At 42.5% G+C, this 62,334-nt stretch overlaps 2 protein-coding genes across 4 annotated transcripts; both read right to left on the reverse strand.

Moving 5' to 3' along the window:
* Nucleotides 1-6,519: 6,519 nt before the first annotated feature.
* On the reverse strand, nt 6,520-30,302 carry LOC134399543 (OX-2 membrane glycoprotein-like). Of its 3 annotated transcripts, none has more exons than XR_010025504.1 (7): nt 30,224-30,302; nt 24,589-24,670; nt 21,177-21,503; nt 18,179-18,445; nt 17,888-17,934; nt 16,930-17,037; nt 6,520-7,416 (listed from the first exon to the last, which is right to left on the reverse strand). XR_010025504.1 is itself a non-coding variant. In XM_063127618.1 (6 exons), exons 1-6 carry the CDS (start codon nt 30,233-30,235, stop codon nt 7,409-7,411), a joined length of 804 nt encoding a protein of 267 aa, XP_062983688.1. In that variant the 5' UTR covers nt 30,236-30,302; the 3' UTR covers nt 6,520-7,408. The 3 variants fall into 3 exon arrangements, 1 of the variants encoding a protein (XP_062983688.1); XR_010025503.1 differs by having other exon boundaries at nt 17,888-17,943; XM_063127618.1 differs by lacking the exon at nt 17,888-17,934.
* Nucleotides 30,303-33,272: 2,970 nt separating this feature from the next.
* LOC134399624 (OX-2 membrane glycoprotein-like) lies at nt 33,273-44,259 on the reverse strand. The gene is made up of 4 exons (XM_063127708.1): nt 43,884-44,259; nt 41,151-41,462; nt 38,639-38,784; nt 33,273-33,359 (listed from the first exon to the last, which is right to left on the reverse strand). The coding sequence occupies exons 1-4, from the start codon at nt 44,257-44,259 to the stop codon at nt 33,273-33,275; spliced, it is 921 nt and encodes a 306-aa protein (XP_062983778.1).
* Between the last annotated feature and the right edge of the window lie 18,075 nt (nt 44,260-62,334).

The raw sequence follows: 62,334 nt of genomic DNA on the forward strand, positions 1-62,334 counted from the left end.
CCTTTTGCTATCTTACATACCTTGAAAATCCTTTAGGCAGATGTTGTATGGTGATGTCCATCAATAACATCCATACATTTGAAGCCTAAATGTATATATCAAAATTGCCAAGAGCAGGGCTGGGCAAAGCTGGTAATAGGCCCGGGCGAGATGGGAAATGTAGGCCCCATTTCATACTGCTCATTAAGCATTTTTAATCAGTTCTAAATACATATGAACTAGAACGATTTATTAAAAAAGGTAATGGCAAGCACTTTTATTCAAGATGTATAAAAGACATCACTTCTTCACATTCAGAAATGCTTTACATGCTTTTCTTTAGGCAAATTCATCATCAACAACAGAAAAATCAAGCAACTTTGCCTGGTTAATGTTCAAAACTGCTAATCCATTCAGTACTGCTCACTCACAGGAGAGCTACTTTGTAAAAAAAATCTTTACCAAAGGGTCCCACTTTGCCTCTACCAGGGGGACTCAGAGTAGGCCCTCTCAAAATCGTAGACCCATGCCAACTGGCCCCACTGCCCCTCCCCCTGCCCAGCCCTGCCCAACAGATGCAAGTTATATAGGTTTCACTACATCTCCTTCTCATACCATTTCCTTGCCCCCACTTCTCTATGCCTGGGACGGGCAGAACGCAGATCTCTAGATGTGTGGGACTTCAACTCCCAGAAGCCCCTGTTCATTGGTCAAGAAGTCTGGAGCTCTACTGTCTCCCCACCCCTACTTTATACCTTGTAACTCCTGTCACATATGCACACATGCTTAGTTATCCATCTATTGACTCTAGCCAGATCTCTGCTCTATCCTCACAATGCTCCAGACTGCAACTACCAGTTCTTCTTCTATTTCCTAGGCTGCTTGCTCCTGCCCCTTCCATCTCCACTGTCCTTGTCACCCCCTCACTTCTGTCCCCCAAAAACCCAACTACTTAACTATGGTTGGTAAGGCAGAAAAGCCAGGTCTACCATCTCCCAAGCAGAGCACTTATTCTTTCCAGGAAGGGTACTGGGACTATTTATTTATTTAAAACATTTGTATCCCTCCCTATATCATTAAGATCTCAGGGCGGCCTACAGATAAAAGCATACAGTATAAAACAATAAATATACACAGCTAAAAACAAATTAAACCACGAACCAAGTTAAAACAATATATAATTTAAGAGCAGTAAAAACAATTGAAACAGTTAAAACAATGTGCCAACTTAGTGAATTTAACCATTACAGGCTTTGTTAAAAAGCCATGTTTTTACTTGGCATCAAAATTAAATCAGTTTTGGCGCCAGTCAAGCCTTCAAGGGGAGGGCATTCCACAGTCGGTGTGCCACAACAGAGAAAGCCCTCTCCCTTGTCCCATCATAGTGTATGTGTTGTGCTGGTGGGATGTAGAGAAAGGCTCCTCCAACAGATCTCAAGTCTCGGGCAGGCATATATAAGGAGAGGCGCTCCCTCAAGTATCGAGGTCCCAAGCCATTTAGGGCTTTAAACGTCATTACCAACACCTTGAATTCCGACCGGAAGCATATAGGCAGCCAATGCAATTCCTTTATGTGGAATTCCGTTATGTGGTCTCTGTAAGATGTGCCCGCCAGCAGTCTAGCTGCTGCATTTTGCAATATGGGAGCCATATTGGTAGAGGCCAGCTCACCGGTGTCATGGATTGGGGAATATTTTCCTCCCACTGCAAGTGCCCTTGGGTGGAAGGCTTTCTTTTCTGTGGAGGAAACTAAACATATAAGGGACACCGTTGGGATAAGAGACCCCAACCCTGGCAGGAAGGATATGGTACTGCTAGAACATGGCAAAATGCTACTATCATAGAATATATCATAGGAACTAACTATGATATATTCTGGATCCAGTATTCGTAGGCAACGGTGTTATTTTTGTATTTTTAAAAGTAATATGGCATTTTTGTATCTACATTTCCCACATTCTGTGCCAAAATAATCAAACACACTCTTAAGATTTCCATGACTGCTAACCAAAAACAGCTTAAGTGGAGATTTTTTATGTTAATGAAAAAAATCAAAATAATAATATCCCCAGAGTTTATGACTTTATAAGGCCCTATACTTTTTATGCCTAGTCTCACAATGAGTCATTACACGTTTCACTGCTAGTGATAAAATCATTTCCACATTTCAAAACAAATGTACACAGAAATCTAAGAAACAAAATCAATTACACATAAAACCTTTGATAATCTGGTTTTATATGAAACACGTCTTCAAAATGTTGATAATTCTAAATTAAAAATTGCTTGTTCATTTTGAATTATTAAGTTTAGGGAATTTTTTTATAAAATAACAGAAATAAGGTAGTGTTAGGAAGAGGAACACAAAAGACATATGCAACTTTGTACAGCAAGCAATTTTTAATTTAGAATCATCAATGTTTTGCTAAGTTTTCATTTGTTTATGGGGTCATTTTTTTTTTTTTGCCTTGAACTTTTTGTAAACCACTTTGGTGGATCCCAGAAAGGTGGTAGAGAACTACAATCAATCAATCAATTAGAAGCAAGAGGTAGATTAAAAAGTTCATACTTCTACATTAATATATGCATTGATTGATCTACCCTGCAAGACAATTCAAGTTATCAACAGGAACTACATATAGCAGCACTGCAAAGGACATATAACCCAAAAGCTGGGATGCTAGAAATTAACACTTTTTTCCCTCCAGAATATCAAGCATGAAGAGTAAATTATTCTTTTATTGCTAAGCATAAGTACAATACATAATCAAATAAAGAATAATTACTTTTTTATATAATTATAGAACCCCCTATGTCCTTTATTTAAATTTGAGAAATACAGTTAAATTTGCTAACGCATTGCAATCCTGCAGCGCCTCGTATTACTACCCTCTAAAATATTTTGTTTAACTACAGTGAGTGTCCAGATTAATTATTTCTAGTGATAAAAAGAGAGCTTTGTCTACTTGGCAGTATAGAAATTAATAAGTAAAATAAAATAAATAAGGTTGTGATCATGGAGACACCATGACTTCAACAACTCTTTTTTCTCCCTCCCGCCCCTTCACCCTGTTTTTTTTTAACATATTGTCTGATAAAGAGATCTGGAGATCTCATAAGCTTGCACAATTTTTGTGTGGTCTTGGCCTAACAAAGGTATTACACTAATATGAATGGATGGATATGAAGTTTTGCACTTTCCAAGTTAATGTGGTTGGCATCAGACTGTATTTTTTTCTATAAAGGAATTCAGTGCTAAACTGCTAACTCTCTTTACATGAAATGTATAGGCAAATAACTGTGTAACTTTTGCTGTCCTGCACACTCCAACTTGGGAGTAAGTCATGTTGAACTCAATGGGTCTTACTTCTGAGTAGACATGTAGAGGATTGCACTGTAAAGTATGTTGAAGGTTGGTTTGTTTTTAACGAAAAACTGCCAAGGAATTATGACTGCCACATCAAACTACTGTGAATGAACTGGAGAACATCCTTCTGAAATCTGATATATTCTTTTGCTGCAAGTGGGAGGATTTTTCCCATAGCTTGCTGGCCTTCTAAAAATGACAGTGGCAGTGTTCCACAGAAACACAAATCGTAAGCTTTTAGAAATTAACCCTCTACTGAATATGTAAAGGGTTTTATTTTTAATCTCTTAAGTCTCAATAATAATTCAGTGGTTATTTCCTCATATTTCATTAGTGACGTAGAAAGAACCATGCCCTATGAAGAGTTACATACTTGGAGTAGGTTCTATTAATGCATAGGAATAAATATGCATAGGATTGGGTTGCATAGCAGCTTCTGAAAAGGAGCCAAAATGAGTGCAAATCTCCCAAGAACTCTCCCAGCTGGGGTCAGTGGAAAACCTCTGCATTCCCAATTTGGAAGAAAAGAGCCTGAAATGTGTCAAAATGAAATGTATGCATGATGCTAGTAGAGTGAAAAGAGGGTTCAATTCAGGATTGTTTGCGCTGGATTTTCTGAAACCTTGCACTTTGCACAACCATAGATAACCTCACAAAAGAGGCACAAAAATAACGGGAAGGATGGTGACTGTTAACCACTACTTGAAATAGCTATATTAAGAAGCAACTCTGTAAAGCAGTGGTTCCCAAAGCCTGTGCCATGAGAAAAAATAATAATCTAAGGTTTGTTCAAGACCAAAGTACTGCTTACAGTCAGAGGCGGCTGCTAAGCTAAAGGGGACCAGGGTGGGGGGTGGCAGATGATGGCAGTGTCCCTGCGAATCAAAATGTCCTTGTGCTTTGACCCTGCAAACCCCAACTTCACTACACCCCTGCAACCAGGGGTAGTTAGTAGCAACTCTAATTCATGGTGCATTATGCAGCTCTTCCATCTTTTTCTCCTGAATGGATTTTATGCAGAAGAGAAAGATGGAAGGAGCAGAGGGAAAACAAGGGAGGGTTACAAATGGATGACGACAATGTCTGGACTACTGTAGGATTAAACAAAGATTTTGTTTCTGTTCGCAAATCATGCAGATGTGTCCCATTTACAACCCTGGAAAATGTTCACAATTTCCTGAACTTGTGTTCATATTTGCAAACACACATTCCTCCCTCCTCCTCTCAAAACCTGAACTTTCATGCTTTAGCTTATGGGGGAAAGTGTGTATTTGGGGTGTGCGCTTCGGGTTGGGAGAGGCGATAGCTCAGTGTGATAGAGCGCCTGCTTTGCATGCAGAAGGTCCCAGGTTCAATCCCCGGCTTCTCCAGGCAGGACAAGGAAAGAATCCTGCCTGAAACCCTGGAGAGCCATTGCTGCCAGTCAGTGTCGACAATATTGGGCTAGATGGACCAACGGTCTGACTCAGGATAAAGCAGCTTCCTGTGTTGGGGTGTATGCTTTTAAAAGTGCACATTTTTCATGTTTGAAAATACACATTTTTCCTGTTTAAAGGGAAGGGGAAAGACACTCGCATTTGGGAGTGAGAGCAAGGCGAGATGGTTCACTCGATAAGCATGATCATCTCTCGTTCTCCCATTCCCAATCTGGACTGCCAATAAAATTCTATGAATGAAGCAAGACAATGCCGTGACCAAAGCTGCGTGTAGAAGTAGCCATGTGCAGAAATGTCTCCTGAAGGCAAATTCAAGGTGTTTCTTCACCTATGGAAGGGCGTTTCAAACTGTTTTAGGGATTCCCGACAGCTCCTAGGAAGCTTTCTGGGATACTCCAACAAGATTTTTTATTTATTTACTTAAAAATATTTTTAGGCTATCCCTCATCCTCACAGATACCAGGGCAGTATACAATAAATACAAATAAAACTAATCATAACAACAGTACAATAACATAAAGCGATAAAGCACTCTTCATTAAAAAAAATGTAGAGGAAAAGCGAACTAATAAATATAGCAACAGTAAAATGTATAAATTGGGCGTATAAATGCGTTTTTCCTTGACACTGAAAAGATTGTAATGCCACCTCCAGGCATACTCCTAAGGGGAGGGCATTCCAAAACTGGGGGTCTACCTCAGAGAAGGCTCTCTGTTTTGTTACTACATAACAAATCTTTGTTAACGTGGAGAAAATTAGTAATAGTAGACAAGCTTCCTTGATAGACAGTAACACTGATATTCCGTTATGATTCAGTGTTGAGTATGTTCTAGAATCATATATAATTCATGCAGAATGGCAAAGGGGCCAAGAGGCCTGACAAGACACGACTTCTCAGAATCCTCGGAAATATGTCAGGATCCTACAGCAAACAGCTCAGGGTGGAAAGTTAAAATTCCCTAAAGACTGAAAGGTTGAAAACCACTACCATATGGTAGGCTCGGTTGCTGGCAACATTTATTGTCAGGCCTCCGAAACTGCAAGTGATCGACCCTATATGCAAAAAATGTGTTCCACTATGATTAATTTCACTCCTTTGCAAATTATATCTTATTTGTATAGGGGAAGGCTGGCTCTGAAAAATGCTTATCTCCAGATCTAGGTGAGGGGAAGTGGAAACTTAATTTCAGCAAAGTTCTCAGCTTCTTGTCTTTATCATATCATATCATTTATCATAGCTGAAGTAATTAAAAGAAAATAGACTACTAACTTACTTACAGCTGGTCAGCCATCTGTCAAGGATGCTTTAAGGTGGATTCCTGCATTGGGAAGGGGGTTGGACTCGATGGCCTTATAGGCCCCTTCCAACTCTTACTATTCTATGATTCTATAATACATTGGCATAATGCAGTAATTAAAAGAATATAAATTACCAACTTACGACAGTCTGCACATAATGCTGTTGGGATAAAGTTGTGCTTGGGTCTTCCCTCTTTATTCTAATGCAATAATGTAGGGTGTACCTTGTTCAAGAAGTTAATTAAAAGAATAAAATTAAACTTAAATCAAGTTAAATCATTGCACTGATCTATTGGCTTAGCATAGGTTTCTGGGCATGCTACCCAAATTTCCACCTGCAGCAATTTCCCATCAGGATGTTAGATTCTTTGATATGGTATTATTTCGATAGAAAAGCCAAAGGGATCCCACAGAAAACATCCAATCAGTTTTCTCTGAAAGTGTTTTTATTTGGTTTTTCTGAAGTAAAATACAGCAAACTTTTCCATATATCCAGTGCAAGTGTTGTTTTTAACAGAGGTAGCCACAGAGCAGCTTATAATGAAGGCAGTGGTGCCCACCCGGACAGACGTTGGGGCAGAAGTCCAGGGCATCACTCAACAGAGAACCAAAACGGACAGTACCCGGCCATTTTTATTCTACAGTAGGTGCCCCTGATCTGGATTGGGATCCTAGCATGAGGGATAGGGGGACTTTTAAGATCCAGACTGGACCCCTGCACCTATTCTAGAATAAAACTGAATAGAAGACATAGCTGTTAGACACACATTTGAAATAATACCTCTTTTGGCCCAGAATGAGTAGGAGAGTAATACACATTACCAACTGGCCAGGCAGGGCATAAGACTATGAAGTCCAGAGTCTAATATTAACTTAACTCATTATTAACTTTGGCTGTGGTGCAGTATCGAAATGAAATAACAATAACAACAACAACTACAACCAAACAAACAACAGCTGCACCACTGATTGAAGGTACAATAACTAGCCTTGCAGCACAGCAGTAAGACAATACTGTGAACAAATGCGTATATAAGAGAAAATATTCATTGAGATTGCTTTCATATGAACCATTTAGTCAGAAACTGGCATCTTTCATTTACTCCATTTTTATGAAAATCAACATGACATCAGTGCCAAATCGTTTCATTCCAGTGTTTTCTGTCCTGTCGTCCCATCACTTTTTTTCCAGACTTGCTTGGTGGATTTTTGTTGTTGTCTTTAAACGCAATTGCAGCACTAACCTGATCAGTGTGGCTTGGCCAGTGCTACTAAGGCTTTTATTTTTGCTTCCATGGAACAAACTGATGGGACTTGGCTGAATCACTTAGAACCCTAAAAGAGAAGAGAGATATTTTTATGGAGCCATATTATAGCTCCCCACTTGTGTAAGGTGAATGAGGACCCTTCTCACTTTTCTTCCTGAACATGTTCCATCTTCCCCTGTAAACACTTCTATCCTTTTCTGAAGAATTTTCAGCCAAATTCTCCCTTGGCAAATTAGCCTTATCCCATGTCTTTATATCATCATTGCTGGTATTAAATCTCACAACCCATTTTATTCTATTATTTTTAATATTTAAAAACATATTTTAAATATCAATCAATCACTTCTCAGGCCGTTTGGCTAAGTTTGAGTGCATATTTTAAATATGTTTTAGACCACAACTCCCGTAATCCCTGACCAATGGGCTAACAGCTAATTCTCATGTTATCATTGTGGTGTGATCACCACATCACCTAGTCAAGTCCAATGATATGCTGGTAATAATTCATGGTGTTGGATGGTTACCATGCTAGCTGGGTGTATAGGAAATGAGGAAGAAAATACCATGTGCGTATCAGATTCATATTGGAACAGCAGCAGCGGCAAGCCCCCCCCCCCCCACAACATCAGCCAAACAAAGCCAGACAATGTCATTGATATCACATCTACCATGACCCTAATTGTATGTAAGTGTGATAGAAGTGCTCTTTGTGCGATTTTGGTGGAGAGGAGAAGAGAGAATGAACTGACTGTGGTCTGGGTTGTTTTTTAAACTCCTTTCCATGAAATTTCATGGGTATATTTGTTTGAAAATGTCGCACCAACTCGGTACCATGAGGTTGGACACTTATGAAAAAATAGAGAACGCATCAACAACAACAAAAGAGGACACTGATTGGCATATTTGCATATGCAAGTTTATATGTACAAAGGCATCTTTAGAAACAATGAGCACATCTCACCATAGTGAAAGGTTGTGACCAGTTGACCTGTCTGTTCACCCTGGCCTCCTTTTCAGTCTGTTGCCCAGGTTCTAGCTCGTGATTGGCAACAATTCTTGTGGTTCTTTATCTTTAAACCAGACTTTGAGACCCATTGTCATGTATGCCCCTACTGCTCCGGTGTTGGGACCAGGTGACGCAGGGAGTCCATCAGAAACAGATTCTGATTCAGAAGATGCCGAGCCAGTGGGGGAGGAAGAGCCTCCAGCTGTAAATGCGCCACTCCTGGAGTCTGTCTCCTCAAGGCCAGATCCTATGCTCTCAGGAGACAGGGAGTCAACTTCCAGGGGTGAACATTCCAAAACATTACTGGATGCTAGGAATCGCTGGAAGTTAAAACATTCAGCAAGATTAGCACGAAAGACAGTTGGAGAGGTTGCGTGAGAAGGCGGTGATGGTCCCTCCTCCACCTTGAAGCTTGGGACATTTGAAAAGCCTTTTCTTTCCTTTGACCGGTCAATTGTTTTGCTTAGTTGCATAGCATTGCCTAGGGGGTTTTCCCATAAAGGTGCCTAGTTTGTGTTACAGAAGTGTTAATTGTTTGCAATAAAGCTTTGTGGATTGGCCCAGGAACTTTCCTTGGTTTTGACTCCTTGGGGACACTTGAGCAGCTACAGCCCACGACAGCTTGACTGTTCAAAGGAAAGAAAAGGCTTTTCAAATGCCCCAAGCTTCAAGGTGGAGGAGGGAGCGTCGCCGCCTTCTCACGCAACCTCTCCGACTGTCTTTGGTGCTAATCTCGCTGAACGTTTTAACTTCCGGCGATTCCTAGCATCCAGTAATGTTTTGGAATGTTCACCCCTGGAAGTTGACTCCCTGTCTCCTGAGAGCATAGGATCTGGCCTTGAGGAGACAGACTCTGGGAGGGGCGCATTCACAGCTGGAGGCTCGTCCGTGTGAACTTCCTTCCCCACTGGCTCGGCATCTTCTGAATCAGAATCTGATGGACTCCCTGAGTCACCTGGTCCCAACACCGGAGCAGTAGGGGCATACATGACACCCATCAGATGAGTGTGTTATTGTACACTCGTTACTGGACACTCATGGATTTTTGCAGGTTCCTCTCATGACGTCATCTGCCTCCTGCCCTTCTAGCCTTCTTCACACCCAAGTAAGTCAGACTTATTTTTGAAGATGGAAGTTGCTGCTATCTCCTGCTGTGTGCAGGAGAAGCAGCAGGATCAAAATGGCCCACTGAATGGGCCAGATGCAAGTTGTTTACTTCCTCTTTCGAAAGAGGAAGTAATGAGGGACAAATGCAGGGGCGGAAAAGCGACAGTAAGCAAACACAATTTTCCTGTGTGATGACGCTCTTAGAACTCCACCACACCTATTTCTACCCACCCACCCTGGTTTGCTTCTGCATTTTTTTACTTCCATTTCATAAGCATGATCATTACTATACCGGTGAACTCTCTTTTCACTTGTTTGCTCTCCGGCTGCTATTGCACCTACCCCACACTGCCCCACCCCACCCTTTCTCCTTCCCTCTCCAGTTCATTGGTTCTTGGCATTGTTGGACATTGTGATCAAGAGGAATTCCCCCCACATCATTCCTTCCCTTTAACACACACACACACCTCTCTGATTCTACTATAATGGTAGTAGAACTACAGTCAGGGCAAAAACATTACTAAACCTACATTTTTAATCTTGTTTTCATAGAATTGCTATCACTAAAGGTGGAGGGGGAATATGGGAATAACGTGGCATTTGATCAAAAGTGGAGCACACAAACTTCCAACAGAGCCCTGTCTTTTTCTCAAAACGGCCTCTGTTCTTGCTCCAAAATCCATTGCGTGGACTGCCCTGTTTTGATAGCCAAAACCCCTCTCAGAACGAAAGATAAACAACAGGGTTACAAAAGTGAAGGGCAGGGTCAGGCTTCTCATGGTAGCAATACATCCTGCTTGGGAGAGACGTGTTGCTACTGTTTGGGACAGTTCCAATTTCTATTGTCTATAGCAAACTGGTTTTGAGAGCTGAAAGGGCAGGTATGAGAGCATTACACACTAGAACTACTTTGTGGTGCCCTCCACTTCTCTCAACGCTACGAAGTTTTAAGGAAGCCTTTGACAGAGTCAATTTATTCACAAGGGGAAAGTACTAGATACTTATGGTGCCTATTCAAGTAAATTATATACAAATATACAAGCAGAGGGCAGGCAGGTAGGCGTGACAATGTCGTATTGGTGCCTCGAACCCCCAAAACCTAACGCTTTCACTCCTTCAGATTGTCCCCCCCTAAGGAGCAAGTGCAGGTTTGCATGTGAGGAGGAGCACCCATCCCATGCACAGCCACCTGTGCACCAGGGTACCTGCACCTCCTCATGTCCCTCCAATTTGTTTTTGTTTTGTTTTGAACCTTTTTTTCCCAGGGCCAAGCATCCTTCTCCCCACACTGGAGGCACAGAGGCGGCCATTTGGCTCGCTGGCCCGTGCACCACTGCCTGTGCACCGGGGCACCTGAGCCTCCTTGCATCCCTATAGTTTTGGTTTTAACCTTTTTTGCAGGGGCCAAGCATCCTTCTCCCTATGCCGGAGAAGCGCAGAGGCGTCCCAGCGGCCATTTGGCTCACTGGCCCATCTCCTCCCCCCATCTGGGCAGATGGCGACCAATCAGGGGGCTCCATCTGCCCGGACATGCCTCTGATGCAACTTTGGAGCAAAGCGACAGACGGCAGTTGCTGTCGTCGCCTCATGGCAAGAGAAAAAAGTTGGGTTAAGTCCCTGGCTTTTTTATTTCGAATCTTCAAGGGAAAGCCCTGGGATGGCTCCGCAATGGCTGCTGCTGCTGCATCATATAAATAACCACGCGCCACTGAGGAGTCACCCCAGGGCTTTCCCCTCATCAAGAAAAGGCCCTTGTGTGTGAAAATGGCTTATCACAATTCTGGGGCTCGTCTACATGGGTCCTTTACCCTGGGGTAGCTTCGGAGTGGCGACAGGTGATCTACATTATGCAGCCGCCACTCCGAACGGATCCAGGGGCAAAGCTCCAAAGCTCCGTGCTTGAAACGTTGGGCACTTCCCCCGACTTCTTTAGCTCAGAGCCAGGCCCCTCACCTCTGCGGAGCCTTTTTAAGGAAAAAAAAATACATGGGGAAGCGGACGGACAGGGCGCTCCGGGCTCCACACTAATACATCTTAAAGAAATGGGGGGAGGAACAGGGCAGCATGGAGTCAGCCGCCAGCGGGACAAGCACTGGGGAGGGGGGAGGGCAGCCAGCTCTCCTCCCTCTGAGTTTGCTCTGGCTGCCCCATTCCTCCCCACCCCGTTGTGTTTTTTTTTTAATTGAATCTTTAGATCTTTTAATTTTTAATCTTTAGAATCTTAAGATTAAAAATTAAAAAATGGGGGGAGAGGAACGGGGCAACCAGAGCTAGCTCAGGGGGAGAGCCGGCTGCCCTGTTCCTCCCCCCTCCCCGGTGCTTGTCCTGGCAGCTGACTCCCTGCTGCCCCGTTCCTCTCCCCCTTCGTTTTTTTTTTTTAATCTTTAGATGCTAACCTTCACATCTAAAGATTAAAAATAAAAAAGGGGGAGAGAAGAACGGGGCAGCCAGAGCGAGCTCAGAGGGAGAGCCGGCTGCCTCGTTCCTCCCCTCTCTTTGGATCTGTCAGTGAAGGCGGCAGCAACTCCAAATTGGCGCTCCTTCCCATGCAGATGCTGGGAAGGAGCGACGATTTGGGAGCCTGGGGCCTCTGGGCACAGACCCCAGGCCATCAAGATGGGGGCCTGGTCAATTTCAAAACAAGAGAATTTTAAACCATGAAACTGATTTGTTTAACTAACTAAAGTTTCCATTATCTCTGGTTTGACCAGCTAACTTTCAGGAAAAAAAAGAATTGAAATTAAATGCTCACTAATGTCCTTTTCTTGCCACTTGGGAGAAGGATCGGGGTGGGGAATGTACAAGCCAGAGGCTTTGCTCAGGCTTATTCTAGCTCATTCACACGTAATGATAAACCATGGTTTTGCATTACATGCAAACAATGCCATTACCAGGGTTGATCCTCACTTGCCTTTTAAAATTCAGGTACATACAATACTTGATAGGCTAGTCCCCAAAACATAACTGATCAGAGGATCACAATTTAAAACTTTCCAATTCTTTTGTTTGAGGCAGGAAGCTGGTATTATCTCTCTTTATGAAATTTGGCTTCAAGATATGACTGCACAGGAAGGCACTCCCCTGCTTTTCCTCTAAATGTACTAATTTGTCTTAATAAGACCTCTTGGAAATTCAAGCAGGATATACTTTCAGTTGAAAGGCCGGGGGGGGGGGGGAGGCAAAACATCATGCTATTAACTGTTAAGAACCATTAAGCTGAAAAAAAGATATGAATACTAGGAAGCCTTGTCCAATTTTACAAATCAGTCAGTTGAAACATTTATTCCTTCCCTATTATTTTAAAGCAGATTTTGGAAACAGAATTATCCAGCTAGCTAAAGAAAAGATTGGTTCAAATGGATACTGATTTTTTAATTGCGTTTTTGTGTAAAAGCTGAAACAAATGTTTTAGAGCAACATCAGATGAGTGTTTTATTGCACACTTGCTACTGCCCCCTTAGATGTTCATGAGTTCTTTAGACAACGATGTTTGCCTCCTGCGCACCTACCGTTCCTTCTGCTTGTTTTTCCATCTCAAAATATACCCATTTTAATCCGTCTTTTTTTTTTTTTTTTAATGGAATGTACTGTACTTATACTGAGTCAGACCGCTGGTGCATTCCTGTATGCAGGAAATGCGGAGTGGCCACGTGGCCGTTGCTGCTTCCTCCATGTGAAGGAGGTTAGTCTATATGGCTTTGTGTGTGTCTGCTTACATCCAACAAAAAGAAAGTTCCAGAGAAAGGAAGGGAATGTTCTAGAAGGCTAATAGCTGGCATCAAAATACTAAGGAATTTAGACTATAGACCAAGGATAACTGCTTTTCAGAGAACAAAAACATTTGATATATGCATCGTTGCCTATGATTCATCCTATCATCATCTCTGGACCAAAGTAGACATGCCATGGGAAACTAGGACCACCCATGGTTAAAAAAGGGAAATAATAATAATCACTTCATCTCTCTGAATTATATTGGGACCACTGCGCTGGTAAGTGGCTTCAGCCATTTCTTTCCATACTATATTCTCAATTGAAACACCCTCCACCCAGCTCCTATTAGCCTCATGAAGGAAAGCATGTAACTACTGAAACAGCACATTTTTGTAGTGTTTCACAGTGCAATCCTATACATGTCTACTCAGATGTATACCCCCATTGGGTTCAATGAGATTTACTCCCAAGTAAGTGTATACAGGATTGCAGTCTCAGAAACCTGCATAACCTGTTTAACAAACAATATTAGGCCAAAAGTCATGGGAGCATACACCAGACTTCCCCAACCTGGTGCCATCCAGATGTGTTGGACTGCAACTCCCATAATCCCCAGCCAGCATGCGAAAACAGAACATCAACACATGCAAAACTGATCTGCCCAACCCTACAACAAAAATGCTCTACTGATTGTGTGTCTAGGAGGAACGGGACTGAAGTGTATTAGAGAATGTGTCCAGTAGATAAAACCCAGCTGACTTCATTATTTGAAGCTGTTTCCATTTTTTCTAGTTTGTAATTTTATCTGGACATCTGTTACTATGGCAGCCAGAATTGGAACTGTCACAATTACATTATCATGTACTTCGGGTCAGAATTAAGGATTTGGGCCCCAGAAGGGTTAGTAAGTTCAGGAAATAGCTCAACTCTGTGTTAGATCATTAGTGTGTGCAGGCCCTTGTTTCATGCTTTGAAGTTTGGACTCAGATTTCCAGATTCTTGTCCTCATAGATTTTAAAAAGATCAGCAAGATCGCTATATCTGGCTTCTTCTAAAACAGCCTCTTCACATCCAACACACACACACACACACACACACACACACACACACTCTGCATGGAATTCAACATGAACTTGGGGCTGTCTCACAGGGTTGTTGTTGTGAGGATAACATGGAGAGGAGGAGGAGTATGTGCGCTGCCTTGGGTTCCTTGGAGGAAAAAAGGCGGGATATAAATAAATAAATAAATGTAACAAAATGATGATGATCATGATAAATACACCCATAGGGCTGGAGGTCTGAGACTAGTGCTTTGTGTAGATGTATGAATGAAGTTGCATGAAGGCCCTTTCAGAAGGGCAGCCGGGGCTCCACACCTTTAATCCATGGGCCTAAGGCAAAGAGACAACCCCTGTCCGTTCTGATGCATATCTAAAATGTACTCATGCATGTACAAGTGTAAGCAACAGGGGGCTCTTGCCAGTGGAGCCCTGCTTGGGCGGGAGCCCTCGGCAGTTGCCCGGCCATGCCTTCTCACTGTGTATGAGTCCATTGTAGTTAAGAAGTCCCAGGACATGTCAAGACGGGGCGATATCCTGGGGATTGTCCCAGGATCGTCTCTGTGCATCCACATGACGCACAGGGGATCCTGGGAGCAGGGAGGAATGATCCCTGCATTTCCCCAGGATATCGTCCTACCCTTCCATCCCAACTTTTCCCACAGTCCCAGGATGATCCTGAGACAGCGGGACGTGTGGCCGGGCATCCCATTTTCATCTTGGCTCCTCGTGAGTAAATGTGAGGAGCCAGGAACTGGGCACGGGCCACAGAGCTCTGCAAGCACTCTGTGCCCATCGGGATGAAGGGGGGCGGGAAGCAGGGGCGCGGCCTTTTTTTTAAGACTAACCTTTGCGCTGGAGCGCTCGTGTACTCCAGCCGCTGTTTCTTTACCAAAAAATGGCGGCTGCGATGTCCTCTTCCTCCCGGGACATTGCACGCCATGTGTGGACTGAGGGGAACGATCTCGCGATCATAAAATCTTGAGATCATTCCCCTCCCCTCGTCTAGCCATGTCCCCAGCCTGTTATGTGAACAGAGTAGAGAGAAAGGGGCTGTGGAGTGTCCGGCTAAAGTTGGCTGGAACTAGGGGGGTGTAGCCCTTCTGTGGGGATGCTGCCTAAGTTCCTAAAGATCTTCCGCTCGCAATAAGAAGGCATGTTTGCTACATCCACGCTCTCTTTATATATTTGTAAAGAAAATGAACAAACAGAACAAAAAACAAATACATATTTAAATCTCTGGGGTGCTCTCATCCAAATGAACCTAACCCTTTAAACGCTTGGGAGCATTGAACAAGACATCTAGTACAGTGCCTCTCCTTGTATGCAATGCACAAATGGGGTGTGGAGGCAGGTACGTCTCTACCCTTTACCCTTTCAGGAAAAGACTGGGGTTTAAAACAATTCCATGCTCCCCTGCCCCCAAACCTTAGCTTTGGCGATGGATAGCACTTGCACATTTCCTTCTGCCACTGAAGATACCCCCAACATGTGCTAGCTCTGAGCAGTTAATTGCATGGTACGGAGGAATAATGTCTGGTTTTTTTGTTTGTATTTTATGCTTTTCAAGCTTTTAAATTTAGTATATTTGTTTTTAATGTTCACTGTTTTTAACCATTGTAACCCCCGCAGAGAGGTTCAGCTATGGGGAGGCATATAAATGTAATAAATCATCATCATTATCATCATCATTGTCATCATCTCTCCCCCACAATAATGGACTTGAGGATGAAAAGAAAGTAAACCTTTCCTAACCTTCTAAGAGATAATAAGTGGGTGTAAGCTCAGATTGTCTCTGAGCCCAAATCCACAACAGCCATTGCAGGAAGAGTGGGGAAAGAAAAAGGAATTCCCTCGTAGTTTCTCTTTTCCCTCCACAAATTTCACAGGATGCTTTTTCACTTCTTTGTACAGATTATGATTGGATACAACTAGGGGTGTGCACGGACCCCCCGTTCCGCCCCGTGGGCCGATCCGAAAATTTCGGATCGGCCCGCTCCGCTCCGCCCATACTCTGCTCCTCTTCGCCGCGGAGCTCCGGCTCCAAATCGTAGCTCCGCAGTGGAGGGGAGTGGTGCCAGAGGAGGGCAGGGAGGTTTTACCGGGCCCTGCCGCCGTCGCCACCCATGCGGCGACGGCGGCAGAGCCCGGTAAGGGACCAAGGGGGAGGGGGGCCTTACCTGCCTCCGTCCGCGGTCCGTCGGCTTCTTCAATTGAGCCCGCGGTTCAACCAGGAAGTCTGGGCCGCAAGTGCGGCCTAGACTTCCTGGTTGAACCGCGGGCTCAATTGAAGAAGCCGAGGGACCACGGACGGAGGCAGGTAAAGGAGAGGAGGGGGGTTTACCAGGACCTGCCGCTGTCGCCGCATGGGCGACAGCGACAGGGCCCAGTAAACCCCACTTACCTTTCCGGCGGAGCTCTGGATCGAGGCGAAGGATCCGCCTTCACCTCGATCCTCTTCGCCACGCTACGCCGGCCCCCCAATCCTCTTCGCCTCCGCCTTAAGGGGAGGCGAAGCACCCCGCTCCGCTTCTAATTCGCCGGTCCGATTAGAAGCGGAGCACATCCCTAGATACAACCCATTCAGCATGTCTACATTATGGGAGTCCTACCATTCAACTGCTCTCCACCATTATTCAAGTACTCTGCCTGGAATGAAAAATGTATGTATCATCCTTTTACTTCAGTTATTTACCACTGCGCTTTTTCCTGTATTGTCTCCAGCAGCATGCCACAATGATAACCAGGGTCACAAGGAAAAGGGCCAATACAGTGAGCAGAACAGCATTTGGATAACTGCGGCCTGTATGGAGAAAAAGAAACGTGGCTGTAGGTGGCAGTGTGGACACAGCTCTGTGTATTAAAATTCTACGTCAGCGTAACTCCAATCCTGTGCCAAGAAATCTGAATTCTGCAACTTGCATAAACTATGCAAAAGTATACATGCTATAAATAAACTATGCAAAAATTATACATGCTATACATAAATTATACATAATTTATTCTGCTTTGACAGACTACTTATGCAGGCCACTGAACTCCACATAGAGATGTTTGTCACCGGGAGATCCAGGCCCTTTTGAGCTCACCGGTCTTTCGCAGTGCACCCAACTCAGCTTGTTTTTGGGAGCCGAGCCACTTGATTTCACTGACTTCCGGGGGCTTTTAATGCATTTTGGGGGTCTCAGCTGTAATTTGCGCAAATACAGATGGTGCAAATTTTGGCTGTAAACTGCAGATTTGCACAATTTGTACAAATTATGGCTGTAATTTAGGCAAATTAGGCAAATTTGCACAGTTTACAGATGAAATTTGTGCAAATTATGCTAATTTGCTGCTGTCATTTGCACAAATATTCTTTTACATACCTAAAAGTAATTTGCAGAAATTCCGCCAGCTGCTTATTGTGAGCCGAGTCAGACTAGCTGGTGGAAGATAGAACAGAGTCCAAGCGACTGAGCCAACAAAAACTTGTTAAGCTCCAACCCTACACACACACACACACACACATGCACACACACTTCTACAGGGCTACTCTTCTGGTATCTGAGTGTCGATCACACCTTGCAAAGACATATTAAAGTCTCTTTTGCAGCTTTAAAAACCAAAAACCTGCTCTTCAGAAAGAAATGCTGATCATTCCAAGTACCTACCATTTGCCATTTTGCTGTAGCAGTAGAATTACAGCATACATCGAATCCTGAGAACACTGATAGATAATGGATTATAAATTAATGTTATCATATAAACAACGGTAACAGTAAACCATCATTTTAATATCCCTAACACACACACACACACACGTTTAAAATTCCATGCTTCGCGATAAATTAAAACAAATCGTGCTGTGTCCTTGCATCTAATGAAGAAAACAAAACACAAACTGCTAAATAAAGGTTTCTGGAAAAGTTGAGCTACCATGTCTTTGTCATTTGCCCACTTACCTTTTTCTGCCACTTTGATGTCAATCTCTTTTCCTCGGTGTGTAACTCTGCAGATCACTTCTTCTCCAACATGACCACTTGAGGCATCTATACTCATAAGGATGTTGCTAATGACAGATATTGTGCCATTGGGATTTGTGATCTCAGTTTCTTCCTGCTTGCCTCCTTGTGCGACCCATGAAACATTGGGACGTGGGAAGCCGGTTGCAACGCAGGTGGCATTTAAGCGTCCATCAAATATATTGCGATGTAGAAATGTTTCCAGTCCTGCGACACGAACGACAACAACAAAACCCTTCACCATGAGGAGCTCAGGTGGGCGATGAAACGAGGACAAAAATATCCCAGAATCAATGAGGAAGCCAGCTAGACAATCTGCAGACTTTTGAATGTGAAGCAGAACAGATGATAGAGATCAACAGAAAGCCTATGTAACTTCAGACTAAGCAACTTTCAACACTGTGCACTGTGTTATATTGATCCCAGCATATATTGTCATATGTCTGCAATATAGTTCTGAGCAGTGAGAGGAGAGTTGACAGCATTAACACTCCCAACAGATTCCTACTCCTCATCGGATAACACGGGGTACCCACAATACCATAGGATTTAGCTTACTTCTATTGTTCTCACCCCAAACTTAATAAGCACATTCCTTAGGGAGGGGGAGAGAAAGGTAAGTCCGCTTTAGCACAGTCTATCTATGGCAAGGATGGGGAAACCTATTTCATCCCAAGGGCCAAATTCAATTTCAGGGACGTTCTCGAGGGTTCCTTAGCCCACTGTCCCACAGGAAGAGCCACCTGTCCTATCAATCGGCTTGACACCAACAGAAGCACTCAGCAGAAAGATTGCAGGTCGCAAAGGACCTGGTTGAGGCCACAGTGTTATTTGGGGAAAGGACCCAGGCCATTCTCACAGAGACGTCTGAGAAAGAGGACAGAAGATGGGCAAATGAGAGGCTGCTGTGCATCTGGACAACTAGAGCAGTAGGCGACTGCATTCAGGAGTGTTGCACCGAGTCCTACTTTGTTGGTCCCTGGTCTACAGCTGGTTGGCCACTGTGTAAACAGAGTGCTGGACTAAATGGACCCTTGGTATGATCCAGCATAGCTCTTCTTATGCTCTTATGATTTCATAGTGACATCACATGCTGCAATGGCTGCATCGTACCAGGTCTAAGAATGTGTCATGGCAGCTCGTCCTCGTCCTTTCTCCTTTCAGTAGGGGTTCCGCAAGGCTCGGTGCTTGGCCCGCTGCTGTTTTCTCTATACATGCTGCCCTTGGGTAAACTTATTCAATCTCATGGCCTCCAATATCACCTGTATGCCGATGACACACAACTATACCTCTCATCTCCGGAACTTTCTCCTGATGTCCACGATCGTATCTCAGCATGTCTTTCAGATATCTCAGCCTGGCTGCTTCATCGCCGTTTGAAACTCAATATGGCAAAAACTGAACTGCTTGTTTTTCCTCCTAAACCTCCTCCTCACCTCTCATTCTCTCTTACTGTCAACGATGTCACGCTTACTCCGGTCAAGGAAACTCGTAGCCTTGGCTTTATATTTGATTCCTCGCTCTCCTTTATTCCTCATATCGAGGCAGTAGCTAAATCTTGTCATTTCTTCCTGTATAATATTGCCAGGATTCGACCATTTTTGTCTGTCTCTTCTGCCAAGACTCTCGTTCACGCACTGGTTATCTCTCGGTTGGACTACTGCAACCTCCTCCTCTCTGGCCTCCCCTCATCTCACATCAGTCCGCTGGTCTCTGTCCACCACTCTGCTGCTAAGATCATCTTCCTGGCCCGCCGCTCTGACCATGTCACTCCGCTTCTGAAATCTCTTCATTGGCTCCCAATTCATTCCAGAATCCAATATAAACTTCTCCTGTTGACCTTCAAAGCTTTTCACGGTCTAGCTCCTGCCTATCTCTCCTCTCTCATCTCACACTATTGCCCCGCTCGTGCTCTTCGCTCCTCTGATGCCATGCTTCTTGCCTGCCCAAGGGTCTCTACTTCCCTTGCTCGGCTTCGTCCATTTTCCTCTGCTGCCCCTCATGCCTGGAATGCTCTTCCAGAACACCTGAGAACTACCAACTCAATCACAGCTTTTAAAACACAGCTAAAAACTTTTCTTTTCCCTATAGCTTTTAAACTTTGAGTTTGTTCTGACTCTATACTGTTAGCTTCACCCTTCCCGGTGCCTGTTTACACTTCCCCGTGCCTGTTTGCATTCTCTTTCCCTTCTTATTGTTTACTACAACTTTATTAGATTGTAAGCCTATGCGGCAGGGTCTTGCTATTTACTGTGTTATCTGTACAGCACCATGTACATCGATGGTGCTATATAAATAAATAAATAATAATAATAATAATAATAATAATTGCTCCTCTCATACCAGGTTCACAGCTACTTCCTCCCTCCTCCCATACCAGGTTTGCTGCTACCTCCTGTGGATCCCTAGGGCAGCCCCCACACATCGGGGGCTGGTTTGTGGACATTGACGCTGAGGAAAAATGTCATCTGAACAGGGCCACAGATAAATAAAAATTAAAATAATAATAAAATAAATACACCAGAAGTCAATTAAAAACACAAGAATAACAGAATAGAAACAGCACCCAATCCAACAGCCTGTTTCCATGCCAAAGGCCTGCTTGAATGAAAACACCTTTGCCTGCTGGTGGAAGGCAAAGAGAGAGGGAGCACACTTCGCAATCTGTATTTCTATTGAGTCAAATCATTTGTATGCTCTCTTCTATCCTGAGGCTACCAGAAGAGCCTTTCAATGAAACAACTCATCAAGCCCAAAGTCCTCCTCACTGACACAATTTAAACTGAGATCTGTTGTGACCTTTTCTTCATTACTGCAGTCTAGATTATAAGAGACCACAAAAGACAATGTATTTGTAATGAATGTGCGGGAAATGCCACATTTAGAGAAATAATCTCCTCAACCTCTCCTGGGGTTATTTTAATGGAAAAAACCTCACCGTAAATGGAAAAACAGGGTTCTCCTCGGAGTTCTCCAACAGTTGTAGAAAATATGCATTGGTAGCATCCCTTATCTTTATTGCTAACATTCCAAAGGGTGATGGCAGTATCATTCTTTTTTAAAATGGTGAAACTGAATTTGCCTTTGAATTGTGGAAGAATATTTGCATCTGTGCCGTTGCGGTATGTTCCCATATTTTCAGAGTTTCCATTAATTACTTTTCTCCATGTAACTTGAAAAAAATTCTTAATAGGCTCTGTTGAGGTACATCTCAAGGTGGTGTTGCTACCCAGTTCCACATCTTCTGTTTGTGTTGTTATAGCACCTGTGGCAGCACAAAATACTTAATAATTAATAATCGGCACTCCCATCTTATGTTTACAAAGCTCTTGACCCATAGCCAAAGTAAAATGAAAAACTGCAAGCCAATAGGAACAGATAGAAAACACCCAGTGAACCGGTGAGGTCAATGAGGTAGATTATTTCACATGGCTCTGGGCTCTTTTGCATGTAATACTGCTAAACCATAGTAATTCTAAACCATAGTTAGAATTCGCTGAGGTGACCCCAGGGGCGGGGGGGGGGGGTGCATTCCTGCTTCTTCCTGCAGTGCTGCCATGAGGAGTTCAGAAGCTTTCAAGTTTCTTTTTTTTAATAAGCTTGCTCTATCATCCATTGCTGACAAACTGCGGTTAATCTTGAATACATTTTGTCGAAATATGCCAACTTCAAACCATCATTTAAGACAATGGCTTGATTCACCAAGCCATAGTTAAAACTAAGCATAGTTTAGTGTTTGGACATAACACTATGCCATGGTTAACCTAAACAGAAGCTTCTGATCTCTACCTTGAGGATGAACCAAAATGGAAGAGGGGAAAGAGGAGTGTATGAGCCTGAGGCTTTCTGCAGCTCATCTTCGTAATGCTAAATCATGGTTTAGCATTATATGTAGACACCCAATAGCTTTGAGCAACAGCCATACTGTGGAGGCAGAGACCCTGCCACTTGTGGTTATAGAACTTCCACCATCTTCCCCAATGACTGAGGCTCCTCTGGTCTTCTGGCATAGGCTGTTCTGGAATTTCTCCAGTGGGGACATGATACCCTATAGCCAAGTCAATGGGTATGGTGGTCTCAACAGTCTCTGTGGCCTCAGTATAGAGAAAATGGAATTTGAAATCAACCACATCCTCCTTCTGTCTGGTCCCATTCTGGATTCATACCAGCCCAGATCCCCTCATCACTTTGGCCTCGCAATTATTTCCTCTGCTACTTGTTCTCACAGGATCGTTTTCTGTCTGACTCAGACAAAAGCGTTGAGAAAACTGTTTATGCTTTGTAAGGCTATCCTGTGTCTAACTTTGGATGTTTATTTGTGCCACTCCCTTTTGTGCAAATTTGCACACTCAGGGCCTTCACTGCAGTTGTCCCACACCTCTGGAACCAACTCTCACCAGAGGTCCACTATACATCAGCTTTGCAGGTTTTTAAGAAGGTTTTGAAAACACGTTATTTTAGCATGGCTTTCTCATGATATGAATACTGTTGTTTCTGCTATTGCCATTGTTGTTCTTGCTAGTTTTTATTGTTGGCTTTTATTGTTTTTAATTGCTATTTTATTGTATTTTATGTTTTTTATTGCTTTTAGTATTTAAACTGTTTTTATGCATTTTATTGTTGTAAGCCACCTTGCAGGCGCGGATTGAGAGACTAGCTCTGGTGCCGATAAAAATGATTAAAATCTTTAATAATTCTTGTCTGTGTCTGGAATGCTCGACCTTTGGGATTAGAAATAATCCTTCTTCAGGAGCTGACACTGAAAACCTTATTCTTATATTTTGAATATTTTCTGGAGCCTTTTTCCTTCCTGAGCGTTCTGCTGAACTGCCTCTAATCAAAGAGTTAGGGTTTCTGCCCTGAAAAATGCCAAGAAATGCTTTAAATAAATAAATAAATTCTTTGTGTGTAATCGTGCAGGGTTCTGATGGTGCTTCAGGTACCTCCTGACTAGGGGAGGCTGTGGATGAAGTTTTGTCCGGATCCTGCATACTTCCAGTGTTTTAGAGCCACCATTCCCTTGTCGGGTTGATGCTGGAAGTGCTGAGTTAACACCCTGTACTTTACCTCACACCTCTGCCCTTTTATTGGATATTGCAGAAGTTTAAAACAGGCTGCTGCGATGTTTCAATGGATGAAACAGCGCCACCGTTGGGGCAGGAGGACTGCAGCAGGATAGGGGGTGGGGTGTGTGTGACTACGATTATGCACAGTAGCTGAGCAAGCTATGCACAGCAGCTTATTTGTCTGATCTATTAACCTATCATGTCTTAAAGCGACATCTGAACATGGGGCATGTCTACATGAAGGGTTTGCCCAGGGTGGATTTGCAGTCACGACAGGTCATCTACATGCAGCCGCCATTGCAAACCCCAGAAACTCTGCTGAAAAAAAGTCGGGCACTGACCCCAACTTATTTGGCAGCAGAGGCTTGTCACAGCCCATGGCGCCCTCTGATTGGTCACCATCGGCTGGACAGGGAAAGGGGCGGACCTCCAGGAGTTCAGGAGAGCCCTGTGCCCCATGGTAAATAATAATAAACGGGGGGGTGGGGGGAGGAGAGGAACAGACCCCAAGCCTCTGTAAAAATCAGCTGCGCAGATACAGATAATATTTTTTTTAAAAAAAATGTGTGTGTGTGTGTGTGTAGGAGTGGGCAGCCAGAGGGAGGTCAGAGGGAGGAGAGGTGGTTCGGGTGCCTGGCGTCCCTCTACTCGTCTTCCTCTGGCTGCCTCGTTCCTGCCCCATCCCTCCCAGTGCTCAGCGCCGTGGGGAAAGTTCGCACTTGCGTTCCTTCCTGTGCAGATGCTGGGAAGGAATGCAAGTGCAGGAGCCAGGCGCCTCGCAGCGCCAAATCGCCACCATCAAGATGGGGCCCAGGTTACAGAGTGTGTCTGCATGCATGTTCGTGTTTTATTTGACTTTCAAGCAAGAAAGGAAACTGCACGGTGCCACATTTTGTCTATGTTCGTAGCTCCTAATCCTTAAAGATTTCTCTAGTCCTAAAACACAATTATGTTGTTGTTGTTGTTGCTGTTGTTATTCCACAATTGTAATTGTTATTAATAGTATTTATATTTATATACCACCATTCCTATCAAGAGAACCCGGGGTGGTGCACAACCTAATAAAAATACATAATTTATTCATAGTTAAATAATGAACCATAAAACTAAAAAAAAAACACAACCCACAAACATAGCACAACACATACAATTTTAAAGATGGGAGATCCCAGGGCCAAGTTATATCTCAAAGACTGAGTGAACAAACATGTTTTATTTATTGTCTATAACTCAGCATCATGGGTGTCACTTCTTCACGAAGGTCCCACAACCAAGAAGACTTACCCTGTATCCTATAAAGCACTAGAGATATGATACACAGAGTCAAGCTCTGGAAAGTCCACAGAGAACAGATACTTGCATTTACCTAGGAACAGAAAAAAGAGATGTGTTATGAAAACACAATAGACCTGTTTGGTATTACGGTGATTCACTCTTTTGGTTTTAGATATAGCCAAGTAAATAATGAACAAAGGACACTGTAGGAGTTCCCTGAAACAAGAAAAGAAAATAATCATTCAAATGTTCCCAAGTATACCTAAAAATTAACTACTTCACATCTTGTGCATTTCACACACCAAAACATTTCAGAAAATGGTGTGAAAGCTGAAAACCACCTATGGATGATCAAAATGAGACTATCACTGCGTGTATTATAACTTGGGAAGGGACAATTGGCTGTAGGTTAGCTGCCCAGTGCATGATGCCCCGTTTTTGTGCACGACTTGTGAGGCTTTGTAGGATTTCCTGTGTACAAAATCCAAAATGTGTGAAATGGCCCGGAGAATGTCCAGCCGACAGATAAAAAGAAAACAGAGGGACCAGCATGGCATGAGCCAAATGGATTCAATTTCTGAAACTAATGGCCACTAACAGTTATTAAAATTGGTAAGTGCAGCTTATCATGTTGTTCAGGGGTACTGAACATCTTTCATTCTGAGTGCCAAATGCAATTTCAGTGAAGGCAAAAAATACCAGAAATAACAAAATTATCAGCATATTTGAGCTTGAAGCTCTTACTGTGAGGACTTTAGCCTTAGGAGAGGCATGTCAACTTTTTAGAATGGGAAGGGGGTGAGATACACTGCAAAAGCCAAGAAACTGCCATACAATTGGTGGTTTCGGGAAAGGGGCCAGGGGAAGGTGGTAGGATTTGTTAAGGGGCACCAACCTTTCCCCATAATTTGAGCCCTGCATCAGCTCATGATTCCTCTTTAGTATAACTATTGAAAGATACAGGATCTCCATCATCCATTGCAGCGAATTGCCCACTATAGCTTGTTCGTTTATCATTCCACATGTTTTCTTCTTCTTGTGTTACACTCTGAGGGCTCATCTACACCAAGCAGGATATTCCACTACAAAAGTGGTCTGAAAGTGGTATTTAAAAGGCAGGAGCCACACTACTGCTTTATAGCGGTATTGAAGTACACTGCAGGATCTTCACTACTGGTTTATAGTGATACTGAAGTGCACTGACAACTGTTGGGGCCCATGACACATCTACACCAAGCAGGATATAACACTATGAAAGTGGTATGAAAGCGGTATATGGTATGTGTCAATGAGCCCCAATAGTTGCCAGTGCACTTCAATACCGCTATAAAGCAGTAGTGTGGCTCCTGCCTTTTATATACCACTTTCATAGTGGAATATCCTGCTTGGTGTAAATGAGCCCTGTGCCCTAGTAATGAAGAAAGCTATTCTGGTGATGAAACCTGGGCAGGATGTACACTGCTGCATTATAGTGGTACAGAAGTGCTCGGACAACTGTTGGGACTCGGAACACATCTACACCAAGCAGGATATAACACTAGGAAAGTGGCATGAAAGCGGTATATGGTATGTGTCCTGGGCCCCAACAGTTGCCAGTGCACCAATATCGCTATAAAGCAGTGGTGTGGCTCCTGCCTTTTATATACCGCTTTCATACCGCTTTCCTAGTGCTATATCATTTCATAGAAATGAAATGAATAAATAAATAAATAAATAAATAAAAATATCCTGCTTGGTGTAGATCTGGCCCAGGTAAACCTGTGGCTCAAATTAAGCCCTGTATAAATCTTGAAACACATTATAGTGTATAGTGTTTTCAAGTGTGGAAAATGCTTCAAATGCATTATCTACCTGTAATTCTTACAATAAGGCAGGGGACAGGGAATTTCTGGCCCATGGGTCAAATCTGGCCCACAGGGGAAACTCCACAAGCCCCTCCTGGAGGCCCCGACCCCAAGCTGAGACTCAGCCTGAACTTGGAGAAGCTGCTCCTTGAAGTGCCAGCTGAGTTCCATTGCACACCTCTCACCATCCCAATCGGGATGATGAAGGGTGCACAAAGGAGGTATATGACTCAGCCAGCACTTGAAGGAACCGCTCTACTAATCACAGGCCACACAACCCTTTGCAAGCTGTGTGCTGCCCCAATCCAGAAGACGAGTGGCCCTTGAAGGAGGTGCACAGCTTGGCTGGTGCTTGAAAGAGCTGTTCCTCCAAGTGCCAGCTGAGTACCCCCTTCATGTGCTGTGGCAATCACAGCAACAAGCGGCACATCACTTGGCCAACAATTGGAGGAGCTGCTTCAGCACATGCCAGCCAAATCCCTTTCTCCATGCACAGAGAAGCATTGTGTGTGTGTGTGTCTCTCTCCCTGCACTGAGAAAGGTAACATGCGCAGGACTGGAAGATGTTATGTAGGGGAAGGGCTTCAGGGCTGGCATAATCCCCTGCATAATCCAGTTTGCTGTATTGGTGTGGGAGGGGGCAATCCAGCTCCCAGACCAAAAAGTTCCCCGCTCCTGCTGTAAGGGAAGTTAATATTATTATCCCCCATACTGCAGATGGGAGGAGAATGGCTTGTCTAAGAGGCCATCTGGCAAGTTCATGGCAGAGGGGAGACTTGAAATTGGTACTTCTTGATTCGTAGTTCACTCCCACTACAATCGTCTTGACAATGATTAAACTCTTGAGAATGTTTAAGGAGCCAGCTTGCTATTATGAAAGGGAAATGAGACAATCGTTAAGAAAACAGCTTTTTCTGGAAGAAAATTAGATGAAGGAAGAGGTTGCAGCTACAGGACCAAAGACGGAAGCATCTGGGATAAAAATAACAAGGAACAATGGGGGGGAAACACAAACAAAACGAGAAGTGGGCAGTTACTGCCCTTAAGGTCAATGAAAACTTGTAGTGCCACAATGAGAAGTTCAAAATTTATACCAGTGTTATAGATTTATTACGTTAACTCAAAGGTGACTAAAAAAAATCTCCAGATCTCTTTATCAAGAAGATGTTGTTAAAAGTGGAGGAAGTGGTGGTGGTTGGGGAAATAAGATGGAAAAAAGCCTGACATGATGTCATGATGTCTCCATCATGGTCAGAGTCTTGAGATGAAATCTGGGAAGGAGGGCTTGCAGACATACAAATTGGGCTCTACCAGATAATGTGATGGGTTCAGGTTTCACCTGTACCTGCCTCTAGGACTGTCAGAAACAAGGCAGAAGCAAACAGTGGCTGATCCCCCATTATTGAAAATGTAAAATCCAACTGTTACTCAAAACTGTTTCCTATCCTGGACAAACCCCATAGGTTTCTTGATCGGTGGAAAATAGAAGTACACTTAGGATACCAGGGAACAGACAAGTTCATAAGAAAGAAGAGCTATGCTGGATCCGATCAAGGGTCCAGCATAGCTCTAGTCCAGCATTCTGTTCACACAGAGGCCAGACAGCTGTGCATGGTAAACATAAAGTAGGAAATGAGTGGAATAGTACCCTCCCACCCATGTTCCCCAGCGACTGGTGTACATGGGCATACTGCCTCTGATACTGGAGGGAACACATAGCCATCAGGATTAGTAGCTATTGATAGCCTTCTCCTCCAGGAATTTGTGTAGCCGTTTTAAAGCCATCCAAATTGGCTTTAAAAGATCATTCTGTCTTGTGGTAGCCAATGCTATAGTTTAACTATATGCTGTATAAAGAAGTACTTCCTTTTATCTGTTCAGAATCTCCCACCAATCAGCTTCATGGGATGACCCCGGGTTCTAGTACTATTAGAAAGGAAGAAAATCCAACTTCTCTTTGTTGAACCAGATTTGGTATGTTTTATCTCACTGCTGGTTGGATTTGCTGTATTATTTTTTTTAGAGTTGTAATAGTATTGTTGTTTCATTGTTTGCATTTTTTTATTTGTACACTGCTTTGCGATTCGTTATGAAAGGGTGGTTAATAAAATAAAATACAGAAAATTAAATATAATAGCAATAATACCATTATTTCCTTCCATCCACGTTTTCCAATTTTTTTTGTACACTATAAACAAGCAAGCACATGTTTTTGGACACTCTAAGCAAGTGCATCATGAACGTTACTATCAAATAAACAATCCAAGGATTTTGGAGAATAGTTTTATATTCCAGGAAGTCAGAGGTGAAGATTCCTTCCCAAATCTGTCCTTGTATAAATGCCAAACTGACACTGCAACCCTAAATACAACCATCTGGGAGTAAGTCCCATTAAATTCAATGGGGCTTACTTGAAAATGAATATGTATAACAGCTTTCCCCTGATGTGTTGGACTACAGCTCTTATTCCATGCTGGATGATGGGAGTCATTGTCATTTAGATAACTGCTAAGTAAAATAGAAACTTCTTTTCAGGAATTTATTTACTTGATTTGTATTATTATTATTATTATTATTATTATTATTATTATTATTATTTATATATTTATATAGCACCATCAATGTACATGGTGCTGTACAGCGTAAAACAGTAAATAGCAAGACCCTGCCGCATAGGCTTACATTCTATTAAAATCATAGTAAAGCGATAAGGAGGGGAAGAGAATGCAAACAGGCACTGGGTAGGGTAAACAGGCACAGGGTAGGGTAAAACTAACAGTATTAAGTCCAAACAACATCAGGTTTTAAAACCTTGCCTTTCTATCAAGAAAGGTGTCTTACAATCCCGGATAAATAAAAACTCAGTTAAAACAATAATAAAACAAATACACTGAAATACAATTTAAAACAGTAGTAGTAGTATTGTCATTTTATTACTTGAAAACAAATCTAAGTAATACTTTCTATCACATTCCCCAGTTTTTCAATGTAATGAACTGGGAAGATGATGATGATGATGATGATGATGATGATGATGATTTACATTATTATACTACCCAGTAGCTGAAGTTCTCTGGACCAAAGTAATCACCACAGTGCAGACATGAGAGATTAATTTCTGTGGTCTCCTGCTGGAGACCAGATCAGTGGATTCATGGTTATAGCTGCCAGTAATGCTTTTAAGTAAACCTCGGAAGCAATGTGAGTTTGGGGGGGGGGGGGGGATCAATGGTTTTTAAAACCATAAGCATCCATGCTGTGGCTTCTTGAAATCAAACGACATAGAGGCCGTTCGACACAGGAAGCCAATATAGGAATAGTCACTTGTCATACAAATCCACTAATCAAAAGACGATATATCATTGTCTTTTGCGGTACATTCAATTAAAGTTGTTCTCTTGCCATTTCTATCCTGCATTAACCATGTTCACACATATACAAGCAGCAGAAGGGTTCAATGCTTTTTATATTGTATTTTGTATTTGGTTTTTTTTTTATTGTTGGAGGTTTTATTATGTCTTAATGGTTTTAATTTTTGTGAACCGTTCAGAGAGCTTCAGCTATTGGGCGGTATAAAAATGTAATAAATAAAATAAATAAATAAATACACTTTAAGGCTGCAATCCTATGAACCTTTACCTATGACTATGCTTCACTGAATACAGTGGGATTTACTTCTGAGTAAGTACACAGTTTAGTAAAACAGACAGCTGAGGTTTCCCCGTGCCTTATACCTGCAGAGCCAAATGACCGGCTTTGTGCCTTTCTTGCATTACGTAGCATATATATTTTAGTCTTACCTTGTGTTGCATACTACTATAGTCCGGGAATCTGAGGATATTAGGATGCAGTAGCTACCAGAGCTAAACAGTGAGCTAGTTTGGACGGAGAAGCAAGAAACAGCACCAGATTTTCTTGAATGCCCCTCCCACTAGAGTGGAACTAGCATACAAAAGGGAGGGGGAATAATACAAACTTAACATGTTCTCAATTTGGAGGAAGGGAGCAAACTATGCGAGATAGAACTGTAAGAACCGCTGTAACCAATAAATTACAGCATGCATTTTCACTGATTATCATGTTTCTACTGTAGGGCTGCCTGCTCAGAAAACATTTGCAGGATTATTAGGGGCACTAAAGGCTGCATCTGTTTAGGGAAAATATTGCAAATTAAAATGTGAAGGGACAGTGTAAAAGCCGGAATGGGCCGGAATGGCCCCATTATATTTTAAAAAAATACCATGCCAATAACTGTGGCATGTGTTAGAAACACTCCAGCACAACATTTTATATTGTGCTCCAGGCAGGCAAAGATGATTTTTTGTTGTTGTTCCAGCAGGCCTTTGGTGAATGGTCTGGACCTCCGTCTGAGCCTAGAACTTTTAAAATTGTCATTTAAAATGTTTTAATATTGGAATATGTTTAATACACTTTTAACTTTTGTATATCTCTATAGGTTTTTAATGTATATGTTTTAAATTTTCTAATGCCGCCTTGAGGCCCAGCATTGGGCAAAAGGCAGGATATAAATATACTACTAATAATATTTTAGGACTAAACCCCTTACAATATTATATTACTATTAACCCCATAACTCCCAGAACAACATCTGGAACATAATGGATGGCCCAGAATAGGCTTGCCGTCCGACCTGGAAAACTGAGAATGTCCCAATTTCCAGGAGATTCTGAAATGTCCCAACTGGCTGGGAAAGAATCCTGGATTCTCAGTCTGGCCGGCTGATTTCTAAATTGGCACCTTGAGCAGCATAGCTGCAGCAGAAGAAAAAAAGGTGTGGACGCCTTTGCCAGAGCACTACCGCACAGGTACAGCTGAGTCAGGTAATCCTTTCAGTTGCAGATTAGACCCCATAGCTCCTTTTAAGGAAATCCTGCGGGGGGGGGGGGGTGTTACCCATGGGGAACACAGTTTAGAAAAACAGCTCTGCTTTCCTACAGCTGCCCCTCTCGGGATCGCTTTAGGCAATTTTCCCCCAGCCACTCTCCCCACGAGCTCTCTCTCTCCTGAGGCTTAATCTACACCAAGCAGGATATTGCACTATGAAAGTGGTATATAAAAGGTAGGAGCCGCACCAAGCAGGATATAGCAGTGTGAAAACAGTATACAGCATGTGTCAATGGGCCGCAACAGTTGTCAGTGCACTTCAATACTGCTTTAAAACAGGGGTGTGGCTTCTGCTTTTTATATACTGCTTTCATAGTGCAATATCCTGCTTGGTGTAGATTAGGCTCAGTCTCCCACCCTTTTCTCTTCTAACTCCCTTCCACCCACACCATTACTTTTTTATTTTTATTTTGCTTCCAGTAGGGCTACTTACTGCTTGCTCAGAGAGCTGAGTTGGCTCACTTGAAAGTTGCTGTTCTGGCCTGTTTAACGCAATATGGATTATGGCCCAGAAAAGGTTTCGGAATGTGGTTTTCTTTTTCTTTTTTTTCTCCCCCACCCCCAGGTTTTAATGCTTTATTTATTTCAACAACAAAAAATACAACATACTGCCATACAACTTATTCATTATACACTGTCAATTATTTCAGCTATTCAACAAAAAACACTTAGCATAACACACCAATTAATATCTAAGAATAAATTAAGTAAATTTTGTATCCAATCAATAGAACTTTCATAACACTACACAAAACATCCCAAAGTAAATTAAATGTAAACTGAACTAAATAGATTAGATAGTATGGAATGTGGTTTTCATGGAAGTTTTGGTGCTTATTGCATCAGTCCCTTGAATTAGTGTGTGTTGAATATGGTTGAGCTGGTTCAGTTGGACGTTGCCATTTCAGCCTGAAGACATGTGTTTAGGAGGTAAAGGCCCTTTCTACACTGTGGATTTTCCCCGGGGTCGTCCCTGTGTGTCCAAATGACACACATGGGATCCTGGGAGCAGGCAGGGATGACCCCTCCATTTTCCTGGGATAACTGCTTCCGCAGTTATCCTAATTTTTCCCACAGTCCTGGGAGGATCCCAAGGACTGCGGGTAGTGTGGACGCCTGTCCCAGCTTCTTCCCTCCTCTCAGCAAGTAGCAGGGGTCAGCAGAGGGAAGGAGCCAGGCTGTGGGGGAGTCCAGGGTCATTGAGGGTGTGGGGGGAGTGGGACTGGGGCTTTTTTTTTTAGACTCACACTTCGCTGGAGCGCAATTGTGCTCCCAGCGCTTGCCTTTTTCTTTTTTTTCTTTTTTACAAAATATTGGGTGCGATGTCCCTCTTCACTTCCAGGATTTCGCGCTTCTGTTTGGACACCCAGGGAGGTTCACAGAAGCAAGTGAGCCCTCAATCCTCCCCCCTCCCTCCCTCTACACCCTTAGGTGTAGAAAGGGCCAAAGTCAGAGGCAAATAGTGTCTTTTCATTGTTAGTAAGAATAGCCATTTGTGCGTCACAAAAAGAGAAGATGAATTACCTTTAAAAAAGGCCCAAAGAAGGCACTGATTTGCATAAAATTTACATGCATTAATTTATATATATAGGTGCCAGGTGAAGACCTTTTTATTCTCCCAGGCATTTTAAGAACTGTTTGTGGTGTTTTTAGTATTTTATTCTGCTGGTGGCTTTAATTTGGTTTTGTGTGCTGAGATGGTTTTATTCTTTGCTGCTGGTTTTATGTTTGTTTTATTGTTATGTTTTAAAGTTTGTATTTTAGGCGTTTAATGTTTGGAAAACACCCAGAGGACTTTGGTTATCACCAAAATCTATTTCAGCTAAAATGAGAAGAATGAAAGCACTCATGTGATTTCAATAGTGCTGAGGGAACTGAACATCATTTATCATCATGCCTTTCATATATCTGATATAAGAGATACATTTCCGAGCTGGCGAGTTGTTACTTTGGATCTTCAAAAAGCAAGCCATAGCGTTTTTTATTTAATGTTTCTTTGCCAAAATCATAGCTGCGTGGAAACTTTTCTCTCTAAGGATAGAAAATAAGATTTAAAAATTGCTTTTCTGTTTAGTGTGTTGATTCATTTGTACTATTTTCCATGGAAACTTCCTAAATATTTGGCAAAAGCAATATGTAAATCAACTGATTTACTTTAGTGGCTTGTGCAAAACTTCAGCAGTCTGGAATTTTGGCCAGTGAGCTTTCTTCGTAGCAGCCCAAACTTCTCCAAACTACAATTGGGTTTTTAAAATTTCACAACCACTTCACTCGAGTGTGTTTGTCTGCTTTAGTCCACACATACACATACATACATACACACACACACACACACACACACACACACACACACACACCTTAGCTAGACCTAAGGTTTATCCCGGGATCGTCCCGGGGTCGTCCCTGCCTGCTCCTGGGATACCCTGTGTGTCATTTACATGAACAGGGATGACTCCGGGACAATCCCGGGATAAACCTTAGGTCTAGCTAAGGCCACACACACACAGAGAGTGAAAGGTTCACACAACGTGGTAAGCCACCCTGCGAATAAGCCAAGGTGGGTTGGTTTTTCACAGAACAACCCACAATACGCTTGCTTTCCCCCTCCTGCTGGCCCAGGCATGTATCTGAGGCACTTTTGCAGCAAAATGTTGAATGAGAGGAGGAGACTGACAAGTGTCACTTCAACACAGCAAAAGGATTTCATTGTCAAGTGGGAGATATTATGTGTGTGTCCTCCTTCAAATTTTTGGTGTATCTACTTTTCTTACTGTGATATTCTCTTTAACAGCTGATATATAAAGGAAATTGACAAAGTAAGGCTACACATATTGGACAGGTGAATCTGTGCTCGTGCGCATTTGCGTAAGAATGGGAAAAACAAACAAGCCTCCATTTGCATACTCCTGGAGCTGTGATTTCTTTTTTTAAAAAAGTGGTGAACAAGTGTCGGCAGTGGTGGAGGGACAGTCATTGGCGAGGGAGGCTGGAGGCAGCGCTGGTGAGATCATATAGAGCAGCATTGGCGCTTTTGCCAGTCTTGCCAAGCAGTTCTATAGGTGACCCCAGAAACCCAGAATAAAATAACTCTTCTGGGTTTGGACAACATGGCAACTCACCATGGGTATGAACAACCCTACAACAAGCCAGGGGTTCTCAGGGTGGCTTGTTGGAGAAAAATAAGGCATCCTGTGGAAAACGTGCTGGGTTCAGACAACACGAAACCCCACCATGGTTGGCTGCCCATGGTGGATTGTTTTATTGTGCTAACCCAGTCAGGTTGTGGCATCTTACAGATTTATTTCTGCATTTGTTTTCTGGACAAGAGGCAAGAATTCTTCAGATGCATGAGGTGTTATCCTTTGTTCACACACACACCTAATACACAGGTATCTCTAGTACACATCTATCTATCATCTATCTATCTATCTATCTATCATCTTCATACATTCATAGGTCTAGAGGAAAATTGTAGGCCCTGTCAGAGGGGGAGGCTGAAACGTAAGAAGTACAGTAATTATTTATTATGTTTCTATATTGCCTCATAGCTGACACTCTCTGGATGGTTCACAACATTTAAAATCATAAAATACAACACAATCAAATTAAATATAAAAGTTTAAAACTACATTATTAAATAGAAACAAAAAACAAAATAGTATCTAGCAGCAGTGCAAAGATTTATAGCTGAGTAACAGGCTTTAAACAAGAGGAACTGAAAGAATAAACTGCCTGGGAAAATAAGGTCTTCACCTGGGTGCTGCAAACATATCTGGGAAGCACCTCACTCCGCAACAGAAAAGAAAAGCCCTCTTCTTAGGAGCCACCCATCTCGCTCCCTATGGGGAGGGGCTCCCAAAGAAGGATTGATGAAAATTATCTTAGGGCCTGCACAGGTATATGTAGGAGGCGGCGGTAAGCGACATTTCTATGCAAAGCTTGAATATATGTATACAAGGCAGAAAGAGCGACTTCCATTGGAATGACAGTCAATCTTAGAAACAACACCAGATGGCAGCAGATGACCTTACAATCAACAAAAAGTTATGTCCCAGCTAATACAGCAAACCACAAGGCCAACAAAATGCAAGTGCCACTTCCTTGGCACCCAGTGATCACAGTATATGGCCTTTGTTAGACCTAAGTGAAAATCCGGGGGAGAGGAGGGGAGACCTCGCGTTATGAATAACGTGAGATTTCGCCCTCGTTTACATGCGAGGCGAGCCGTCACACCCACCATTTTAAAAAAAAACTTTTAAAGGGCCGGCTGCGCACGAGAGGACAAGCAGCAAGGTAAGTGGGTTGTTTTGTGTGTGTTTTTTAAAAAATGATTTCCCCACTCCCTCCACCCTAACCCTGATGGGTGCAGCTTCCGGCTCCGTGCGAGTAATCGCGCAGAGCTGGGAAAAGCCGTGAAAACGGGCCACATGCTTGTGGTCTCGGGCTCAGCCCGAGACCACGGGAAAAAGCAGGGCCAATGGGTAGGCCTATATTCCGGGGCCAGGGAGGGTTGATCCCTGCCTGATCTTGGGATCCCCTGTGCGTCATCTGGACGCACAGGGACGATCTTGGGTATCACCCTGGGATATAGGCTAGTCTAGCAAAGGCCTATGACAAAGTTAGATGGCAATTTCTGCTAAATCAAAGTCACATTTTGTATGTATTAAGGCTATCAAAAATGAACAATGGCAAGACTTGCAGGAGGGATATAGTGGTTCCCTATCTTCCCACTAGACGAATTCAATAAAGTATGTTGAAAGTTTACATCAGATTTTCTTGCATCCATTTTTGTTTTATACCACTAATGACCTACCAAGTGTATTTTGTAATGTATCAATACTAGGAAAGTTTGATCAATAATGATCACATTCCTTTTCCTGTCTCGTGTGGGTAACCAACCCTATGTAGCCTTTGCGTATTTGCTTTGCATGTAAATTAAGCAGATTTTATTTAGAAACTCTTTAATTCATTTAAAGGTATAGCAGAAGCAAAACTGCATAGGCCGGGATCAAAAGCATCCCTTGTATGCTTGTGTGTATGCATGGGGACTGCTTAGTTTCCCCCATGGCCTGGTAAGGTTGGACATTCTCCAGAGCAACACCTCAAGGTGTGGGAAAGGGCCATCACACACACACACACACACACACACACACACACACACACACACACACACACGTTCTTTGCACATTTCCCTGGGCCTTCTCAGATCCCAGCCATAATAAATAACTTCGTGCAAAATGCCTGAAACCAGAGGGATAAGTTCTATCCTGTCCATCTATGTAGAAGCTAAAATGCACGTTTGTTGTTGTTGTTTTAAAAAAAGATTATTCTAACTCACAGAGACATATTTTAAAATAAATAACCATTACTGTACAATTTAGCTTAATTACTGAAGATCAAAGGTTTTTCTACCTGAGGCTGAGAATCCCCTGTATCTACTATTGGTTTTGTAACAGAACTGAGATACCAGTGTTATGTGTCCTTTCCTCCTTTTCAACTACATAATCTCTAGGTGGCAATGTAGTATAGCAGAATAGTGCAAATACGCAAGTGGAAACAGCAGTTTCTTTTGCATTTACAAATAAATGACACATTTTCCTTGCTCTAAAATAACTTGCTGAAAGTGATCTTTAGACACAGCAGCGAAATTGGGAGTCATGACATTGTCTGGAGAATCATGAGTAGGCAAAAAAGAGCACACAATAAATGTCTTGTGTAGAATAGAACGCAGCAGTAAATCTCGTTTGTATACAAACGTTAAGAGGACTTTTGTCCAAAGGATTTTTCATCTGTCCAGAAGGTTTCCCTTGGAAAGGGGTTTCACTGGGACTTGTGTTTGAGTGTAGGAATATCTTCCACATATTTTGCTTCCAGGACATTCAGAAGGAACCTGGCAGAAGAGTCACATATTACTTTTCAGATTTCATGCTGGAAGAAACATTTGGCATGTAAATCTGTTTTCCACAGAAACTTCCACTGAGAAATGTTTTCTCCCATTAATGGTGTATTGGCTTCAGACCCTTACCAAGAGAAGTGACTTCTAGAGGCCCAACAAGTAACATTTGTACAACTTGTCTTCCTTTTGGCTTCTTTCTCTTCCACTGACTTCTACAGAATGTTGCAGTATTGCAGATGTTCCAAAGTATCTCATTACTAGTAGTAACCTTTATGATGGTTGTCATTTAAAATAGGAGTGGAGAGTCTATGGCCCTCCAAATTTGTCAGGCTACATCTTCCATTAGCCCTAGCCAGCATTGATAATGGTGGACGATGATGGGTGTTGCAGTCTAGCAACATCTGGACGGCCATGCGTTCCCCATCCCAAACCAAAAGTATGCCCATTACAGGAACAAAATCCATTGTCTCAATAGGTTGGCAATAGAAGAGGTTGGACATAAGAACATAGGAAGCTATACTGACTCAGGACTCTGGTCTATCCCAGCTCACTATTGTCAGCAGCTCTCCAGGTTTCAGTCAGGAGTTTTTCGTAGCCCTACCTGGAGATGCCAGGGATTGAACCTGGGATCTTGTGTATGCAAAGCAGGTGCTCTTCCCACTGAGCTGCAGTCCCTCAGATATAGCTCTGATCATCTCCCATCATCTAACTAGGCAGTAGAGGAGTTGACTATTCTAGAGATCCCATGAGCTAGATCTGAGACAGGATTCTGAATAAATTCAACATGCATCAAAACTTCAGAATTCCAATGTCACTGCGGCATTTTAAGCATTTTTTCCCTTTCGATATCCAGTGTTTCAGGGGCAAAATCTCTAGTCTTGTTGATCATTTTAAAATAATATTTAGAGACCAAGCCTACGGTCTCAGAGAGGGAGGCTAAAAGGCTGTTGGATGAGGAGGCGCTCCCTTTCTGCCAGTGAAGAGCGAGGTCCGCAGGAGGAAAAGGGGAGCTGCTGCCAGAGAGGAGGCCTTGTGGAGGCACCCAGCTCTGCCAGCATTGCTCACCCCCATCACTGCCCCAATGATGGTTAGAGGTAAATGGGGGCAAATCAAGGGTGGCCTTGAATCCCCTAGGGAACAAAGCCCTCCCCCTGACATGCTCTCCCAAAGAGGAGGGGGAACCTATTCCAGCCCTGGAAAGGGGGATATAGTTATTGCCCCTCCCAGTGGGAGAGAATATTGAAGGGGAGGGGGAGAGAAAGGATGACCCAGTTCCAAATATGAGAGTTAAAAAATAAATAAAAGCCTGCCCCCTTCCTTCCGCCTTGGTCATTGCACCCTGCTGATCTACATCAGATTGCTGCATAATTGTCAATTTTCTCCATTAACAAATGTTGTATGATGAAAAACTTACCCAGGATAGAAGGTCTTGCTTCTTATCTACTGGAAGTCGTCTCCACAAGTAGTAGGAGATGGAAAAGATAACTAGCGCCAGGAGAAACACGGCAGGCAATATGTAGCTGCTAGTCTTAGTGACAGTTGCTGAATTCTTGTTTTGGTCTGCCAAGATAAATCAATAGTGGTTGCTGCAACCATGGCCTTAGCTAGACCTAAGGATTATCCCAGACAAATGGAGGGGTTGTCCCTGCCTGCTCCTGGGATCCCCTGTGTGTCATTTGGATGCACAGGGATGATCCCAGGACAATCCCGCGATATAGGCCTGGTCCAGCCATGGCCAGTGTCAGATGAAGGAGTAAAAAGCAACAGATGTGCTGAGAGCACTGTTAAAAAACTGTTAGGCTTAATAAGCATCTTAAGGTATGTCTGTTCAAATCCATGGATAGTATGGTCATCAAAGATGTACCAATGCATAAGTGACTCAACTGGTCACAGTCTTCCACACTACGGTAAGATACACTGCATTTCTATTTAAATTATAGTCATTATTTCTAAATTTGCTTCTATGCATATAAATCAGCATAGGTAAAATGTATTCAGATAATTGTCCTCTTTTTGGTGGGTGGGTGTCCTCTTCTTTGGTGATTCACAAGCAGCCACCCTACTGGTTCCTGCGATCTGCACTATGTTGCAGGAGTGTGTGCATTTCGTAGCACAATAATAGACATCAGCTGTGCAGTAGACAGGCGTGAAAGCCAGGACAGTGCTCTTGCCAGCATATGCACAGTGATAGAAACAGTGTCAGGGTGAGCAGAAGAAAATAGATTGGGATCTACTCTCAACTGCTTAACGACAGCAACATCAAAAGGACTTTCACCACCTACATTATGCTGCTGGAATGAAGAAAATTTGGGGTAACCAGGAGCAGATGTTTGTATGAAAGGACTGTGAGTTCAGTTCAGCTGTGGTACCTGAAAATAGGCCCAGAATGTGCTCAGAGCAGTGGAGAACCTTGGATTGCTCTTTTAGAGTTCTGATTGGTTCTGACAGAAGCACCTTGGATAGCTCCTTGAGAGTTCTGACTGGTTGACTGAAGCATTTTGGATACTCCTTTAGCACCATTGTTCTGACTGAAACCCAGAGAGGATTCACCGCCCCACTGACATCAGAGCCACCAGCTTCCACTCTCTCAGAGGCACCTAGTTCTGACTTTTGCATCTGGTTCTGATTAGTGGATTTTGGGGCTCTACTGATTGATAAAACAAAATAGACCAGTCAGGCCAGAGGTCTGCCCACCTGTGATCCGATCATATGAACAATACACCCACAAACATAGGCAAGTTCGGAAGACAAGCCATAGAGATTATTTTCTTGTCATTTCACATCTTCTATCCTGTAAGTTTTATTACATGTAAGCTAATCATTTGTGAAGTTGCTTCTCTTTAAATCACCCCAGAAGCAGCTATTCCTTTTCAGCTACTGCAAAAGTGCAATGGGGTCTACAACCCTTCCTGCAAATCCATTTTAATCCTGTTTAGGCAACATGGTTGTCTAAGCCACAATGGTTAAGCATTTTGAGCTAAACATTATGGCATAGTGTGTGTGTGAACCATGACTTAGCATGTCGTGTGAAGCATTCCTAACCATGGTAGCTTCATAACTACAGTTTAAACACGCTTACTATCCGTTTGCTGCAAAAGGGTTAGTGGCCTCACCATGGCTTCGCATGTTGTCTGAAGAAGCCTGATGTGTTACTTTGTCCATAGTCGCTCAAATTAGCAGAATGGTGATGCAGTTTGGAGGTGCAGAGCCAATTCCAGCCTTCCCCAGCCTCATGTCTTCCAGAAGTTTTGGGCTACCACCATACTGACTGAGGGGACTTGAAGTCCAAAACAACTGGAGCCTAGCAGGTTGGGGAATGCTTCCATGAGAGGCTAAAAATGTTTGGAGTGCTGAGTAAAATAAAATTTTAAAAACTTCAGATTTGGCTCTTGTATCTTTAGCAGTTGCACAGAAAAGGGAATTTGTATATATGGAGAACCTGGCGGGGGGATCTACACTACTGCTTTAAAGCGCTTTATAACAGTTTTGACAACTGTTGGGGCCCAGGACACACTGCATATACAGTTTTCAAAACGTTTTCAAAGTGCTTTAAAGCGCTTTAAAAGCAGTAGTGTAGATCCCCCCCTGGTGAAATTTCCTCTTCATCACACCAGTTAAAGCTGCAGGTGCCCTGCCCTCTTTTAAATCTGGTCACTCTAGTATAGCTCCTGCACTTTAACTGTTGTAATGAAGAGGAAATTTCACCAGGTTCTCCATATATACAAATGCCACCTGCTGAAATTCCCTTTTCTATGCAACTGTTAAAGATACAGGAGCCCTGTCCTCCTTTTCATTTGGTCACCCTAACTTAACAAAGGTTAAAAATGTTCTCTGTAATGGGAAGTAAAAAAAAAAACCTCAAAAAACACTTTCAAAGAACGTCTGATAAAAATGCGAAACAGCTGAACCACCCAGTTCAAACTCACCTTGCTCCTTCTCAATCTCAGGTAAAGTTAACTCTTGTGCAGTGTTCAGAGATGGATGATGAATAACACAGAGTATGGGGTTGTCCCAGACATTAATGGAGGATACATGAGTGAAATTGCTGACAACCGTCACTGTGCCATTTGGGTGCTGGATGACATACTGGTTTGGCTTGATCAGAAGATGTTTGGTGTTCTTCCATGTGACCACTGGAGCTGGTCTCCCAGTTGCTGAGCAGCTTATGTCTAGCACTTCTTCTCCTGCATCGTCTGGATCGCTAACACGCTTTACATGCACTGTAGGTTCTGTAAAAGCTTTTAAAAAAATCATGAGTAATATTTACAATCATGATTTATTACATTTTTATACTGCCCAATAGGCGAAGCTCTCTGGGTGATTCATAAAAATTAAAACCACAAAATACAGCATAAAAACCAGTATATAAAATACAATGGCTTAAAACGGCAGAATAAAAGTGCAGCCAGAATTTAAAAACTTAGCAGCAGTGCAGAGATTTAAAATGCAACAGCAGATTTTAAAAAGCAGAGCTAAAACCTAGAATGCTAAAATGCTAAAAATGCTTGGGAAAATAAAAGGGTGTTCACCTAGCACTGGAAAGAGCACAACATAGGAGCCAAACAAAACTCCCTAGGAAGTAGAGGTCAATCATGCCCCTAGGAGTAAGCAAATTTCTGTTGCTTTCTGCTGAAGAATGCCCCAGTCTTGAAGTAATATGTGGGGGTGGGGGGAATGGAGAGAAGGAATGAGAATCCTAGATTAATTGTGTCCACAGTTGTGCCTGAGATGGGATTTCCACACCCTTCCTATGCTATAGCATCTGTGTTAGCTGTCTATACACACACACACCATGTTCCTCTGCTGTGCTCCACCAGTCTCTGTTGTCCTCAGCAGGTTTCCATATAGCCTCTCCATAGTGCCTATTTTGGCTTTTGAACAAAATCAAACAATTATCCTATAGGTGTTAAGTCAGGACAATTGAGCATTTGCCTCTTTGGCGTGGCAAAGAATGGCAACTGCTGAGTCTTCGAAGCTACAGTTTGCTGATGACTGTTGGCAGTTCCACTTGTACCATCCTGTGACACTGACCCTTTTTATTTCAGTGTTTTCTTTTCCAATCTCCTGGCTTGCTCCCTCTTTCCTAGCACTTTTCACCTAATATGCCGGGTTGTTTCTCTGCAGTAAAAGGAAGTGATCTATCATGCAATTCTTGTTACCACCTATCTCCCCCGCCCCAGCTCCCGTGTTTGTTCCCTTTGATAAAAGCACTTATGGATATATCAGCTGGACTTTCCCAGAGGTTCCTGGTCTGTTAGCATGGAAACTGCAGTGGGGGAGAAAGGACGCCTTGCATTGTCTTTCAAAGAGCAGAGGGGCTCCTGTTACCCACTTTGTGAGTTAATTATTAATCTCAATTTCCCATAGTTCTTGCTATCTACCGTGATATCTCCTAAAAGCCCATAACAACCATATTAGTTGTTGCTCAGTTTTTTTTAAAAAAAGGTAATAAATAAATAAATAAATAAATAAATAAATAAATGTAGCAGAGGATGCTGTCTCATTGCTTAACACACAGAGGGCTTGTTCTAACTATCACAACTGCTTTACCCCATTACATGTATCAGCCAGATTTCCTGAATTACCCCCACTGCTGTGGCTTGCCATATCATCTGAGCCCAGGCAGCATGGGTTGTTTGAGGGTGGGCAGCAGCCCTCAAATAATGTAACAACAGCCCATGGGTTATTTGAGGGTCGCTGCCCCACAACCATGAGAACCAGGTCGCCATCTGTGAATTGGAGTATGTCTAAGCAGTAGTCACTTTTTAAAGTTGTAAATAAAGTTTGTTAAAAAAAATGCTTCATATTTATCACTTAAAATAACTGGGTAGGTGTTGCTCCTTTGTTCTGCTTTCACCTTCCTGATACTTGAAGATTATAATAGCTATTTTACAGCTGAATTTCATCTAAGGGGTTATTGTAAACTTGGAGAGAAAAACACAACAACACTTTGGAGTCAAAAGAAGAAATCTTTTGAAGTGGTCATGTTTCACAGTCAAACATATTTATTTTAGGACACCATTTTACAAATGTCCTAAAATGAAAGAGTTTTGTTCCACTGTGAAGCCAGAATGAAGCATTTGAATGCTAGAAGATAGCAATGTTTTAAGTTACAGATTCTTTTCACTTGGACCTTTCGTCCATGCCACTGGAGACCAGTGGTTGTCCTTGAGATTGTATAATCAAACATCCTTGGAAAATACTTAACATTCATCTGCATTTTTCATAATTATTTATCTCTTTACTTAAGCCACAGAACTATTAGCATGGAGGCTGTCTGTTACTTAAGATATAGAACTGCTTGACTGGAGTGCGTATCTACTGGCCCATCACACTGAGTGGTGCAGCTGGGTAATTTTGGACTCTGAACTTAACGGTCTTATGGGAAGTGCCTTTTAGATTACCATGTGCACTTTTGCATTTTAAACTCATTTTAAATCATAGCAACATCATGACTACAGTGGAGTTTGCTTCCTGGTGCCCCCATCACCTGCTGCTCTCTAGTTAGTCATTCCACCCACCTGGGCTATGGGGTCCTGGACTTTGTCTGCACCACTGATCACACTCCTTAATGACTTTGCTAATGTGTTAATGTGAGTAGAGATGCTGGCCTGAGCTCCATGAAGAGTACAGACTTCCCCTAAGAACATATAACTTACCATAGACCTTGAGACATGTCTTGCCTGGGATGGATCCTAAGGGGAATGTATTGAAGACGCAGCTGTAGCATCCTTCATCTTTGAATGTAACCGGATCGAAGGTGATGGCAGAAACAGTTAGCCCACTTTGGGAAAGGTGCACATTACGTTGATATTTGCCCAGCACTCGAGACCCATGAACATTGCTGTACGTAGCTACGTTGGGCTCATTTTTTTCGTGCTCCTTCTGCCAGGTGACCTGAACAACGTTGTACTCTTTCGCCAACCGACAGTTCAGCGTCACATTTTCTCCAGCTGTGACTGTTTGAACTGACTTGCGAATGACCTGTGCTGCATCTGCAAAGAGATAGCAGGGCTCATGGCTGACTTCAAACATAGCAACAACCCATGATTTAAACAACCCCAAATTCACAACCCAGAAACAAATGATGGTTTACTTTTCTGGGTTGTTTGTGGTTAACAAGCCATGTTTTGTTAGCATGGCTAGGTTTGCACATCATGACAACCTATAATTCAACTACCCATGAGTTAAATAAAACATGAGTTAGCATTATGTGTTAACCAGGTCATCATTTTATAGGCTGGTAAGCATAGGCTTGGGAAAGGGGTGTGCCAGGTGTGCCCAGGCACACCCTAATGTCTCAAGCAATAAACGCTAAATTAAGGGGGTCATTAAGTAGGATCCAGAGAGGGATCCAGACACAGCGAGAATGGTCCTCTGGCTGCTCAGCTGCTGCTGCTCCCAACAGTGTGCCATTGGTCCCAGCAGCAGCAGTGAAAAGGAATCGCTCTGCTAGGAGCTTTTCTGCTGGGAGCCACACTTCAAAGAGGCCAGGAGGAGAGTCCCCGAAGGCTAATATCGTCTTGTAAGTCCCTCCTCTGGCCAGTGTCACTACAAAGCTCCACCAAGGCTGAGGCTTGAGGAGAGTCTCTTCATAGCCTCACCCCTCACCTGCAACGGCCCTCCCATGGTCAGGCAAGCCAAACGCCGAGTAGGGCATCAGTGTCTACAACATTTGATAAATAAATGAATAAAAATAATGTCCTTTATGATTAAGTATTCAATAAATGTTCGCCTTTAAAAATAACGATCTCTGGATGCACAGCCTAATGAAATGTGCTGCACACACCTGTGTTGGTAAGTCCAGTCAGCCCACAATATCATACCAGAATTTGATGCCTAACTACTACAAACATCTCCCCACACACACATCTGCCTGCATTCTTCGATCTGCTATTGACATACAAAGATCTGGTGGGGAAAGGGGGTGGGGTTAAACATTCTGAGTCACGGGAAAGGGTTTTCCATATTTTTTTCTCAGGGACAAAAAGGCATTATTTTAAAGTGTGCTTTTAATTTTTCTGATTGCTTTTTCTGGGCCTTTATATCTCTCAACATGCCCTCATTTTCCCAGGAAAATCTCGTGATGTTTTTTATTGAGATGAGCCTGTACCAGAGAACAGCCACACAAACAAAACAAGAAATTTAGCTGTATCTTCACAGTGACTTTGTCCATAAAACTAACATAGAGTAAAATGAACCAAGAGTTTAAATAACTGCTATGTTACTCACTTGTCACAGCAGTCAAAGTGCAGATGAACAGAGATGCAGTGAACATTACTCTTCTGTTGTGTGGCACTGAACAGTTTGCATCTGGACTCTGTCTATATACTTGTGATAGAGAAGTGAAACCAAATGTAAGGATTTCCAGGGAAGTTTTGTTTTCATGACTTATGGCTCATAAAAGACTACCCGGGGGTGGGGGGTGGGGGGTGGGGGTCATTTGTGCATCATCAAAAAAGAAGAGAAAAGAGGACACCATTTTGCGCAACATGTTTATCTGTAGATGCAAATTTAGAAAGCATTATTGTAATTTAAATAGACATTATACTGTTAGTTTTACCCTACCCTGTGCCTGCTTACCCTACCCTGTGCCTGTTTGCATTCTCTTCCCCTCCTTATTGTTTCATTATGATTTTATTAGAATGTAAGCCTATGCGGCAGAGTCTTGCTATTTACTGTTTTACTCTGTACAGCACCATGTACATTGATGGTGCTATATAAATAAATAATAATAATAATAATAACATTCAGTATATTTTCCCGTAGTTTGGAAAACTGTGACCAAGTAAGCTGCGTGCTTTCTGAGTCTACTGCCCAGGCGTAACTGTTAATGGCAGTGGAGGCTAGTGGCCCTGATTTTGGTGGGGCTGTGAATCCATCCCGTGATTCAGTCAAAATCACCCAGAACTCTAAAGGAGTTATCCAAGGTGCTGAACATAGTTTGAGGATAGGGTCCAGCACCTTGGACAGCTTCTTTAGAGTTCTGCTTCGTTCTGATTGAAACTCAGCCCCACCAAAATCATAGCCACCGGCCTCCACTGCTTAATGGGCAATTTCAAGGCCCCTGCTCTTGCGTCGTATGGTTTTTTCCAGGGAAGACTGGTGGCTCCAATTTTGGTGTGGCACAAGTTCCACGAAAACTGGAGCCACCAGCCTCTCCTGAGTTTCTTTATCTTTCAGCTGGATTTGGACTGAACAGACCCCCAAATAGAGGACGGCCCTCTAGCAGCCCTTCAAACAGAGGAATGGCCTTGGTAAAATAGGACATCTGGTCACCCTATTTTTCAGTCTGTTTATTTAAGTTGTGTTTATAATTGTTTATAACTGCTTTTCTAATAAGAATGGTCAGTATAAAAATAATGGAAGGGCATGGAATCTGGAAGAAAAGTAGCTTTTGTAGGGAAAGGAATTAATTGCCATGGAGAATGATCGTCACTGGTATCCACTCCCCCCACCAATATACTATAACTTCCATTTATTAAAAACAAAAACAAAAACCAGATCAATTTGTTCCCAGTTATTCCACCTACATTGATATATAATGGGCCAGGCTTAAAGAAAAGTTTCTTAGGGCTTAGAATCAGAGAGTTGGAGGGTGTGTTTGAGGTCATTTAGTCCAACCTCCTGCTCAGTACAGGAAAGCCAGAGTTAGGCAACAAATTAAAATAAATGAAGAACGAAAGGTTAACTAGAGGATCCACATATAATACTAATTCAGGTGCATATGATCGGTAGCCATACAGAGAAGGAGGGTACTGTGGGAGGGAGAGTTACATAAGGGTCTACTTTACAGAGGACAGGCCTCTATTCTGAAGAGCTGGCCAGGGACAAGGCTTTATGGTGGTGTCCTCCATTTGATGGGCAGTCCAGTCCAAGGGCTCATCTACACCAAGCAGAATATTCCACTGTGAAAGCAGTATATAATAGGCAAGAGCCACGCTACTGCTTTATAGCAATATTGAAGTGCATTGACAACTGTTGGGGCCCCTTGACACATACCATATACTGCTTTCATACCGCTTTCATAGTGCTATATCCTTCTTGGTGTAGATGTGTCAATGGGCCCCAACAGTTGTCAGTGCACTTCAGTACCACTATGAAGCAGTAGTGTAGATCCTGCAGTGTACTTCAATACTGCTATAAAGCAATAGTGTGGCTCCTGCCTTTTATATACCGCTTTCATAGTGGAATATCTTGCTTGGTGTAGATGAACCCCAAGTTGGCTTTGAAGTCAAAGAACCCTAAGGAGGGACAGGAGCAGGGGCCTTGAAGTTGCCCATCACAAATTAGCACCTGGGCAGGATCTACACCACTGCTTTAAAATGGTTTATAACAGTAGTGACAACTGTTTGAGGCTCAGGACACACTCCCTATACAGTTTTCAAACTGTTTTCAAAGAGTCATATCCCGCTTGGTGTAGATCTTGCCCAGGATAGATGATTGAACAAGGAACATAGCTCACCTGGTCAGTCTTCTGGTCTGTGGTGAGATGCATTGTATTTCTATTTAAATTATAGTTATTATCTTTAAATTTGCAGCTATACATATAAATTTGCATATGCAAATGTTGCGCAAATTAGTATCCCCTTTTGGCCTCTTTCTTCAAGATGCAGCTCTTCTTGTTTTTGGCAAAATGTACATGGACACCCTAAGGGTAGTTGATGTTACATACATGATACAGGCAGTCTAGAGAAGCAGTGTGTAACTTCTCTCCAGCTGAAAAACCCATCTTACTTCAAAACCACACAGTTGTCAGTTTATGATAGGTGCTTTCAAAAGAAAACAAAAAACCCCATTTCCTTCACAAACCACTAGCTAGCATTTACTGGAAGGATAAAGCATTTTATTTGCACTTCTACGAAGAATGTTTAAGGCTTCCTTAAACATAGTTCCTTTATTTTCTCCTAGAAGTTTTCATTTTGTTTTTGGTCCACTTATATAATTTGTGTCACAGGTGAAAAACCAGGAGGCGGACTTCACGTTTCTCAAATGAAAAAGAAACATCACCATGTGGTATGTTTTTCTTACGTTACTATGTAAATTCACTTGTGCTCTTTCTCAAATGACCAAAATGTTTAGCTAGAGATAACGTGATTCATTGATAGATGAAACCCAGGGTTGGTGTTTCTATCTCATGACCCTGTAAAGAGCCTAAACCACATTAGCGGGGGTTTCTGCCTTTACTAGAAAGCTATGGGTTTTATACGCAACAACTAGTCTTTCTTGTATTAAGAAATGGTTTCAGAAATGGTGTCATTTATTCTTTTGCAACTTCACCCCCGGATGTGACATAAAGGGGGGAATTTCTTTACAGTGTAATTTTACTATACTGCATTTGTTTCTGTTAAGTGTGTGAACAAATTATTATACCCCTTCTGATGGAGTTTTACTTTCGGAATGTTCTGGGCAGATGGAGGAATTACTGTAACATACACAAGGAAGAAAGGAAGAAAAGAGAAGTTAGAAACGAGTTAGAAATTGCGAGGGAGATGGGAAACAAAGTACCAAAACAAAGGTATGTTCAACATCATTTCATGGGAGAAAAAGTCTCTTTTTGGTCACGTTCCTCCCTTTTATATTGAGCCTTCTTAATTCAAGTAAATAGAAGCCCCAAGATTCTCCAAGATTTATAAAATGATGTAGGGTGAGAGTTCCCCTTATAAACATGGCTTCCTGTCCTTTTTGTACATCTTGGAGTGTACCAAATTTAGCCATTCAGGAGAGGGATCCCTTTTTGAGATGAGATTTTAACTGGAGGAGGGGGATGTTACATGCCTCCCATCTATGCTAAGAGCTCCATGCATTTTATTGCACGCTCATTACTGGGCACTCACGGAGTTTACTCAGATTCCTCACATGATGTCGTCTGCCTCCCGTGCGCCTTCCACCCCTTCTGGCCTTCCTTGTGTGACAAAAAAACCACCTCATTAAGTCTGAGTTTTTTAAACTCAGAATTTTTTTAAACTCAGAATTGCTGCTCTCGCTTGCTGTGTCCTAAGTCATTTAGGGCACAATCCTGTGCATGTTTGGAAAGAAAAAGTCCTACAACTCCCAGCAGCAACCTGTGCAGTTGACACAGACCTGAAGTCTGTGTTACGTTCAAAACATCCAGTCCTAGTAAGCAGCCTCTCTGCTCTATTCCACACTAAGTGAAGTTTCTAGACCCTCTTCAGACATAACCCCATGTATAAGGTATTGCAATAGTTCTTGTCCTCCTTTATCAGCATTTTATTTTGTTTAACTAATTTTATGTATTATATTTTATTTAGTGTTGTTCGCCACCTCGATCCAGAGGGAGAGGCGGGTAATAAATAAATAAATTTATTAGTATTAGTATTATTTACTTTATTTTATTTTTAAATTGCCTCTCCTCTCCCACTTTAATGGGATTCTTTAATTCATATTCGGAGGAAAAATACTTTCTTTTATTTATGATTTCATAGTAAAAGGAAACACATTTTTAATGTCTGCATTGGCTGTAATGTAGTAAATTGAAATTGATTATGCCTATTCATGTAAGAATTGCTCTTTATAGAATCAGTCATTCTGTCTCTGTCAAGCCTCTGCCAGCTCCCTGCTAATCCAGAGAGAGAGAGAGAGAGAGAGAGAGAGAGAGAGAGAGAGAGAGAGAGAGAGAGAGAGAGAAAGAAAGAAAGAAAGAAAGAAAGAAAGAAAGAAAGAAAGAGTGATGGACAAATCGGAGGACTATTCCCCTTATCAATCAGGGAGTAGATATTCAGAGTGCATAAACATTAATGCCCTGGTTGAGCTCCAGCCTTGAACAGATTGTTTGGTTTTTATATTGCAGCAAAAGGTCTTGGCCATGGTGTAGGAGAAAGCCATGCAGATCAGAAGTAAGTCATAATGTATTTCTTTAAACCTATTAGCAAACTTGGCTAGCAAGGTGGCCACTTACGCATCATCAAAAAAAGAGGAAACGCATCTCCAAACAAGATGACCAAAAGAGGACACAGATTATCATAATGTTTACATATACATATACATTTATTTATTTATTAAATTTATATCCCACCTTTTTTCCTCCAAGGAACCCAAGAGGCAGCGTACATAATCCTCCTCCTCTCCATGTTATCCTCACAACAACAACGCTGTGAGGTGGGTTGGGCTGACAGTCTGTGCCTGGCCCAAAATCACCCAGTGCGTTTCCATGTCCGAGTGGAGACTAGAACCCAGATCTCCTAACTCCCAGTCCAACACCTAAGCCACTACACCACAGTGGCTCTTATATGTATAGGTGTAAATTTAGAAAGAAAATACTGTAATTTAAATTTAAAAATGCAATATCTCTCCTCATAGCATGGAGAACGATGACCAAGTGTGACTACTCAGTCAGCTCTCCAGGCACTAACTGTTGATGGGCTACTTCAAGGCCCCTGCTGCTCTCCCTTCTTATGGTTCTTTATCCTTAATAAACCACACTTGGACTGGACAGCCCATCAAACAGAGGACACCTTCAAAAGATAGGACAGTCCTCTGGCAGCCCTTCAAATAGAGGACTGTCTTATGAAAAGTCGGACACATGGCCAATTTGTTAGCTTGGGAAAGAGACCTTCAGTCTCGGGGGGAAATGTCAGCACTAGAGAATTAATCAAGTAAATAGCTTGAAGATCCCTTTTATTTCTTTATCCATGGAGCTAATCAGAACTGGGCCTTGTGAGGGCCCATGATACCAGTAAGATTTCTTTCTATCACACTTGCTGTTTTCCATACTTCACTTATTTTATTTTAATTTATTATTTGCATTTATATACTGCCTTAGCTGCCAAAAAGTCATCAAGGCAGTGTACAACAATTTGGTACAATAAAACCTCTGAATAATAAAAACAAGAACATTTAAAACAGTAGAAACATTACAACTCCACAATTTGAAAGGCTAAATGGAAAAGATGCATCTTTCCCTTCTAAAGGCCAAGAGACTGGGGTTCTAATCATAGTTCTTGAGGGAACACATTCCATGGTTTGGGGGTAACACAAGAATAACCCCTTTCATGTATGCCTGATAAACAGGCCTCTTCAAAAGGACCGCTATTGCAGATCTCAGGTCATAATTTTTAATGGTTTATTTCAGGAATCCCCAACGTTTTTGGTCCTGTGGGCACATTTCGGAATTTGAGAAACTGCTCTGGGCACAACCACAAAATGGCTCCCACAGAGGATGTGGCTCGTCACATAATGGCTGCCATGGGAACCTGGCTAGTCAAAAGTGAGGTGTGTGTGTGTGTTTGTGTGTGTGTGTGTGTGTGTGTGTGTGCGCGCGCGTGCAAGGGGAGAGTAATAATGAGACTACAGCCTGGGAGGGAGGGGATATAGTGAGGCAAAGGGCTGGAAGGAAGAGAAAGAACAAGATGAGGCTAGGAGGAGGAGGAGAAACAGCAAGGCAAAGGGGTAGATAAAGAGCAAAGCTAGATGCTAGGACGGAAAGAAACTAAGCCAAAAATGTGGGGGGAAATAGCAATGCAAAGGCTTAGAGGGGAGAGCAAGAGCAAGGAAGAGAGCTGGAAAGGGAGACAGAAGACTACCCTAACATTTCCCAAGTTATTTTTTTTTAAAAAAAAATTTTTTTTGAAGGGGACAAGGAATGGAGACCTTTGTGGGCACCACGGGTGTCATATTGGGAATCCCCGGGTTATTTTTTATATGTTGTGTTTAGTTGTTGTTGTAAGCTGCATTGTGAGGGTTTGACCCTAAAAGGCAGGAATTAAACACATTTAACATAAATATAAATAAATAAATAAATAAATAAATAAATAAATAAATGTCATCTGAAAAAAGAGACAAATGCTATACCATAAAGCTGCTTCAAGATCTTTTCACTTGCATATGAAAACTGAAGATATTTGTAATACATAGAATCACACTGATAAACAAGAATGACTCGCACATTAAGAAAGAATACGTTTGTTCCTATTTAAAATGTCATGCTTTGAGGTGGGGAGTTTGAGCGTCTCGTAAGGATGAGTTGTGTGTTTTTTTTCTCATAAGGATGACTCATGAATTTTTGTGACTTTAATAGCCTCATTTGAAAGTTAGGAAGAGACAACCTTTAAGAAAGTTTCCCACTGGTACTCATTCATTTCAGTGGAATTTTACTCGTAACTGCTTTTCAGTGGATTTGCACTACACTCTGAACTAAGGATGGTCAAACATCTGCTCCCATTCCCCAACCTTACTTTTCTCCACTTGAAAAAAGTCACATAGTTTGTGACTTTAATAGCCTCATTTGAAAGTTAGGAAGAGACAACCTTTAAGGAAGTTTCCCACTGGTACTCAGTGGGATATGCTAGGATACTCACACCCTAGGATGCCCAAGAAAAAGCAAGAGCACTGATCCAACAATATGTATTTGTGATTAAACCCTACTGAAACCAATGGAAGTGAAGTGTGGAGTTCAATGCATCGGGCTTGAAATCTGATCTCATTCATTTCAGTGGAATTTTACTTGCAACTGCTTTTCAGTGGATTTGCACTACACTCTGAAGTAAGGATGGTCAAACATCTGCTCCCATTCCCCAACCTTACTTTTCTCTACTTGAAAAACTCTGTTCCTCTGGAAGAGCAGCTGTACTGTTGCTTCTCCGCAACTGCGTTTGTCCTCATTACTTTCTCTTCAGCCCAAAGGGGAAAGAGGAAGTAAACAAAGACCCCCCCCCCATGTAGTCTATTTTGTGATAGAAAATGAGCAGAAGGTGCACAGGAGGCAGACATAGTCATCTGAAGGACGCTCACACATCCGTATGTGAGCAGTAGCGAGCGTGCGATAAAACGCTCATCTGATGAGTCCATATTATTTTCAAAGATGGAAGTTGCCACTGTCTCCTGCTGTGTGCAGGAGAATTGGCAGGATAAAGATGTGCCCTGAATGGGCCACACACACTTTTGTACTTCCTCTTGCCTCTCCCTGAGAAAAAGAGAAACTATCAAGCAACAAAAGTAGGGGCGGAGAAGTGACGGTAGGCAGGCGTGATTTCCCCCTGTCTGATGGAGCTCTGAATTCCATTGATGGGAGAGATCTGTCCTGAGAAGGGACCTCTGCCAGTTTGGGGGCATGCCACTGTTCATCCCATTCAAATGGGTTCCCTGACCTGTGCAGCATTTTCAGGGGGCTAAAGGGGCTGCTGTGAGGGAAAAGGGAGGGGGCCTATATAAAAAGGGAAATGCCTATTTCCATTGCCCAGTTGCACATGCCTAAATCTGGATCCAACCTAATGACTGGGTTCAGACGACACAATAACCCATGATGGCTTAATTAAGCCATCATGGGTTATCATGCCATCTGGTGGGAACTTTTTAGCCCACAATGGCTTATTTGTCCAAAATAACCCACTCTAATAACCTGTGGACTGCAGAGTGGGTTATTTAACCCGTCATGGCGTATTGTGCCATGTGGTGGTCACAGTGGGTTATTTTGGCTGGCTAGAGAGCTGTGCAGCAAGAGCAATCAAAACAGCTGCCTCTCTTCTTTTCCCTGGCTTACTGATTTGGAACACATTAAAGGAAATAAGCCAGCAGTGTAGAGGAGGCAGGCTATGAAGTTTGGTCCCAATCCTGTAACCCCCCAAGGTGTTATAGGCATCTTCCGCTTTTTGGTGTACCTTGGAGTTTCCTTGCTTTCGAAGTTACTGCTAGGTTTTCACAGTACATCGGGTGCCTCCTTAGTAGACGATTTTTGCTCCTCTGGCTTCAAGTAAACTGCCCACAAAGCTTCAGCGATTGGGTTGTATAAAAATGCAATAAATAAATAAATGAGGCAGGATATTGGGTTTGATCTTGATTCTGCAACTCCCCAATGTTTTACAGGCATCTCCCTCTGTTGATACATTTGGGATTTTCACTGTTTTCAGAGTTAGGGCACTGGGTTTTCATAGTGCATCACATACCTCCTTAATATAGGAGGCTAGCTACGAGGTTTTGTCCCAATCATGCAACCCCACCACTACCCAAGAATTCCAAGGCATCTCCCTCTTTTGGGGGCACTTAGGATTTTCTCTCTTCTGGAGTAAATTCTCATCGGTTTGCTGGTGGATCAGGTACGTGTGGAGTTTGTTCCCAATGCTGGGAACCCTCAAGGTTTTCTAGCCACTTCCCCCTTTGGGGGGCGCTTGGGATTTTTGCTGCTCTGGCTTCAAGTGATGTCTGAACGCAGCCAGTGTCTTTCAGGGGGGTTGTATGAATCAATATTGTGTAATAGTAGTTCTTCAGTATATCAACTTTATGGTGTTTACATTACAATCCCTTGCTAGTCATGATAAAGACGAAGTCATAATAATGAGAATTAGTGGTAGAATTATAGCTGTACTGCTCTTGACTTTATTTATTTATTTGACTTGTCGCTCACTTTTCTACCAAAAATGGCACTCAAGGCGGCCTACTATGAGGTCCCAGGGGATGTCTTTACAGCATCGGGTTGGTGCAGCAATGCTCCCAAACCCTGCACATTTGCTACTGCAGGGTGGTGGCAGCTAAACTTGATGCCGCAGGGAAAGCATGGGTTTTCTGGTGCTGGTCAAATCCCCTGTCCTCTGCCCGTGTGGACTGCAACCAATCAGGGGTCACCATCTGCCCAGCCACGCCACTGCTACGACTCCAGAAAGAGACTTAGGGGCTGTCTTGATGTCATCTTGTGTGTCCTTGCCTTGCTCTAGAGAAAAAAGTTGGAGTAAGTCCCTGACTTTTTTTCTCCACAGCTTTGGCAGAAAGCCCTGGGGTGGGTGAGTGATTGCTGCTGCATTGTATAATCGATGTTGTGCCACCGCGCAGCCACCCTGGGGCTTTCTGAGCATTTAGACAGCACCCCCAATGAGTGGTGATAGTATTAATGCAAAAGAAATTCATTCACACCACTTCCCCTCCACGCAAATGATAAGATATGAAAATGTTAAAGTTGATTTCTTTCTTATCAGGGGAACATTGAAAACAAAGACTCCACGGACCCTTCTGAATTACACTATGTTACCATTGACCACGTTTTTCCAGGAAATGCCACCAAGGTAAACACAGCAAGCACTATGACTGACTATGAAGAAATCATTATTCCTCCCCAAGCAGTGATTTCTTCCAGCTACCAGGACAACAGTGATTATGACGATGTGCTGATAAATTAGGAATTGCTTTCCTTCATCAAATATGTGCCCACAGCCAGGATGCTTCCATAAAAAAAAATCAAAGAAACTTGGATATGCCTCTTTTGTATAAGAAAATTTCACATTTTATACTGTGATAAAAAATATTGCATTGTCAAAATTACATGACAGCATGATTCCGTATAGCAAATATATTGTTGCAAGTTCTTTGTGGTGGTGGTATGACTGCACATGTGTGTGGATGTACATGTGGCATAATAATCATTCCTGTCTTTCAGTGAGCCAGTGCAATTCCTAGGATCCCCAAAGCTTCATGGTGTTGTAAGCTGTCATCCCCACAGCTCCAAAGCCATGAGAGAAATTTTCAGAAGTGATGGGGAGAGGATCTCTGCTGGTCCCTTCAGCTATAATAAAGGGCTACGGAAAGTGTGGAAAGGAGGAAAGATTTTATAGCTAGGGATGCATGAGCATTTTATTTGGTTCATTTTTTAAAAATAAAAAATTTCTTCATGAACGGGATGGAAAGAACGTGAGTTTCTTAAAAAATCAAATGTGGGAGAAAGACAAACTGACTGTTTCCTCTATCTAGACAGAGAGTGTCACAAAATATGAATGTACGGTTGTTAAGAATTCACTGGATTTCATAATAATCTGTGTATGCTAACTGCAACTAATAAAGTGATTAGCTATGTATGCTATAAGCTAACTGTGAGTACCGGAAACTGTTCTTGGAAAAGTGTGTGTGTGGGGGGGGGAGAATTGCCGCAAATGGGTTGGTTAACCACCTCCGCCTCCACCAAAGTGAAACACTGCTTCGCTTAGGAAGGATACTTCACTAAAGATCTTTTGAAGACTAGTAAACCTGGCTGCATCAAGGAAAGGCTGTCCTGAGGTCATGAGTAGAAGATGTGACTAAGTCCAAGCGGTCAAGGTGTACAGATATGATTAAGATAAAAGAACTAGAGCTAAAGCTAGGTACAAGAGTAAGACTAGGTCTGAGACTTAAGATGAGGTCATCAAACTAGGGGTTATAAAAGTCAAGAGGTTGATCTGTTTGTGGGAGAGATCCAGAGGCCATGGCTAGACCAGGCCTATATCCCGGGATCGTCCCAGGATCATCCCTGTGCATCCAAATGACACACGGGATCCCGGGAGCAGGCAGGGACGACCCCTTCATTTGCCTGGGATAAACCTTAGGTCTAGCTAAGGCCTGAGAAAACAAGTAGCCCACCAAACATGATTACCTAAACTGTGCCAGCCATGCTTGCCAAATAAGTAACTATAAGATCTTAATGGTGACTGCTTTGTTAGCTGAGAAGAATAAAACTTTAATTATACTAAAAAATATGCTAGCTGCTATTTCTATTACGCTTCTAATCATCCTAATTGCATTGTATGTGGTAATGTTCTTTGCTTGTTTTATCATTTCAAAGCTTTGTTATTCTTTGATTCTATTACATATATATAACAGAATCATAGAATAGTAGAGTTGGAAGGGGCCTATAAGGCCATCGAGTCCAAACCCCTGCTATATAGTGGTACCACTTTGTGTTCTTCAGCTTGGGGAATGTTTCAGGGACCACAACCAATATCAATTAATTTTTGAAGCCAGTGGGGTCTGTCCATGCAGCCACTGTTTTTTTTCTGGGGTGGGGAGGGTGTCTATATGATGCCGCATTGTAGCTGATTTCCTCAAAACCCCTGTGCATCGCTGCTGTGAGGCGAGAACGATAAATTTAGATGGCAGGGGAAGCGCAGGCTATCTGGTCAGAAAAACCAAGCGCCAGTGGCCGTTCGGCTCATCAAGTCCGCCCCTAGCCCTGCGTTTCCACACTTATCCTGGACTTGGATCTTCCCTCAGCAATGCCCAATGGCTTAACCCGAAGAACTGACAGATGGAGAAACAATGTGGTGACTCTGGAGCAATGAAAAAAATTGTGGTAAAACGATACTGCGAAAAAGCACAGTTTCGGGGATAAAAGCCTGATGTGGCTGTGAGTTGGTGGCCGTTATGGGATAGATAAGTCAGGTGAGTCGCAAACACATTTATTCAAAGCAGAGAATCAAGCTAGTCGGATGGAGTGGGAGCAGGGTCTCCCAACTCAAAGGCTTTGAGTGTGTAGCTCTCCGAGGTCTGGGTTTGAATCCCTCTGCATCAAGCCATGTTTGTGGAAATGAATTATGTTTCCACCTTTCTTTCTTCTCTTTTTCCCTGATAGGCTCCTCATCTTTAACAGTTACATGGAAGGCAAGTATACATGGTCCTCTCCATGCTGGGAAGAGATGTACCTATTCAATTTGATTGGTGCGGGTGATTTGTTCATTTCAGGGTTGGTTTGTTTTGAGATGAACTTATCAAGATGTGCACATGTCTTCATAAACAGGATGGAAAGAACATGAGATTTAAAATAATGAAAATACAGGAGAAATGCAAAACTGACAGATCCATCCATCCCCACCTGGGAGGCTGCTGTACTGATATGCCCCCCTTCCCTGTGTGATTTAGGACCTCGATGGTGCAGGGGTCTAAACTGCATGGGGTACTTATGCAAGCAAAGCAGATATGCAGAGGTTCAAGATGTGGAAGGCTGCAGGAGTGGGCTGTTAGGAACACAATGAAGAGGGTAGAGCCAACAAGTACATTTTATTTATTTATTTATTTATTTATTTATTTATTTATTTATTTATTTATTTCATTTATATCCCACCTTTTTTCCTCGAAGGAACCCAAGGTGGCATACATAATCCTCTTCCTCCTCTCCATTTTATCAACCCTGTGAGGTAGTTTTGGCTGAGAGTCTGTGACTGGCTCAGTCACCCCACAGTGGGTTTCCATGGCCAAGTGGGGACTAGAACTTGGATCTCCCAACTCCCAGTCCAACACCTTAGCCACTACACCACACTGGCTCTTCATCCCTCCTCTCCCCCTCACACGATAGGGAATGCACAAGGGGCCATGACTGAATAGGCTTTGTGAGTCCAAATCAAACTAAAAAAAACCCCTTGGCTGTTAGATTCAGGTTGCAATCCTACACACGTACTTGGAAGCAAGTGCCACTGAACTTAGTGGAACGTACTTCTGTGTGGATATGTACAAGGTCACCCTGTTAAAGGTTAATGTAATTTACATTCCATTGAAATCGATAATTTACATTCCATTGAAATGACTAGTTGCATGGAGTACGTGGTGAGCATGTTTTGATCCACTCATGATGTCCTTGTGGTAGCTTTCTCTAAGGAAGCGACAGCATGAAAAATAGTATCCACCCACACTATCTGGGAAATCTTTCTAAGAGTCCCATTGCACATGAAACAAACTTTGAAGAAAGTAAACATTGTATTTTCTTCTTTTAAAAGTGTAGGAGTACAGGTGTGGGAATTAACAGCTGATCGTGATGGACTGGCATCTAATTCTGTAAGCCATCCTGGAACAATTTCTATTAAAGAATATTAAAGAATGGGGTACAGATCATAAGAACATAAGAAGAGCCATGCTGGTTCACACAAAGGGTCCATCTAGTCCGACACTCTGTTCACACAGTGGCCAACCAGGGCAGGATCTACACTACTGCTTATAACGGTTTATAATGGTTATGACAACTGTTCAGGCCCAGGACACATTACAAATACCGTTTTCATAACGTTTTAAAAGTGTTATATCCTGCTTGGTATAGATCAGCCCCTGCAGTCGTCCAGGGAATAACAAGCAGGACATGTCAACCAGGGAATTCCAAGCAACAGCACCCTCCCACCCATGTTCCCCAGCAACTCGTGTATACACACTTACTGCCTCTGATACTGGAGGTTGCACTTAGCCATCTATTGAACAAACAAACATTAATGTGCCTGCCTGTTCTCCTGGCTACTGAGATTCTTTCATAACAATTCCTTGTTGGTTTTCTTTAATACTATGGCATAATTACTGTAAATATCTTCATTTTAAGGTAGTTCCAGTCTTTCTTGGACAGATGATGCTGTTGGCCTGTTTGATGCCTTGGCTATTGGCCTATGTTATGGTGTCCCTCAAGGATCCATTTTGTCCCCCATGATATTTGACACCTTCCTGAAACTGTTGGTTGAAATTGACTGGGCTTTGGAATTTTTGTGCCACAAATATGCTAATGACACCAAAATCTCTCTCTCTCTCTCTCTCCTTTCCTTTTAAATCCCGGGAAGGAAGCCATTCAAGTTCTGACTTGGGGCCAAACTGCACGTGATGTGATATTATATGCATACTTGCATTTGAACACACAGCTTTTAGAAAATGCACATTATGTCAGCTGGGGACAGGGCTGATCACTAGGAGGATTACGATAGGTAGGAAATGGTGTTCCACCAATAGGTGAGCTATTCTACCTGCTCCCCTCCCCCCCCCCACAACCTGGAGACTTTTAAAGCAAGACTGGAGCTGAAGGGAGGTGCTGCTTCAGGGGGAGAAACACTGTTCCAACCAAGCTTGCTTTTCTTTTCTTTTCTTTTCTTTTCTTTTCTTTTTATTTTCTTATCTGGTTTGTTTTGCAGTAAACTTGTATTTAGTATGTTTTTGAATATTATTGTGATGTTGTTGATTAGAATATTGTTAAATATTGTTGTAGTTCTAAGTTTTGTAAACCACCCAGAAAACTTCGGCTATTGGGCAGTATAAAAATGCAATAAATGAATGAAATGAAATGAATGAAAGGGGAAATTTCACCCCTTTCACCTCTGGTGCAGTCCTGAGGAAAAACCCTTCTCTGAAGCTGATGTTTGCATTGGGAGGAAATCCCCCACTGGGAATCCTACCAAAGCAAATACAGGCTTCCTCAGCAGCACTGCAGCAAGAGAGGGAAGGTTTAAAGTCCTCCTCCATGGTTGCTCTTTTCCCATTAATTAGCACCATCACCCCAGCTGTTGCACGTCGCATTCCCCCCCCAAGCCTATATATACACAATATGTTAGAAGCAAAGATGCATTTAGAGTTACGTGTTGTTTGGTCCTCACTGTCTGACATCAGCAATGGATTGGATGAGGGTGAACAAATTGAAGCTTAATCCAGACAAGACAGATGTGCTCATTGTCAGTCAAAAGGCAAATCAAAGAATAGGGGGTTCAACCTTGCTCAGATAGGGGTACGCCCCCTTTGAGGACTCAGGCTTACATTTTGAATGCACTCCTAGATTCAGCTTTGAACCTGAATGCTCAGGTGTTGGATGTACCCAGGAGTACTTTTGTACAGCTAGGGCTCCTGCATCAACTGAACATGTTCCTAGAAATGTTGGGTCTGGACACAGTGATCCATGCCCTCAGTTACTACTGGAATGCTGTCTACATATGGCTGTCTTTGACAAGCACTCAGACATTTCAGCTGGTTCAGAATGCTGCAACCAGACAATGGACAGCAGCCAGTTAAAAGGCGAATGTGCCACCCATGACTACCAGTCCACTTATGGACACAGTTAAGAATACTAGATATGACCTACAAAGCCCTACATGAGTGAGGAACAGTTTATCTGAAATACAATATTTTCCTATACAAGCCTGACAGGATTTTAAGATCACCAGCAGAAGGCGCTCATTCTGTCCCACCAACTGCTACAGCACATTTGATGAGAATTCAAGAAGGCTTCTTGGTGGCTGCTCCCAGGTTCTGGAACTCCTTGCCAAAGGAAGTCCATCTAGCCCCATCTCTGATTTCCTTTGCTAGCAGACAAAGACATTTATACAAAGACAGGCCTTGGGTGGTTTTCATCATTATAAGTTTGCCAAAATTGTTTTAACTGATTATTGTTTTTAGCTTCATTGATGTGTTTTATTTGGTGTGTGTGTGTGTGTGTGTGTGTGTGTGTGTAATTGTTATTTTGTATTTTGCTTTTTTTTAAAAAAAAATATTGATTAACAATACGCTAATACAATACTACAATATACAATACAACACAAAACAACAACAACAAAACATAATACATAACTTAATTATCCTTATAATATTTCTAATAATATTTTTTTATATACATCATTACATAACATAAAGTGCCCCCACCCCACCTCGGGATCTATTCCTGTTTCCAAAATCTCATTGATTCTTCTGGAGGTGGTCTTCCACTCCCCCTAGATAATACATATTCTAGGAACTGATTCCAAATTCCCTCAAAATCATTTGTTTTTGTTATTCCTTTTCTTATTTTTATATTGCATGTCAATTTATCATTTATAGCCATATCCCAAATCTCTTTATACCAATCCTCAACATGATAATCTCCTTGCACCTTCCAGTTCCTAGATATGATTAACCTTGCTGTTGTCAGCAAATTTGTTATCAATTCTTTTGTTTCTTTATTGCATTTTAAATCTCCATATAATTATAGCAATGCCACTGCAGGTGTCTCTTCAATCTCCATTCCCACAATATCATTTATCTCTTTAAACACCATTTTCCACATTTTTTGAACAAAAACACATTCCCACCACATATTAAATACGTTTCTTTGTCTTTACATCCTCTCCAGCAATTTATTTAATCTTACCGGGGTTAGATACCACCTCCATAAAATCTTGTAATAGTTCTCTTTTATCCTCACTGACATACTTCTCAATACTCTTTGGCCACAGCTAGACCTAAGGTTTATCCCGGGATCATCCAGGGTTCGCCCCTGCCTGAGCACTGGATCCCCTGTGTGTCACCTAGATAAACAGGTTTGACCCCTGGATGATCCAGGGATAAAACTTAGGTCTAGCTATGGCCTTTGTCTCCATATTCCCTCCCAACTCTGTTGCCCTATTTGTATCTTCAAATGTTATTTTGTATTTTCCTTGGTTTTATTGTTGCTAGCCTCCTTGAGATCCATTCAGTGGAAAAGTGAGATGCAAATTTAACAAACAAATCAGGGCATGATAAGACCAATACAGGATGCCTTGCATTCACTAGACACATACTCATAGTGTAGTCCAACCAACGCATACGGGATGGGAGGGAAATAACATTTTGAAACAAATATAAACAACCACCATAAAAGGAAAGTGGAGCAATAGG

This window comes from Elgaria multicarinata, chromosome 5, assembly GCF_023053635.1.
Source record: "Elgaria multicarinata webbii isolate HBS135686 ecotype San Diego chromosome 5, rElgMul1.1.pri, whole genome shotgun sequence".
Lineage (NCBI taxonomy): Eukaryota > Metazoa > Chordata > Lepidosauria > Squamata > Anguidae > Elgaria > Elgaria multicarinata.

Excerpts from the sequence above, each read along its gene's own strand:
- LOC134399624 (XM_063127708.1), bottom strand. The coding sequence starts at position 44,259 with ATGTTTGAAGTCAGCCATGAGCCCTGCTATCTCTTTGCAGATGCAGCA. Across the intron at positions 38,785-41,150 it reads TGAGATTGAGAAGGAGCAAG|ACCAAAACAAGAATTCAGCA; the intron begins GTGAGTTTGAAC and ends TTATCTTGGCAG. Across the intron at positions 33,360-38,638 it reads AGCAAGACCTTCTATCCTGG|AGAGAAAAGTTTCCACGCAG; the intron begins GTAAGTTTTTCA and ends TTCTATCCTTAG.
- LOC134399543 (XM_063127618.1), bottom strand. Across the intron at positions 18,446-21,176 it reads ACCCTGTTTTTCCATTTACG|GACTGGAAACATTTCTACAT; the intron begins GTGAGGTTTTTT and ends TTCGTGTCGCAG. Across the intron at positions 17,038-18,178 it reads CATCAAAGTGGCAGAAAAAG|GCCGCAGTTATCCAAATGCT; the intron begins GTAAGTGGGCAA and ends TTCTCCATACAG.